Raw genomic sequence first — 72,089 nt, forward strand, 5'->3', positions numbered from 1 at the left:
AAAACAGCCACCATACCTACCTATTATGGCATTTCCATAGCCATTCCGAGATATATTGCCATGCAACTTTCCACCATTCCATTTATCATGACACATTCATCAATGTCATATTGCTTAGCATGATCATGTAGTTAACATAGTATTTGTGGCAAGGTCACCATTCATAATTCTTTCATACATGTCACTCTTGATTCATTGCATATCCCGGTATACCGCCGGAGGCATGCATATAGAGTCATACTTTGTTCTAGTATCGAGTTGTAATCATTGAGTTGTAAATAAATAGAAGTGTGATGATCATCATTTTCTAGAGCATTGTCCCAAGTGAGGAATACAAAAAAGAGAGAAAGGCCATAAAAAAAGAGAAGGCCCAAAAAATGAGAGAAAAAGTGAGAAGGGACAATGCTACTATCCTTTTTCCACACTTGTGCTTCAAAGTAGCACCATAATCTTCATGATAGAGAGTCTCTTGTTTTATCACTTTCATATACCAGTGGGAATTTTTCATTATAGAACTTGGCTTGTATATTCCAACAATGGGCCTCCTCAAGTGCCCTAGGTCTTCGTGAGCAAGCAAGTTGGATGCACACCCACTTAGTTTCTTTTGTTGAGCTTTCATACATTTATAGCTCTAGTGCATCCGTTGCATGGCAATCCCTACTCCTTGCATTAACATCAATCGATGGGCATCTCCATAGCTCATTGATTAGCCTCGTTGATGTGAGACTTTCTCCTTTTTGTCTTCTCCACATAACTGTCGGAGTAAATGGCCACGGGTAGCCTAACCGACTCCCCCCTGGCTCTTTAAAATTATCAGGCCGATCGAGCCTTCAAGCATCCAAAGCACCGGGCCGCCTTCCCCTGGCCGGCTATCTCACAGGCCGACTACTGGAAGGCGACCCGGCCTCAAAAACCTCCCCGAAGAGAAACACAAGATGGCCGACTCCAGGAAGCCGGCCCCAAGGGGACCGACTCCCAGAAGCCGGCCACAAGAAGACCGATTCCCAGAAGCCGGCCGCAAGAAGACCGACTCCCCGAAGCCGGCCAAGACTGCACCCTCGAGGGCTGCACCCACCTAACGGTGATGAGACGGGGCGTGGCTACAGTACAGCCTGCCACCCCCGAATCCCGGAGCACGCGTGGCCACAGTGCGCCGTACGGGTCGGCCATCCCCCGTCCGGCGCGACACTGTTGCCATGTTGACCATGACGCCACCCACGATAGGCGCTAGTACGGCCCGCGGGCGGCGGGCCCCTCTAGCCAGAGAGATGCTCGAAGGCGGCCAGGCCTCCCCCAGTCGGCCTGGGGCGCAGCTGGCTCCCAATAGCCGGCTACCTCCCTCCCTCAAAGTATGTGTATCACTAAGGAGACAAGACGAGGTAAGGCTACAGTGAGAGCCCGCCAGGAGGCGACACTATAGCCATGCTTACCTCGACAAAGCCCTCGTCATCAGGGGCAATGCTACAGTAACCAGCCACCGACAAGACCCCCTGGCGGTGGGGCCGGCCTGTCGGCCAAGAGGCTGGCAGCCGGCGGGAGCCACCTGTCGGCGGGCCCCTGCGGTCGGCGGAGAAGCCGGCGAATGCAGACACTAATGGCTAGGACCCGCGTCCAGCCGGATTACCATTGTACCCCTGGGGGTTAGGCCTATATAAAGCCCCAGGGCACCCATGCAAAGGGTGGAGCTCAGATAGTTTTAGACACGACGTAGAGAGAAGAGGAGAGCTAGCCTTGCCCTTCTTCCTCCTCTAGCCAAACAGCTCAAGGAGCCACTTGTAGCTACTTGTGTTGATCTAGTGATCATGCGGAGACCCCGCAGAGCAGGACTAGGGGTGTTATCTCCACGGAGAGCCCCGAACCTGGGTAAGATTCGCCGGCGAGCATGTCTTCGCCTTATCCCATTTCCAGGCACCGGCGATGTCTTACTGGCTCCCACAATGATAAGCCACCCGTGTCGAGCTAGCCGCAGCCGGACTCGGCTCACCATCGAGCGCGACGCAGAAGGCCGCCCCCGAGCTATGGAACGACGAGGCAATCTGCCTCCTCCCCCGCCTCGTGGGGAGAGATATCCCACCCCACCGCCTGTCACGCATCCGACTCTCGGCGGCCGACTAGGTCACCACGAAGGAGTCGGCGAGAATGACGCCCGCCACCGGATCGACCGCCTAGCGCGATCCCTGGCGCTAGAAGAAGAAATGATGTCGGCCCGCCTTGCTTTGGCCCCCGCATCCGCGACGAACCCTTCCCCAAAGGGTTCTCGCTCCCAAGAGACACGCCAAAATACAACGGCTTTGTGAAGCCGGAAGACTGGTTGATCGACTACTCCACCGCAGTCCGCATAGCAAACGGCAACAGGCGCGTTGCCGTGAAGTACGTCCCCCTCATGCTTCAAGGCACGACACGCACTTGGTTGAACAGCCTCAAGCCCTACAGCATCAACAGCTGGCTAGACTTCACGGAAGTCTTCATCCACAACTTCACCAGCACGTACAAGCGGCCTCCCAAGCCCCGCCAGCTCTCCTTGTGCGTCCAAAGGCCCAGCATCAACTCGCGACTACCTCACGCGTTGGGCCGAGCTCCGCAACTCCTGGGAAGGGGTGCTCGAGGTTCAAGCCATAGAGTACTTCACCGCCGGGTGCCGAGAGGGCACCCTCCTCAAGCACCGACTCCTCTGCGACGAGCCGACTACCCTCGACGAGCTGCTGATCATAGCAGACAAGTACGCCACGGCCGACTCTTCAATGAAGACCGAGTTTCGAGTGGATGCCTCTGGAAAGTTGCTCCCTCCGACTCCCAAGACGCCGGCTGGTGACTCCAACCGATGCCCTTACCAGAATGAGAACAAGCCCAAGGCCCCTATGCCGCCTTCCACCAGTCGGCAAGTAGCCACCGTCGAAGACGAACAACCTGAAGAGCGGCCCGCGCACAAGAAGCAGAAGGGCGGCAGGCCGGCTTGGCAGCCGGCTCTCTCCTACGAGCAAACCCTTGATGCCCCCTGCAAGTTCCATAGCGGCGCGAAGCCGTCCAACCACATGACCCGGAAATGCCATTGGCTCACGCGGATCTCCAAAGGCGAGGGGCTGGTGCCGCCTCCGCCTGCTGGCCCGCCGCCTCCAGCCCCTCAACAGCCGGCTGTTCGACCAGCAGTCGGAGCCATTCAAGATGAGTTCCCAGATGAGCACGCCGCCTACGTCGTCTTCACAAGCCAAATTGAAGATAGGCGCAGTCAGCGCCGACAGCACCAAAAAGTCAACGCAGGCGCCTCCAACAACCCCGAGTTTATGCATTGGTCTGAGAAGCCTATCAGCTGGAGCCGGGCCGATCACCCAGAGGTGATGCCGTCTCCGGGCTCTTATGCATTGGTGTTGGACGCCACCCTCACGCAGAAAGGCGAGCTGCCCGTTTCTCTTGTGTGCTGATTGACGGTGGAAGCAACATCAACATACTGTACCGCGACACCATGGAGAAGCTGAACCTCAAGACGAAGCAACTCATGCCAAGCCGGACTGTGTTCCATGGCATCGTACCCGACCTGTCCTGTTTCGCAGTCGGCAAGATCAAGATGGATGTTCTCTTCGGAGACAAGGATCACTTCCGCCGGGAAGCAATCTGGTTTGAAGTAGTGGATCTAGAGAGCCCTTACCACGCATTGCTTGGCCGACCTGCCCTGGCCAAGTTCATGGATGTGCCCCAGTACGCCTACCTCAAGATGAAGATGCGGAGTTCAAAGGGGATCATCACCATAGCCGGAGACTACAAGAAATCCTCCGAGTGTGCTGCAGCCAGCAGCCGGCTGGCCGAGTCCCTCGTGATTGCTGAAGAGAAGAAGATGCTGGACCGAGTCGTGGCCATGGCCGGCAAGCAGCCGGCCCTGTCCCCCGACCCCAAGGAGTATGACGCTCAAGGCTCCTTCCAGCCAGCCAAGGAAACAAAGAAGATACCGCTGGACCCGGAGAACCCGGAGAGGTTTGCTGTCATTGGGGCAAACCTGGACAGCAAATAGGAAGGCGAGCTCGTCGACTTCCTCCGTGAGAATCGGGACATCTTTGCATGGTCCCCAAAGGACATGCCAGGTGTTCCGAAGGATTTCGCCGAGCACAAGCTACACGTTCGAGCAGACGCAAAACCAGTCAAGCAACCTCTCCGCCGACTGTCCGAAGAGAAGAGAAGGATTGTAGGAGAAGAGATAGCCCGGCTCCTGGTAGCCGGCTTCATTATGGAGGTGTTTTTTCCAGAATGGCTTGCCAACCCGGTCCTGGTGTTGAAGAAAAACAATAAATGGCGCATGTGCATAGATTACACCAGCCTCAACAAAGCCTGCCCCAAAGATCCGTTTGCCTTACCACGAATCGATCAAGTGATAGACTCCACAGCCGGATGCGAGCTGTTGAGTTTCTTGGATGCTTACTCAGGCTACCACCAGATCAAGTTGGATCTAGCCGACCGCCTGAAGACCGCCTTCATCACACCATTCGGAGCTTTCTGCTACCTGACTATGACATTCGGCTTGAGAAATCCCGGTGCCACTTTTCAGCGTTGCATGCAGAAATGCCTCCTCAAGCAACTCGGCAGAAATGCCCACGTCTATCTAGACGATATTGTGGTGAAGATGGAGAAGCGCGGCACCCTGCTGGAAGACCTCAGAGAAACATTTGCCAACTTGCGTCGGTTTCAGATCAACCTCAGCACTGAGAAATGCGTGTTCGGAGTACCAGCCGGCTAGCTTCTAGGCTTTTTGGTCTCCGAAAGCGGCATCGAGTGCAACCCAGTGAAGATCAAGGCCATAGAGAGAATGGAGATTCCTACCAAGCTGCGAGACGTCCAGAAGTTTACCGGGTGCCTGGCCTCCCTAAGTGTCACGACCGGTTTTTCAATAAAATAATTATTGAGAAACCAATCCCTGTTATGGACCAGCGAGGAAGAATTCCTTCTCACTGATAGACAATATATTGGTCACAGAAGAAAAATACCAGGAGTACTAAATATAATACAAGGTTGAGCAGAGACTGCCCAGCAATTTATTACATGCACGCCGATAAAACAATACGGCGGATAGGGTGGCAAACTACTAACTCACAATAATAACGATGGTGGAGATATCACCGCGGGGTGAGTGATATGACTCCAGAAGACTACAGCTCTTTGAGCGCGGAGTGAGGCTCGAGAAGACTTATTGCGGGTGGCGGAAGCGTAAACAAAGCAAGTGACCAAAATCCGGATCGCGCAAGACTGATTGGGACTCCTCCAGGCATCGGACGCGCTATCGAACTCTTCATCCAAGAGATCGCCTTCGTCAACATCTAGCCAAATCAACAAGCCAGGTGAGTACTATGAAAGTACTCGCAAGACAGTTCGGACATAAGATATAACAAATGCGAACATGAAATACATGAATAAGTTAACCAGTACGATCAGACATAGAGGTAATAAATACTGGGTGCCAAGCGAGTGTCTGAAAGACTCCTCGAGCGGAAAATGCGGAATAATAATACTGGTGCCAAACGAGTGTCTGAAAGACTCCTCGAGCGGAAAATGCGGAATAATAATACTGGTGCCAAACGAGTGTCTGAAAGACTCCTCGAGCGGAAAATGCGGAATAATAATACTGGTGCCAAACGAGTGTCTGAAAGACTCCTGGAGCGGAAAATGCAGAATAATAATGCCATAGTCGGGCGTCGAGGCGACACCACAAAAAGGGCTTATAACAGAAAATAAAGACAATGCTTGCCACAGTCGGACGTCTGAGCGACATCGCATAAAGGGCTTATATATAATGTAAGAAGTAAAAACACGCCACAGTCGGACGTCTGCGCGACGTCACATAAAGGGCTTATATCACAGCATCAATAATACAATAGTTTGAGAACATAATTTATCATGAGCATGAAACAAATATAAAGTTAGTCCTTCCACAGGAAAACAATTAATCTGGATTACCACTTGAGCTTGCTCACCGGGAACGGGTTTTTCCACGTGGATAGATATGGATACAATGTTTACACTACTTGATTGAGGGTACGATGATTTGGAAGGAATTGACTCTGCAGAGTTTGTACTTAACCACAGCCAACGGATTTCAGTAGTCACGGGCACTAGTTCCGTCTGTGGTGTTTTGGAAGAAACACGTCTAACCAGTACACACCCAATTTAACCATCCGAAGCCAGGGATCACCCTCGGCATCGTTCAAGAAAAACCTTGAGACGGAGAGGCTACAACCTCGCGTAGCATGGGATCAAATTTCTATACGCACGCTATAAGGGGGTGCCCCCCCTCTCGGTCCCAACCGGAAACACCCATGCCCCCTGACCGGATGACTGGCTTTAATCCTGGGCCAAGGTACCATCATCCCGGCCTCTCTGTTTGGTGCGTACACGGAAAGAGGTTACCAACTTACTAAACCGCATCCCTGGCAATGAGACATGTGGTAGCACGGAAAGGGGAAAGAACGGTAACGCGGCTCCAACCACGTTAACGTCGGGGAAAAGTCGGATGACGCAAGGCTGGTATGCTACAACAGTACCACCTTGCTGCCCTTCATGTCGCCACATGATTAGGCCATCTCTCATCAGAGATCATCACAACTTTGGAACATGCGGAAAAGAAACGATAACGTGGCTCCAACCACGTTAACGTCGAAAAAAGTCGGATGACGCAAGGCTGGCATGCTACAACAGTACCACTTTGCTGCCCTTCATGTCACCACATGATTAGGCCATCTCTCATCAGAGATCATCACAACTTTGGAACAACCGGGTAGTTGCCTCACAAGCAACAGGGTATTTACCGACACTCATATGCCACGCACCAACTTTCACGCAAACATGCAAAACACCTGTCATATCAAATGTTCAAAACATGCTTGCGTGGTTCGGAGAAGTCGGAGTCTAGCTCGGCGAAGCTTGCGGCTCCGTCACCTCTCCCGGAACCTACGGCAATCACGAAACGGGTACTAACGTGAAAACCAACACATGCACAGAAACTTTGCCAAATATTTTTCAAATAAATCCCATAAAAAACTAGACAAAATTTTAAGAATGTCAGAAAAAGAATCACTCAAAAATACCTTTTTATTAAAAAGTTATAAAGGTTTCTGTACAGGGACCTTTCTGTAATGAAACAGAAAAGTTCCAGGGTTTTAACTGAGAAAACAGAAAACGGTTCGTTTGGAAATGCGCAAGCGCAAGAGAGAAAGCGTATTTTGCCCGAAGGCGCCAACAGAAAACGGTTCACGACTAAAAGAACAGAGGCTGACACGCGGGGTCCGCATGTCAGGTTTGAAAAGGCTCGCCGGCGCCCGAAGACGGCAGTGGACGCCGGCGTCGAACCACGGCGAGTTAGGAGAAACGGAGGGTACCAAGAGCTTCAGTGTCTTCTTCCGCGTCGGTCGGTGGTGGACTCGTCCAACAGGGAGCACCACGTCGACGGCGACACTATCTCCGGCGGACGGCGGTTCGGGTGAGGATGGGGAACTCTGGTGGAGGGCTGGAAGCTTCAAATTGAAGTGCGGGTCAGAACGAGAGATGCATGGTGAAGCTACTGGCAAGAGAACAGAGGCGGAGGAGCACACACGGGGGTGAATCGGGCTGGATCCCGTGGCGGGTCGCGGCGGCCGGAGTCAAGGAAGGAGACCTCCTCGGGGCTCTTCCAGTGGCTAGGCGTGCTCTAGGGGAAGTGCAGGGCTGGTGGGTGCTCGAGTTGAAGCTCGGGCCCTCTATTTATAGGCAGATCGACGGGGTGGCCGTGAACGGAGAATCTCCGGCGAGCGATTACGGTGGAGCAGTGGATTGGAAGGTGGTTTGAGCGGTCGGGCAGCATCAGTGGAGATTACTGGAGTTGTTCCACTGCTAAACGGAGCTGGCCCCGGCGTAATGGCGTCTGTCCACGGTGAGGTGACCACACGGGCTCAACGGCGGCAGAGAGCGCGCTCCGCGCCCTGCGGTTCACGACGAGAGCGGCAGCGCATTCGGGGGAGTGGAAGGCCACGCGGCGGGCTCCGGTGGTTTGGGCGGCGCTGGGTGGAGTCGTCGGCGTCGTGTCTCCCGCTGGCGTCCGCAAAGCCGCCGTCGTCGTCGGTCACGGGGCGGCGCACCTTCTGCTGCTCGTCGCCGACGCCCGCAAGGTGCCAGGCGCTCGTGCGGTGCAGGAACAAGAGGGCGAGGACGAGGAGCAAGGTGACGCGATGGTACTGGCGAGATCGATGCCCATCTCTGAAGAAAACGACAGTGAGCAGTGCAGTGTTCTCTGAACTTACTGAAACTTGACAGTGACCATGCATTGCAGGTGTTTGACAGAAGGTTTTGGCTATGAGATAAATTTTTCTGGAGCTGTAACTTGGTGAGATGACCACTCAATGCACCCAGAGGCTGCATGAATTTACTTGGAATTTTTGGAGAAGGTTTTGAATGAATTTCACTAAATTTGGCAAATCTGGTCCAAACTTGCAGCAGATGTAGTTTGAAAATTTTGAACTGGAGACCAGTGGGTCTTCATGGTTCTAGGTTGAGGGTTCAAAGGACTAGGAGGGGAAAAAGGTTTGGTGGCAAAAATCAAAACAGAAAAAGGAGTTCCTTTGTAAATCTCCAAGTGCTATAAGAGAAGACAGAAATTTATTTGAATAGAATTTGAATGGAAATGATCACATGGGGAGGTTCAACTTGCTGGATTTGATGCAAATCATGGTCCAAAGGTGAGGGAAGGGTTAGGAGAGAGGATTTGCACTAATGCCATGGCAAGAAGGAATAGTTGAAAGTGGCAAAGGACTTTCCAGAAGCAATAGTGCATTCTCAAAAAGATTTTCAAAGGTTATTTTCTCAAATGAAAAACATTTTGTCTTGAGCCCAAATGAAGAGCAAGGACTCCCAAGGTCAAAGGTAGATCTTGGGTGAATCCAAAATAAAAATTTTTCCATAAAGAAAATATATGAGAGGGAGAGTTCTCTTGAAAAAAAAATTTAAATCACTCCCCTCAAGTCAAATAAAACCTTTTGAAAAATCCACAAAAAAAACTTGGGTGTCACAACACCTACCCCCTTAGGAAAAATCTCGTCCTCGAGATTTCTGCTGATCTTCAAATAGATATGGATACTCTGCTCGGAGGAAATCTTCCCTTTCCCATGTGGCTTCATCCTCAGTGTGGTTGCTCCACTGGACTCTGAAAAACTTTGTCGTTTTCTGACGGGTCCTCCGTTCAGACTCTTCTAAAATCTTTACTGGCCTTTCTCTGTAGGTGAGATCTGGTTGCATATCAATGTCCTCATGAGGTACATGTTTCTCCGGGTTACTCACACATTTCCTCAACTGCGAGACGTGGAATACGTCATGGACGTCTGACAGCTCCTTGGGTAGGTCTAGTTGGTAGGCTACCGTGCCTCTTCGTGCCTTCACACAAAATGGTCCAATAAATCTTGGGGCTAGTTTCCCCTTTATTTTGAACCGTTGCAGACCCCTCATAGGAGATACTCGGAGGTATACGGAATCACCAGGTTCAAAGCTGACCTCACGATACTTCTGATCATAGTAGCTCTTTTGTCGGCTCTATGCTGTCTTGAGTCTATCCCTGATTTGTTTAACTTTTTCCTCGGCCTCCTTAAGCATATCTGGGCCGAAGATACGGCTGTCACCTGTTTCTGACCAATTCAATGGGGTACGACACCTCCGTCCGTACAATGCTTCAAAGGGTGCCATTTGCAAGTTGGCTTGGTAACTGTTGTTGTACGCAAATTGGGCATACGGCAAACTCTCTTCCCAACTGGATCCATAGGTGAGCACACAGGCTCTTAGCATATCCTCTAGGATTTGGTTTACACGTTCTGTTTGTCCATCTGTCTGAGGGTGGTATGCTGTACTGAAAGCCAGTTGTGTGCCCAGAGCTTGTTGTAGGTGTTCCCAAAATTTGGAGACGAATTGGGTGCCTCGGTCTGATATTATAGTCTTCGGGACTCCATGCAAGCAAACTATACGAGATAGATAGAGCTTTGCCAGTCTTTGAGTGGAGTAGGTAGTCTTCACGGGAATGAAATGAGCAACCTTGGTTAGTCGGTCTGTGATGACCCATATGGCGTCATTTCCGCGTTGAGATCGGGGTAATCCGACAATGAAGTCCATTCCTATTTCATCCCATTTCCACTCCGGTATTCTGTTTGGCTGGAGTAGCCCTGCTGGCTTTTGATGCTCGGCCTTGATACGCTGACATGAATCGCAACAAGCAATAAATGTGGCTATATCTCTTTTCATACCGTGCCACCAAAATCTTTCCTGGATGTCGTTGTACATTTTGGTTCCTCCAGGATGGATCGAATATGGAGCGGTGTGGCTTTCCGTCAAGATCTGTTGCTTGAGTTCCTCAATGTTAGGTACGCAAAGTCTGTTTCGGTACCACAATGTTCCTTCACTGTCTTGACGAACTCTGAAGTCTTACTAATATTCATTTTCTTCTTTATGCCTTCGATGCTGGGATGTCCCTGTTGGGCCTTCTTAATTCGTTCCATCAAGGTGGGTTGTATCTCCAGATTTGATACGGTGCCCTCGGAGACCAACATCATGTTGAGCCTAGCGAACTCTCGCTGAAACTCAGGCCTCAAGTTTTGCTGACCGTCACTGTCCGGGCTGGGGTTTCGACTAAGGGCATCGGCCACTACATTTGCTTTTCCTGGGTGGTAGTGGATGCCGACGTCATAGTCTTTGACCAGTTCCAACCAGCGTCGTTGGCGTAAATTCAGCTCTGGCTGTGTGAAGATATATTTGAGGCTCTTATGGTCCGTATATATTTCACAACGATTTCCCAACAGAAAGTGCCTCCACTCCTTGAGTGCATGTATGACTGCTGCTAGCTCCAAGTCATGTGTTGGGTAATTTTCCTCATGTTTTCGCAGTTGCCTGGAGGCATATGCGACAACTTTGCCATCCTGCATTAGTACACATCCGAGACCTTTTCGGGACGCGTCACAATATACTTCAAAACTCTTGTGTATGTTTGGCACAGTTAAGACTGGTGCAGTTGTCAGCTTTTTCTTGAGTTCTTGGAAGCTCTGCTCACATGCTTCCGTCCATACGAATTTCTTGTCCTTCTTGAGTAGTTGGGTCATAGGTTTTGCCACAGTGGAGAATCCTTCAATAAATCTCCTGTAATATCCGGCCATTCCTAGGAAACTCCGCACATCTGTGACGTTGGCGGGCGGTTTCCAGTCCAGTATATGGCTACGCCTTCTTGGTTCAGTATATGGCCTAAGAAACCAACTTGTCTTAGCCAAAATTCGCATTTGCTAAACTTGGCGTACAACTGATGCTTCCTCAATTCTCCCAAAACCATTCTGAGGTGCTCAGCATGCCCTTCGGGTGTCCTTGAGTAAACCAGAATATCGTCAATGAATACCACCACAAATTTGTCCATGAATTTCATGAACACTTTGTTCATGAGGTGGACGAAATATGCGGGGGTGTTTGTTAGACCAAAAGGCATCACTGTGAACTCGTATAACCCATATCTGGAAGTGAATGCTGTCTTGGGGATATCCTCTGTTCGTACCTTCAGTTGATGGTATCCTGATCTCAAATCAATCTTTGAAAATACTTTAGCTTGTGCGAGCTGGTCAAACAAATCATTTATCCGTGGCATCGGGTATTTGTTTTTGATGGTGACCATATTGAGGGCTCGATAGTCTATGCACAGTCTCAGTGTCCCATCCTTCTTCTTGGCGAACAATACGGGCGAACCCCATGGTGAGGAGCTGGCTCGTATAAACCCCTTGTCCAATAATTCCTTTATCTGCTACTTCAACTCCACCAATTCTGAGGGTGCCATTCGATATGGCTTCTTATAAATGGGAGCGGTGCCAGGTGCTAGTTCAATGCTGAATTCGATCTCTCGGTCTGGTGGCATACCTGGTAGTTCTTCCGGGAACACATCAGGGAACTCGCATACCACTGGAACTTTTCTCAGTTCTGCAATGTCCATTTTGTTCAGTTTTGGTTTCTGTGGCCGTGGCCTTTCTTGAGCGGAGACTCTTATTGTCTTGCCGTGATGGTGAGTGAGAATCATTTTCCGATTGAAGCAGTCAATGAATCCTTTGTTGGTGGTCAACCAGTCCATCCCTAAAATGACATCCAGTCCTTTACTTTCCAACACGATGAGATTTGCGTGGAATTGTAGTCCTTCGAACTCAATGACCACTCCTTGGCAGTAACCTTGGGCAATTTGCTTATTTCCCGGGGACTTGATGATCATAGACTTTTCCAAGGGGAGTATAGGAAAACCATGTTGCGAAACAAAACTCTTCGAAACGAACGAATGGGAAGCTCCAGAATCAAACAAAACCATGGCAGGTACTGTGTTGACAGGGAACGTACCGAGCACGATGTCTGGGGCATTCTGCGCTTCTTCCCTGGTCACATGGTTCAAGTGACCCTTCCTGTGGTTGTTGTTGGGATTGAAGTTGTTGCGCTTGGGGGCGGGATTGTTTCCACCATTGTTCGGCTTGGGTGCCGAGTCTCTTGGCTTCGGGCACTGTTTAGCATAATGCCCTTGCTGACCACAAGCATAGCAGGTGACCCCTGGACGGTATGTGAACTCTTTGTCCCTGGCATGAAACTGTCTGACGGGCCTTGGCTCAGTAGTCGAGGATCTCCTTGTGTCTGTCCTTGGGACCTCAGCCTTGCCTCAGTTGCTGCGGGCAAGAGTCGTCTTGTCCCTCTTCCGCTTGCGGATATCTTCCAGGCTACGGCGCTCATTTTCCAAGGTGATGGCCTTGTCCACCAGCGTCTTAAAATCCGGAAAGGTGTGTACAATCAGCTGGCATCTTAGCGCTGGTGCCAGGCCGTCCAGGAATTTTTCCATCTTCTTGTTTTCTGTCAGGTGCTCGTCGTAGGCATAACGAGACAGCTGGGTGAACTGACCATTGTACTCTGTCACTGACATGCCTCTTTGCTTCAGGTCATCAAACTCTCTATTCTTGATCTTTAGAATGCTCCTGGGGATGTGTGCCCCACGGAAACCTTCCCTGAACTCTTCCCAGGTGATGTTGTGTTCGCTGGGATGCATGTGTAGGAAGTTCTCCCACCATGCTGCGGCTGCTCCAGTAAGGTAGTGTGGTGCATAAAGCACTTTCTCATGATCTGAGCATTGAGCAATAATCAGTTTCCTTTCAATCTCACGAAGCAAATCATCGGCTTCCAGCGGCCTATCGGTGTGAGCAAAAGTTGAGGGGCGAGTCTTCTGCAACTCAGATAACTTGGAATGTGGTTGATAGTGTTCACGGTGGTTTCCCATGTTGATGACATGGTTCATCATCTCTTGGTGTTGTTGCTAACTTTGCTCGAAGAGACGGCATACTTGAGACAGTGCTGCTTCGCTGTCTTGTTGGCTGGACTGACCCTGAGTGAAATTGTTGCTGGTCTGTGTCCCGTAAACCTCTTCTGGCTGATTGGGCATGGAGCGAGTCCACGGGCGAGACATTTTTCCAGTCTGGGGTATTATTTGCAAAACCCATGAGAAAAACTGTGTAGCACGAGGAAACTCTTGCAAAGGCAACACAAATGATTTTTCATGGAGGAGAAGTGCTTAACATAAAACTTTCATGCGAAAAGCAAACACACGATACATCACTCAGGATGCGCGTACACAATCCTGACATGTTATTAAAACTAGCGTACTACTCCGGAAGGCAGCAAACACACCAATACAAACTAGCGTACAGATAAAACAGCACATCATACAAGCAGACATAACACGCGGCTACTCGGTGCTCTCAGTCGGAGATGGTGAAGATCTCCTTCCCCTTGCCGATGGCAAGGCTCAGCGGTCCAGGAGAGTCAACCTCCACCTCCTCTCTAGCTGGCTCCTGGCGCGTGACGCTGCGCTGCGGTGATGGTGCGGGGGCGACTGGTGGTAGAGCGCGTGCGGCAGGCGGTGCGGCTCTGACTGGAGTAGGAGCGATGACTCGGTCGAACTCCTCAGTGGTAGGCAGACGGCGAGCAGTGGCCAAAACGGCCGGTGCATACGAGGCTGAAGACGAGACAAATGTCAGAGGCGGCGCCATGTGGAGAAGCTCCTTCCTGCTGGCAGGACCGCCCAGGACTAAGTCCATGCGGGCAGCCACAAGATCATCTACGAGGTTGTCGAAAGACTCCTCCAGAGCCTTGAGATACTCCACAACCATCTCGATGGCTTCGTCTCTTTCTCCCTGATGGCAGGCAAACGCATAGTGGCTGGTGTATGGCACATGGCATGGGAGGTAGCGGTAGCGACGAGTCTTCATCGTAGGAAGGATGTCCCGAAGGCGAGCTATCGCCTCGCGGGCAGGCATCTGCATGGCATGCCTTTCCGTAGGCATGGCCCTTCCCGTAAAACGGAAGTGGCGAGCAGCAGATCGTCCTCCCCTAAACTGCACCACGGCTTGGTGCATAGACACGTCGTCACTGAGCTTGTGCTGATAGAGTGTGAACTCCGGGCGAGCTGCTGGTCCGATCGCGAGCTTGGTGATGGAGACGAGGAGCTTGACAAACCCCTCGGGCACGTTGGTGAACACTCGATTCTCACAGCTGCTGCCAGCCATCTACAAAAGTAGGCAAAAATTCTGAGTAGTCATGTCATAAATTTATGATGACCAACAGAAAATAGCTACAATTGCAAAATGCTGAAAAAGCACAAAAGACGCTAATAACCGATTAGTGATCGCACCTAGTGGCTTCCTACAGTCAGCCTGGCTCTGATACCAAGCTTGTCACGACCGGTTTTTCAATAAAATAATTATTGAGAAACCAATCCCTGTTACGGACCAGCGAGGAAGAATTCCTTCTCACTGATAGACAATATATTGGTCACAGAAGAAAAATACCAGGAGTACTAAATATAATACAAGGTTGAGCAGAGACTGCCCAACAATTTATTACATGCACGCCGATAAAACAATACGGCGGATAGGGTGGCAAACTACTAACTCACGATAATAACGATGGCGGAGATATCACCGCGGGGTGAGTGATATGACTCCAGAAGACTACAGCTCTTCGAGCATCGGAGTGAGGCTCGAGAAGACTTATTGCGGGTGGCGGAAGCGTAAACAAAGCAAGTGACCAAAATCCGGGATCGCGCAGGACTGACTGGGACTCCTCCAGGCATCGGACGCGCTATCGAACTCTTCATCCAAGAGATCGCCTTCGTCAACATCTAGCCAAATCAACAAGCCAGGTGAGTACTATGAAAGTACTCGCAAGATAGTTCGGACATAAGATATAACAAATGCGAACATGAAATACATGAATAAGTTAACCAGTACGATCAGACATAGAGGTAATAAATACTGGGTGCCAAGCGAGTGTCTGAAAGACTCCTCGAGCGGAAAATGCAGAATAATAATACTGGTGCCAAACGAGTGTCTGAAAGACTCCTCGAGCGGAAAATGCGGAATAATAATACTGGTGCCAAATGAGTGTCTGAAAGACTCCTCGAGCGGAAAATGCGGAATAATAATACTGGTGCCAAACGAGTGTCTGAAAGACTCCTCGAGCGGAAAATGCGGAATAATAATACTGGTGCCAAACGAGTGTCTGAAAGACTCCTCGAGCGGAAAATGCGGAATAATAATACTGGTGCCAAACGAGTGTCTGAAAGACTCCTCGAGCGGAAAATGCAGAATAATAATGCCACAGTCGGGCGTCGAGGCGACACCACATAAAGGGCTTATAACAGAAAATAAAGACAATGCTTGCCACAGTCGGACGTCTGAGCGACATCGCATAAAGGGCTTATATACAATGTAAGAAGTAAAAACACGCCACAGTCGGACGTCTGCGCGACGTCACATAAAGGGCTTATATCACAGCATCAATAATACAATAGTTTGAGAACATAATTTATCACGAGCATGAAACAAATATAAAGTTAGTCCTTCCACAGGAAAACAATTAATCTGGATTACCACTTGAGCTTGCTCACCGGGAATGGGTTTTTCCATGCGGATAGATATGGATACAATGTTTACACTACTTGATTGAGGGTACGATGATTTGGAAGGAATTCACTCTGCAGAGTTTGTACTTAACCACAGCCAACGGATTTCAGTAGTCACGGGGACTAGTTCTGTCTGTGGTGTTTTGGAAGAAACATGTCTAACCAGTACACACCCAATTTAACCATCCGAAGCCAGGGATCACCCTCGGCATCGTTCAAGAAAAACCTTGAGACGGGGAGGCTACAACCTCGCGTAGCATGGGATCAAATTTCTATACGCGCGCTATAAGGGGGTGCCCCCCCTCTCGGTCCCAACCGGAAACACCCAAGCCCCCTGACCGGATGACTGGCTTTAATCCTGGGCCAAGGTACCATCATCCCGGCCTCTCTGTTTGGTGTGTACACGGAAAGAGGTTACCAACGTACTAAACCGCATCCCTGGCAATGAGACATGTGGTAGCACGGAAAGGGGAAAGAACGGTAACGCGGCTCCAACCACGTTAACGTCGGGGAAAAGTCGGATGACGCAAGGCTGGTATGCTACAACAGTACCACCTTGCTGCCCTTCATGTCGCCACATGATTAGGCCATCTCTCATCAGAGATCATCACAACTTTGGAACATGCGGAAAAGAAACGATAACGTGGCTCCAACCACGTTAACGTCGAAAAAAGTCGGATGACGCAAGGCTGGCATGCTACAACAGTACCACCTTGCTGCCCTTCATGTCACCACATGATTAGGCCATCTCTCATCAGAGATCATCACAACTTTGGAACAACCGGGTAGTTGCCTCACAAGCAACAGGGTATTTACCGACACTCATATGCCACGCACCAACTTTCTCGCAAACATGCAAAACACCTGTCATATCAAATGTTCAAAACATGCTTGCCTGGTTCGGAGAAGTCGGAGTCTAGCTCGGCGAAGCTTGCGGCTCCGTCACCTCTCCCGGAACCTACGGCAATCACGAAACGGGTACTAACGTGAAAACCAACACATGCACAGAAACTTTGCCAAATATTTTTCAAATAAATCCCATAAAAAACTAGACAAAATTTTAAGAATGTCAGAAAAAGAATCACTCAAAAATACCTTTTTATTAAAAAGTTATAAAGGTTTCTGTCCAGGGACCTTTCTGTAATGAAACAGAAAAGTTCCAGGGTTTTAACTGAGAAAACAGAAAACGATTCGTTTGGAAATGCGCAAGCGCAAGAGAGAAAGCGTATTTTGCCCGAAGGCGCCAACAGAAAACGGTTCGCGACTAAAAGAACAGAGGCTGACACGCGGGGTCCGCATGTCAGGTTTGAAAAGGCTCGCCGGCGCCCGAAGACGGCAGTGGACGCCGGCGTCGAACCACGGCGAGTTAGGAGAAACGGAGGGTACCAAGAGCTTCAGTGTCTTCTTCCGCGTCGGTGGGTGGTGGACTCGTCCAACGGGGAGCACCACGTCGACGGCGACACTATCTCCGGCGGACGGCGGTTCGGGTGAGGATGGGGAACTCCGGTGGAGGGCTGCAAGCTTCAAATTGAAGTGTGGGTCAGAACGAGAGATGCATGGTGAAGCTACTGGCAAGAGAACGGAGGCGGAGGAGCACACACGGGGGCGAATCGGGCTGGATCCCGTGGCGGGTCGCGGCGGCCGGAGTCGAGGAAGGAGACCTCCTCGGGGCTCTTCCAGTGGCTAGGCGTGCTCTAGGGGAAGTGCATGGCTGGTGGGTGCTCGAGTTGAAGCTCGGGGCCTCTATTTATAGGCAGATCGACGGGGTGGCCGTGAACAGAGAATCTCCGGCGAGCGATTATGGCGGAGCAGTGGATTGGAAGGTGGTTTGAGCGGTTCGGCAGCATCAGTGGATATTACTGGAGTTGTTCCACTGCTAAACGGAGCTGGCCCCGGCGTAATGGCGTCTGTCCACGGTGAGGTGACCGCACGGGCTCAACGGCGGCAGAGAGCGCGCTCCGCGCCCTGCGGTTCATGACGAGAGCGGCAGCGCATTCGGGGGAGTGGAAGGCCACGCGGCGGGCTCCGGTGGTTTGGGCGGCGCTGGGTGGAGTCGCCGGCGCCGTGTCTCCCGCTGGCGTCCGCAAAGCCGCCGCCGTCGTCGGTCACGGGGCGGCGCACCTTCTGCTGCTCGTCGCCGACGCCCGCAAGGTGCCAGGCGCTCGTGCGGTGCAGGAACAAGAGGGCGAGGACGAGGAGCAAGGCGACGCGATGGTACTGGCGAGATCGATGCCCATCTCTGAAGAAAACGACAGTGAGCACTGCAGTGTTCTCTGAACTTACTGAAACTTGACAGTGACCATGCATTGCAGGTGTTCGATAGAAGGTTTTGGCTATGAGATAAATTTTTCTGGAGCTGTAACTTGGTGAGATGACCACTCAATGCACCCAGAGGCTGCATGAATTTACTTGGAATTTTTGGAGAAGGTTTTGAATGAATTTCACTAAATTTGGCAAATCTGGTCCAAACTTGCAGCAGATGTAGTTTGAAAATTTTGAACTGGAGACCAGTGGGTCTTCATGGTTTTAGGTTGAGGGTTCAAAGGACTAGGAGGGGAAAAAGGTTTGGTGGCAAAAATCAAAACAGAAAAAGGAGTTCCTTTGTAAATCTCCAAGTGCTATAAGAGAAGACAGAAATTTATTTGAATAGAATTTGAATGGAAATGATCACATGGGGAGGTTCAACTTGCTGGATTTGATGCAAATCATGGTCCAAAGGTGAGGGAAGGGTTAGGAGAGAGGATTTGCACTAATGCCATGGCAAGAAGGAATAGTTGAAAGTGGCAAAGGACTTTCCAGAAGCAATAGTGCATTCTCAAAAAGATTTTCAAAGGTTATTTTCTCAAATGAAAAACATTTTGTCTTGAGCCCAAATGAAGAGCAAGGACTCCCAAGGTCAAAGGCAGATCTTGGGTGAATCCAAAATAAAACTTTTGCCATAAAGAAAATATATGAGAGGGAGAGTTCTCTTGAAAAAAAATTTAAATCACTCCCCTCAAGTCAAATAAAACCTTTTGAAAAATCCACAAAAAAAACTTGGGTGTCACACTAAGCCGCTTCATCAGCCGGCTAGGCGAGAAGGCTCTCCCCCGTACCGACTCATGAAGAAGTCCACCCACTTCGAGTGGAACGACCAAGCAGACCAAGCTTTCCACGAGTTGAAGAAGATGCTGACCACACCGCCTGTCCTGGCAGCGCCGACTGAGAAAGAGCCCATGCTCCTTTACATTGCCGCGACTAGCCGAGTGGTCAGTACAGTTATCATGGTCCAACGCCCAGAAGAAGGCCGGGCTCAGTTAGTCCAGAGGCCGGTATATTATTTGAGCGAAGTACTGTCGACCTAGAAACAAAACTACCCGCACTACCAGAAGATGTGCTATGGAGTATACTTTGCCGCTAAGATGCTGAAGCCCTACTTTCAAGAGCATCCCATCACGGTCGTATGCACTGCCCCGCTTGCCGAGATCATAGGCAGCCGGGATGCATCCGGCCGGGTGGCTAAGTGGGCCATTGCGCTGGCTCCTTACACGATCTTCTACCAGCCCCGCACCGCCATCAAGTCCCAAGCATTGGCCGACTTCCTTGTCGACTGGGCCAAGACCCAGTACCTACCGCCGGCTCCCGACTCCACTCATTGGCGGATGCACTTCGATGGGTCCAAGATGCACACCGGCTTGGGAGCCGGCATCGTCCTTACCTCTCCCAAGGGCGACAAACTCAAATACACACTGCAAATTCATTTTGCCGCCTCCAACAATGTGGCCGAGTACGAGGCGCTCATACACGGGCTTCGGCTAGCCAAATAGCTCGGCATACGCCGGATCCTGTGCTATGGCGACTCAGATCTAGTAGTCCAACAATCATCTGGTGACTGGGACGCCAAGGACGCAAACATGGTGAGCTACCGATTCCTCGTCCAGCAAATCAGCAGATACTTTGAAGGATGCGAGTTCCTCCACGTGACATGGGCCGACAACGAGCAAGGAAATGCCGTGGCACGGATCGGCTCCACCCGACAAGCTAGACCAACCGGCGTCTCTCTCCAACGCCTCCTCAAACCGTCTGTCAAGCCGTCTCCAGAATCAGACTCCATCTTCATACCGCCTGCCCCTGATGCAATCGGATCCGACTCGGGGAACCCAGCAGGAGGCTCGGGGACTTCGACAGGGGCCCGGGGATTGCCGTAGTCGCACCCGGCTCGGGGACTTCAGAACCCAGCCTGGGGACTGCAGCTGTCGGCTCGGGGACTGCAACGACACAACAGGCGGTGGCCGACCCCAACTCTTCACCACCCAACTCACCCACCCAGGTCGCAGTAGCCGCATTGGCAATAGAAGAAGTCACAGCTCCATCATGGGCCCAACCCATCCTCAACTTCTTGGTAAACAGAGAGCTGCCGACTGACGAGATCTCGGCAAGACAAGTTCAATGCCGAGCCGGAGCATACACAATAATAAACAAAGAACTCGTTAAGCGCAGCGTCACTGGAGTCTTCCAGCGCTGCGTCGAGCCAGGGAAGGGCATAGCAATCCTCAACGATATCCACCAAGGCGAATGCGGGCACCACGCGGCCTCAAGATCACTTGTCGCCAAAGCTTTCCGCCATGGTTTCTTCTGGCCGACTGCTTTGGAGGACGCCAAAGAATTAGTCAAATACTGCAAAGGGTGCCAAGTCTTCAGCTCCAAGCAACACCTACCGGCTTCTGCACTCAAGACCATCCCTCTCACCTGGCCCTTTGCCGTCTGGGGATTGGACATGGTGGGCCCATTCAAGACGGCGCGCGGCGGCATGACACATCTGCTTGTCGCCGTGGACAAATTCACCAAGTGGATTGAAGCGAAGCCAATCAAGAAGCTGAATGGGCCGACTGCCGTGACATTCATCGCAGATATCACCACTCGGTATGGCATACCACACAGCATCATCACCGACAATGGCACGAATTCTGCCAAAGGAGCACTGGCACGTTTCTGCGCGACACAGGGCATCCGACTGGACTTAGCATCCGTTGCCCACCCGCAGTCAAACGGCCAAGTCGAGCGAGCAAACGGCCTCATCCTCTCTGGCATCAAGCCCCGGCTGGTCGTACCACTGGAGCGTTCGGCCGGCTGCTGGCTCGATGAGCTGCCGGCTGTCCTCTGGAGTCTGCGTACTACCCCGAACAAGTCAACCGGCTTCACCCCTTTCTTCCTTGTATATGGTGCCGAGGCTGTCAACCCAACTGACATCGAGTTCGACTCACCTTGGGTCACCATGTACACGGAGGCGGAGGCCAAGGAAGCGCAAGAAGCGGCGTTGACCTGCTGGAAGAGGGCCGGCTGTTAGCACTCAGCCGGTCCACCATCTACCAGCAGGGTTTGCGCCGTTACCACAACCGGAAGGTCAAGCCAAGATCCTTCCAAGAAGGCGATCTTGTGCTCCAGCTGATCCAGCGAACAGCCGGCCAGCACAAGCTCTCGGCCCCTTGGGAAGGCCCCTTCGTCATCAGCAAGGGCCTAGGCAACGACTCCTACTACCAGATCGACGCACAGAAGCCGAAGGCACGCAAGAGAGATGATTCCGGCAAGGAGTCAGAACGACCATGGAATGCCAATCTCCTCAGAAGATTTTACAGTTAAAAGCAGTATGTACCACGCTACCTTTTGTATTAAGTACAAGACAACGGGCCCCCCGAGATGCACTCAGGGACTACCCTCTTTTATCTATGTATGACGAGTGCCATACCTATGAATGTATTACTACATTTGATTTTCTGTCCGGCACCGGGTCCGACCAATCGCCCCGGGGACTTGCCGCCTTGAGTTATATTAAAGTTCTACCTGCAGTCAGACATGTAGTGTGCCGGCACCCGAGCCCTCTCTTGTTGTAAGTCGCAGCTCGAAGAACCGACTGTCCGACTGGCAAGAGCCAAAGGCAGGAAAGGATGCCCACACGAAAAACGGCTAAGGACTAACAAACCTATATAACACAAGCCGGCCTCCCACCATGCCTACCGGCTGTCAGAACAGCCGGCTGGCCGGCTTCCCATTCACTTTGCTACAATCCAAGAAATCTAGAGTACTTGCCCTCCCAACCAGCCAAGCACTTCTCCAGCCACAGACTGCAGAGCAGCTGTCCGGCTGGGAAGGCGGCGACCAAGGGAGGGCAGCAAAGGAAACAACCAAAGGATGAAAAGCAAGAACAATTGGAAGCCAAACACATGCATGGTTATATTTAAACAAAAGGCCTTCAAAAGGCCGGCATTCAACATAGTTTGAATACACCCCCAGTGGGTGGAACTGCGCAAATTTAACAAAATATTGTTCAAAGAGTAATAAAACAGGAAAGTAAAGGCGGCGGATCAGGCTAAGGGTGCAACAGGCGAGCCGGGCTGGTCGGTGGAGACGGCAGTGCCGGCTGGAGGAGTGGCCGGCTGGCGAGTATCGGCTTGATCATCACCGGCTGCAGGTGGCGCGCTCGCACGCGCCTTGTTGCTGGCGGCATGATCAAGCTGAGGCTGGCCGGTTGCTCCACCGTCTGGCACGGCGTCTTCACCATCCTCTCCCTCCTCCTCTTCGCCCTCGTCGCTGGAGTCGGTCTCCTCCGCCGAGTCCTCACCATCCGCCGGGTTCAGCCCGAACCACTCCTCCGGCTGAGCAATGCCGTCATCATCCACCTCAGGGGCAAAGGCGCTGGTGTCGGTGTAGTCGGCGATTGCCGAGGCGCGCTGGGTGATAGCCGGCCGCACCGCCTCCAACTCCTCGCCGGCCTCCTGCCGCTAGGTGGCCAGCTGGTCCAAGCTCAGCTCGGGATACCAGGCTTTGACGAACTCCAGCGCGCGCCTGGCGCCTGACCGAGCTGCAGAAGCCTTCCAGGCCTCGAAGCGGCCAACCGCTACCTCCAGCCAGTCGGCAGTCCGACTGGGGGTACGGGGAACCACCTCGCCAGGCCAGAGGGCGGCCAGCACTTGCGCCCCAACGCGCTGAAGACGGCGGAGCACGCGGTGAGCCGGCTGGAGGCGGGCTTGGATCACCAGAAGCTGTTCTTCAAGCGACCGACGAGCATTCGGCGCGATCTCAGCACCAGCCTGCCTTTGCGCCTCGCGGTGGGCCTCGATGACTTGGTTGGCGGCAGTAAAGTAACCAGGGAAGTACTCTGCACGAGTAAGAAAGGAAGAGAAAAAACACAAAGTCAGAGAATGAACCAAATGGCAAGCGGCAAGCAAGGAGCGAAGAAGAAGGCGGCCTACCGTCAACCAAGTCTTCGATCTGGTCGTAGCCGTTGATCAGAGACTGCCTTGCCTCAGCCCAGCTCGCCGCCTCAGTCTCATACTCGGCCTGGCTGTCCTGCACCGCCTTCAGGGCCGCCTAATGGCTCTCCTCCTGGTCGGCCAGCTTCTTGACCAAGCGGTCACGCTCCTGAGACAAGGCATCGAACTCGGCTTCCTTGGCGCGTAGGGCGGTCTGGGCCCCACCCAACTGCCCCCTCAGGTTGGCATTGGCCCCTGCAGATCAGAAAAACAAGAAAGCAATAAGAAAAAGTCGCCAGGAAAGATCTGGCCCGACTGCTTAGCAGTCGGCCCAAATCTCGGGGATTACACCCAGTGGGTGCGCTGACGCGCCCCCACGTGAGATAAAAGATGAAGCACTTACTCCGGCTCTCAGTTAGATCAGCGGACTTCTGGTTCAGCTCCCGAGCCTGGGAGGTGAAGGCAGCCGCGCGGAGGTTGTGGTAGTCCTGCAAGTAGGACAGAGAAGCGAATAAGAACAAGACATCAATCGAAGTCTGCTAAGAAGTTCCAAGCCGCCTGCTAAGCAGCCAACTCGGAACTCGGGGACTACACCCAGTGGGTGCACTGACGCACCCCCACGGAAGAAATCAAGATCAAGAAATAGAAAAAGCGGGAAGACTCACCCGAATGGCCGTCCGTGTCGCGATGAACTGTTGATTGTACTGCCTCAGCACGGCGGCCTGGGACTGAAGCCGATTCCGGACTTCTTGCGCCGCCACGTTCACCACGGCCGTCCCACCACCCGGCGTCCACCCCGAGCTGGCGCTGGCCGCCTCCAGATCCTGGGCCGACGAGCTAGAGCCCGCGGCCTTCTGCAGATCCGGTGCCGAAGTCCCCTTCTCCGCGTGCTGGCGCGATGGCGACCAGACCACCAGGTCCGTCCCCGCAGCCGGCTCGCCTCCAGCCGGTTGCAGGGGCGGCGCGTTAGGCCTGCTGCCTTGGTCCGCCCCAGTCGGCGACGGCGGTGCCGCCTCCCTCTCCCGGACAACGACGTCGTCCTCCTCCCTCTCCATCTCCGGCAGGTCGCCACCGGCTTCTTCCGGCGGGGGCTCCGGGATCTCGGGCGCCACGGCGCGCAGGGGGAAGACAAGCAAGGCCCCCGCCGCTGCCTCTGCGGCTGCAGCCTCCGCCTAGGCCTTGGCCGCTGTGTCAGCCTGTGCCTTCACCGAATCCTCCGCCATCTCCTGCACTGCCTTGGTAGCGGCCGCCCTCAGCTCCTCCGCCTCCCGTGCCTCCCGCGCGTTCCTCTCCGTCGCCGCTTGAAGCTCGGCACGGGGGTCGACGCGGCGGGTGCTCCCTGATCCTTCCACCGATCCTACCACGGAGGCGGCAGCGGTCCGCTCAAGAGAGAGCGGAGCCCTGTTTGATGAGTGAAGACAAGGATTTAGAAGATATCGGCAAGAAAAGAAGAAGGAATACGTGAGAAGAATCGACACTTACGCCGAAACCTTTTGTGGCTGCTTCACCACCTTGCGGAAGCGGGCCGTCTTCGCATCTGCCTCGTCCCGCTTGGTCGCCGCCGCCGTGCTCTTGGGCCTCTTCGGCCGACAGCCGAATAGGCCCGACGCGGCCCGGCACTTCTGCGTGCCGCCTCGGGCAGCCGGTGCGGCAGATGAACCCCCGCCAGGGTCGAACGCCGGCTGGCGGCGCGGGATGATTTCTGCCTCGTCATCGTCCGGCCATTCGTCGAAGCTGGTTCCAAGGCCGGAGCCGCCTGCTTCGCCGCCTCCCCCCTCGGTGTTGTTGTCCCTAGCGGCCTCCCCCAAGTCGGGGTCATCCAAGTCATGCGCCGCCCGGTCGGGGAGAAACTGGCACTCCGCCCCCGCTGTCCCGGCCGCCGGTCGAAGGAGAGGGCTCTGCCAAGACAAACCGACTGGTCAGAGTCGGCCAAGACAAACCTGGTGACAAAAGTAAAGAAGAGAAGATAAAGAAAGCTTACCATAGGCGGGGGATTGGAACGGGAGTACGGCTCCTTGCCAAACTGCCACTCCTCGGAGAGCTTGCAGTTTGCGAGATAGTTCACCATGTGAGCTACCTCGCCATGAGGCATCTCCTTGGTGCACATCCGACTCGGATCGAGTTGGCCGCTCATTTGACAGATCAAATGAGGGCGGCCTTGGAGTGGGAGCACCCGGCGCACCACGAAGGCGGCTTGCAGGTCGGACCCAATCAGGCTCTCTGACTGGATCATTACCCGGAGACGGGCGACGACGGCGGCTCCAGCCGGCGACAGCGTCCTGGCCCGATAGCACCACTGGGGCGGCCTCCCAGCCGGCGGGCCGCCTATGTAAGCCGGCAGGTTGACGTAGTCGCCTTGCGGGGCGACGTTCTTCACGTAGAAGTATGATTTCTGCCAGAGCTTCACCGACTGGATCAGCGTGATGGCAGGGAAGGGGTTGTCGGCTACCGGCCTCCGCACCGCGATGAAGGCGTAGCTCTAAGCCGGCATGCCCTGCATGCGGGTGCCGAGATTGGATTGGAAGAATCCCCCCCAGAGCTCGAGGGTGGGAAGGACGCCAAGGAAGCCCTCGCACAGAGTGATGAAGGTGGGCAGCAGCACCACCGTGTTTGGAGTGAGGTGGTGCGGCTAGAGCTGGTAGAATTCGAGGAAGGAGCGAAAGAAGGCGCTCGCAGGCAGGCCAAGGCCGCGTAGGAAGTGCGATCGGAGGATTACCTGCTCGCCTTCCTCCGGCGCCGGTGAGATTTCCTTCTTCGGCGCAAGACGGACCCGCACCTGGTCCTCGCCGGGCAACCGCCGCGTCTTGCGGAGGAAATCGATGTGGTCCGCGTGGACGTTGGAGCCGTCCCTGTCTCCGCCGTGCAACATGACGGCAAAAAACTTATGAGAAAGGGCGCGGCGACAGTGAAACCACAGCCCCGCGGCGGCGAAGCTGCGGGGTAGTGCGAAGACTAGAGGGGCGGCGCGGCGGCGAGGGGCTGCTGCGACGGAGAGACGGAAGAAGAAGATGGCGGAGGGAGGGAGAGCGTGGGAGCGTCTGCCGCTCCCCCTCGTCCCCCTATTTATAGCCTCGTGCGGCGAAGCCGAGGAGGCGAGGCGTGGGGGAGGGACGTGGGATTAATTGCGCCCACTCCCCCACGTCCCGCGATCATTGCGCCCTAACGGCGTGCGGAAACTGCCGTCGAAAGGCGAGCTGCCCGCTTTGGGCCACAGAAAATCCATGCCTGGGCCTAGGCGTGGGAGTGGTGGGCCCCGGCCTGCGGCGGCGTCCCGTCACGCGCATGGGCTGGCAGGCTTTTCCAGCGGGAGGGTGCCATGTGGCGCGCGGGCGGCAAGCGGCTGGCCCGCAACCCGGCGTGCGCACCAACTGGCTCCTGCCTTCAGACTTCAAAACCTCACCAAGACGGCGCACCTGATCAAAGCCGGCTCCTAGCTACTGGCTCTTCAAGATAGGAAGCTGATTGAGCTTCTCGTCCTCCTTTTAGCCTCGAAGCCCAACCAGCTTTGGGGACTACTGTCAGAGTAAATGGCCACGGGTAGCCTAACCGACTCACCCTGGCTCTTTAAAAATTATCAGGCTGATCGAGCCTTCAAGCATCCAAAGCACCGGGCCGCCTTCCCCTGGCCGGCCATCTCACAGGCCGACTACTGGAAGGTGACCCGGCCTCAGAAACCTCCCCGAAGAGAAACACAAGATGGCGGACTCCAGGAAGCCGGCCCCAAGGGGACCGACTCCCAGAAGCCGGCCACAAGAAGACCGACTCCCAGAAGCCGGCCGCAAGAAGACCGACCCCCCGAAGCCGGCCAAGACTGCACCCTCGAGGGCTGCACCCACATAACGGTGATGAGACGGGGCGTGGCTACAGTACAGCCTGCCACCCCCGAATCCCAGAGCACGCGTGCCACAGTGCGCCGTACGGGTCGGCCATCCCCCGTCCGGCGCGACACTGTTGCCATGTTGACCATGATGCCACCCACCACAGGCGCCAGTACGGCCCGCGGGCGGCGGGCCCCTCCAGCCAGAGAGATGCTCGAAGGCGGCCAAGCCTCCCCCAGTCGGTCTGGGGCGCAGCCGGCTCCCAATAGCCGGCTACCTCCCTCCCTCAAAGTATGTGTATCATTAAGGAGACAAGACGAGGTAAGGCTACAGTGAGAGCCCGCCAGGTGGCGGCACTATAGCCATGCTTACCTCGACAAAGCCCTCGTCATCAGGGGCAAGGCTAGAGTAACCAGCCACCGATAAGACCCCCTGGCGGTGGGGCCGGCCTGTCGGCCAAGAGGCTGGCAGCCGGCGGGACCCACCAGTCGGTGGGCCCTAGCGGTCGGCGGAGAAGCCGGCGAATGCAGACACTAATGGCTAGGACCCGCGTCCAGCCAGATTACCATTGTACCCCTGGGGGGTAGGCCTATATAAACCCCCCAGGGCACCCATGCAAAGGGTGGAGCTCAGATAGTTTTAGACACCATGTAGAGAGAAGAGCAGAGCTAGCCTTGCCCTTCTTCCTCCTCTAGCTAAACAGCTCAAGGAGCCACTTGTAGCTACTTGTGTTGATCTAGTGATCATGCGGAGACCCCGCAGAGCAGGACAAGGGGTGTTATCTCCACGGAGAGCCCCGAACCTGGGTAAGATTCGCCGGCGAGCATGTCTTCGCCTTATCCCGTTTCCAGGCACCGGCGATGTCTTACTGGCTCCCACAATGATAAGCCACCCGTTGGCATATGTCGCACCTACCACCCGACAATAACCCCCATCATCATATTCTATTCCACCCATAGTGCTATGTCCATGGCTCGCGCTCATATATTGCGTGAAAGTTTATAGGTTTGAGATTACTAAAGTATGAAACAATTGCTTGGCTTGTCATCGGGGTTGTGCGTGATGAGAGCATTCTTGTGTGACGAAAATGGAGCATGACTAAACTATATGATTTTGTAGGGATGAACCTTCTTTGGCCATGTTATTTTGAGAGGACATAATTGCTAAGTTAGTATGCTTGAAGTATTATTATTTTTATGTCAATATGAACTTTTATCTTGAATCTTTCGGATCTGAATATTCATACCACAATTAAGAAGAATTACATTGAAATTATGCCAAGTAGCATTCCACATCAAAAATTATGTTTTTATCATTTCCCTACTTGAGGACGAGCAGGGATTAAGCTTGGGGATGCTGATACATCTCCAACGTATCTATAATTTTCGATTGTTCCATGCTATTACATGATCCATCTTGGATGTTTATGGGCTTTATTAAAAACTTTTATATCACTTTTGGGACTAACCTATTGACCCAGAGCCCAGTGGCAGTTTCTGTTTTTTCCCTTGTTTCAGTGTTTCGAAGAAAAGGAATATCAAACGGAGTCGAAACGGAATGAAACCTTCTGGAGAAGTTATTTTTTCGAAGGAAAGCCACCCGATAGACTTGGAGTGCACGTCAGGAAAGAAACGAGGGAGGCACGAGGCAGGGGGCGCGCCCACCCCCCTGGGCGCGCCCTCCACCCTCGTGGGCCCCTCGTGGCTCCCCTCACGTACTTCTTCCTCCTATATATACCCATATACCCTAAAACCTTCGGGGAACAGAATAGATCAGGAGTTTCGCCGCCGCAAGCCTCTGTAGCCACCAAAAGCCAATCGGGACCCTGTTCCGGCACCCTGCCGGAGGGGGGATCCCTCACCGGTGGCCATCTTCATCATCCCGGCGCTCTCCATGACGACGAGGGAGTAGTTCACCCTCGGGGCTGAGGGTATGTACCAGTAGCTATGTGTTTGATCTCTCTCTCTCTCTCGTGTTCTTGATTTGGCACGATCTTGATGTATCGCGAGCTTTGCAATTATAGTTGGATCTTATGTTGCTTCTCCCCCTCTACTCTCTTGTAATCGATTGAGTTTTCCCTTTGAAGTAATCTTATCGGATTGAGTCTTTAATGATTTGAGAACACTTGATGTATGTCTTGCCGTGCATATCTGTGGTGACAATGGGATATCACGTGATTCACTTGATGTATGTTTTGGTGATCGACTTGCGGGTTCCGCCCATGAACATATGCATATGTGTGGGCACACGTTTTCGTCTTGATTCTCCGGTAGAAACTTTGGGGCACTCTTTGAGGTTCTATGTGTTGGTTGAATAGATGAATCTGAGATTGTGTGATGCATATCGTATAATCATACCCACGGATACTTGAGGTGACATTGCAGTATCTAGGTGACATTAGGGTTTTGGTTGATTTGTGTCTTAAGGTGTTATTCTAGTACGAACTCTAGGGCTGTTTGTGACACTTATAGGAATAGCCCAATGGATCGATTGGAAAGAATAACTTTGAGGTGGTTTTGTACCCTACCATAATCTCTTTGTTTGTTCTCCGCTATTAGTGACTTTGGAGTGACTCTTTGTTGCATGTTGAGGGATAGTTATATGATCCAATTATGTTATTATTGTTGAGAGAACTTGCACTAGTGAAAGTATGAACCCTAGTCCTTGTTTCCTAGCATTGCAATACCGTTTACGCTCACTTTTACCACTTGTTACCTTGCTGTTTTTATATTTTCAGATTACAGAAACCTATATCTACCTTCCATATTGCACTTGTATCACCATCTCTACGCCGAACTAGTGCACCTATACAACTTACCGTTGTATTGGGTGTGTTGGGGACACAAGAGACTCTTTGTTATTTGGTTGCAGGGTTGTTTGTGAGAGACCATCTTCATCCTACGCCTCCAAAGGATTGATAAACCTTAGGTCATCCACTTGAGGGAAATTTGCTACTGTCCTACAAACCTCTCACTTGGAGGCCCAACAACGTCTACAAGAAGAAGGTTGAGTAGTAGACATAAATAGTCTTGGAGGCGCCCCAAGGCGACATCCTGGACACAGGGCGCATGGGGAGCAAGACTCCCAAGGGCTCCAATGGCGGGGGCAACAAGCTTGGCCCCCAACCGAATATTGTGCCGGAACCTCCAGTGGTTCCGGACTCTGTCAAGGCGACCCCTCGCTAAGGGGGGCGAGCCGTCTGTGCCGATGACCTCTGTCCATCCAGAGGCATCAGACAACTTGCTGGAAGCGCTTCGCGGCGCTTCCATTGATGAAGAGCACCGCACTATCATGAGTGCGGTGGTCAAGAAGGTTCAGTCTGCCAAAAGTGGATTGACTGAAGCCTGTGCCAGCCTCCTAACAGGCTTTGAGGTAAGTAATAAAAATTATACAAAAATATTACGGCATAGACAGTAGCCCCTGATGCTCTGTTTGGCGTTCGTGTAGAAAAGCCGAATAGAGGATCAAATAATAATCGCAGTAGTCTAATCATAATATGTCTATGTGCATATGCAGGCTTCACTGCTGGCCGCTGCCGCACATACTGCGGAGGTCGCCGCACTGAAGTGGGACCTTGAGTGGTCCAAGGAAGAGCTCGGCATTACCAAGAGGCAGCTCGAAGAGAACAAAGGTAAGTGATACCCCGTCTGTATATTGATAAGAAAAAACAAGGGTGGTTGCTTAGATCATAGGATCGTCATGAATTTTGCTAGGGGCCACGACCGAAGTGGCGACCCTGAAGAAGGCGCTGTCCGAGGCCGAGGACAAGGCGGCCAAGGAGCGCATCGAGCGAGAGAAACAAGAGGCCCGAGTAGGTGAGGTGCAGCAAGAGCTCCAGGCCCTCGTCAAGAAGCACAAGTCCTTGGAGCTTGACTCTAAGACGCAAGGGTCCGAGCTTGCGAAAGTCCTCGAAAGCGTGCAACATGCCAAGGCCGAAGCCCAAAAGGTCCTCCAGGAAATTGAGGCGGTTCATAAGATAGCGGCGGGTAAGGCATTCATTATACAAAGCAAGCATGTGAAAGAAAAGTTCGTTTTACTTACCCGAGTTCGGAGCTCTCCAGGAGCGTTCGCAGATCTACCCCGCAGTGTGTTAGATGCCGCGGAGTTCTACCAGGACGAGGAGGGGAGCTCGACGGAGAAGTTGTTCTGGTCTCAGTATACTGGGACCGAACACCCAATGCCCTTGAGCGACCAGCTGAAGCAACTGGTCGATCTCCACAAGGCGGCCGAACAGGCCATGAAGGGTCTTATAGTCCAGATGTGGCCTGGCGAGCCCCTGCCTGATAGCTACTTCGGTCTGGTCAGGTGGCTTGTGAATGCCTGCCGGCAATCCCAACTATTGACCCAAGACATGATTCGGAGCTGATGCATATAATGCTATAAGTTCGGGGTGCCGCACTGTCGAAAGTGTTCGGACTTCTCATGCCGTATTTATGGGGTATAGTGAAGCCCCTGGCGTACTAGTCGTACCAAAATGCACGGGTGCAATTTCTTGTAAATAAGCAAGAGAGAAAAAAAAGAAAGGGTAATGCAATAAGAGACTAACGCTATGCATTGTTATTAAATGATGCGTCGAAGCGTACTGATACAAGTAGTGCAAGAAGCAAAAAATAGGACTATTTTACATGTCCTATCCAAGGGCAAGCTGCGTATGGGTATTTAAAACAGGTATTTCGATCGTTATTAGAGACCACCTGGGGATTCCCTTGTACGTCTTAGCTTCTTGCCTCCTTGGTGTTTCCTTCCCGTAATGCGTTCAGCAATCAGACTGCCGAAAAGGGCTTCCAGAGAGTAAGGTCCTGAAAGAGAGAAAATGATAAAGTTATACAACCCTTGGGGCAGTTGAGCCGCATTGTGGGACGTGTCCTGGCCGTGCCTCCGCCTATGCCCATGGTATTTTTAGTGCGTAATTATGTACGCGCGGCACAGATTTCGTTGCTTGACCGGGACTAGGACGGAGGCCGAATTGCTAGGCGAGCTCTGAACATTCCAGGCGATCCTGCTGCAGGTTACTCCAGACTCGCTTGAAGGTGTCCGGGGTCTTTATCGCCGAATTGGCGGTTTGCCTTGAAAGGCTGCTTTGTTCTTTTGCTGCGAGGGCCGCAGTGTGCTCCTCCGTGCGGAGCGAGCGTTCTATGTTTCCATTGACTGTTATAACCCCGTGAGGTCCTGGCATTTTGAGCTTGAGGTATGCATAATGCGGCACCGCATTGAATCTGGCAAATGCGGTTCGTCCGAGCAGTGCGTGATAGCCATTCGGAACGGGACGATATCGAAGATTATCTCCTCGCTTTGGAAGTTGTCCGGAGATCCGAAGACCACTTCCAGTGTGATTGAGCCCATGCAACGAGCCTCTACACCTGGGATGACACCTTTAAAGGTGGTTTTAGTGGGTTTGATCCTCAAGGGGTCTATTCCCATTTTGCACACTGTATCCTGATAAAGCAGGTTCAGGCTGTTGCCGCCGTCCATAAGGACTCGGGTGAGGTGAAATCCGTCAATGATGGGGTCAAGGACCAATGCGACCGAACCGCCATGACGGATACTAGTGGGGTGGTCCCTACGATCGAAAGTGATCGGACAAGAAGAACATGGGTTGAACTTTGGGGCGACTGGCTCCATCGCATAGACGTCCCTTAGTGCACGCTTCCGTTCCCTCTTGGGAATATGGGTTGCGTATATCATGTTCACCGTTTTCACTTGTGGAGGAAATTTCTTCTGTCCTCCTGTGTTCGGCGGCCGGGACTCCTCTTCATCGTCGCTATGCAGCCCCTTTTCCTTGTTTTCGGCATTTAACTTGCCGGCCTGCTTGAACACCCAGCATTCTCTGTTGGTGTGATTGGCTGGCTTAACGGGGGTGCCGTGGATTTGACACGAGCGATCGAGTATGCGGTCCAAACTGGACGGGCCCGGGTTGCTTCTTTTGAACGGCTTCTTCCGGTGACCGGATTTAGAGCCACTGAATCCGGCATTGACTGTCGTGTGTTCGGCGTTGTCACCATTGTTGCGGCGCTTATGCCTGTTACGACGTGGTCTGCCGTTACTGTCTTTGGCATCTGAATTGCCATGACTTCTTGATGTGTTGTTGCTGCGAGCCAGCCAGCTATCCTTGCCCGCGCAAAAGCGGGCCATGAGTGTCGTGAGGGCTGCCATAGACTTCGGCTTCTCCTGGCCAAGGTGCCGTGCGAGCAACTCGTCACGGATGTTATGCTTAAATGCCGCTAAGGCCTCTACATCCGGACAGTCGACAATTTGGTTTTTCTTAGTTAGGAACTGGGTCCCGAATTTCCTGGCCGATTCCCCTGGCTGCTGAGTTATATGACTCAAGTCATCAACATCCGGTGGTCGCACATAAGTGCCCTGGAAGTTGTCAAGGAATGTATCTTCCAAATCCTCCCAACTGCCAATGGAGTCTGCTGGCAAGCTATTCAGCCAATGCCGAGCTGGTCCTTTGAGTTTTAGTGGGAGGTATTTGATGGCATGTAGATCATCACCGCGAGCCATGTGGATGTGGAGGAGGAAATCCTCGATCCATACCGTGGGATCTGTTGTACCATCATATGATTCGATGTTTACGGGTTTAAAACCCTCTGGGAATTCGTGATCCATTACTTCGTCAGTGAAGCATAGGGGGTGTGCGGCGCCTCTGTGCCGGGCTATATCACGACGCAGTTCATACGAGTCTTGTCTGCTGTATTCGGCCCGGCCGGATTTGCTTTTAGTATATCCGGTGTGACGGTCATCGTCCCGCGTTGGGGCGTGCCCCCGTGATCCGTAGATCGATCTTGCATGTTTTGCTTTGTTTTACAATAGATCTCGCAGGTCCCGCGTGTTGCCCCAGGCCTTGGTATTTTTGTTTGAACGGCGGCGGGGTGCGGGCTGGACTTCGGGCTGATATGCCTCTCTGTCTCGGCCACGAGGTGGCCGATCAGCCGCATCATACGCTGGTGATGTAGGTTTCAATGCTTCCTCCTCGAGTTGGGGTAGCAACCTGCGCTTTGGGTAACTCTTGGTTGGGTGCTCGAGTTCGTATTCCTCGGCCGCCAGGACTTCAGTCCATCTATCCGCTAGCAGATCTTGATCAGCTCGAAGCTATTGTTGCTTTTTCTTCAGGCTGTTTGCTGTGGCTATAAGCCGGCGCTTGAAGCGCTCCTGTTCAACGGGATCCTCGGGCACGATAAATTCTTCGTCGCCAAGGCTCACCTCGTCTTCGGAGAGAGGTATGTAATTGTCATCCTCTGATTCTCTGTCTGCTGCCTGTTCCGGAGGGCTAGCTTGTTCATCCTCCCGCTCGAGATCTGGCTGGAGGGGATTATTGCCGTCTTCGGCACTATCCGGAGCGCTATTGTCTCTTGTGCCGGTATCGCTACTTTTGCTATGGCGGGACTTAGAGCTGTAGGAGATATGCCCCAGAGGCAATAATAAATGATATTATTTATCTCCAAGTTCATAATTATGTTTTATGTTCCATGCTATAACTGCTATGGTTCTCGAGTCTGCAATAACACGAGGCTCGGAGGAAGCTAATATGCACGTGTGGAATAATAAATGGTAAGAAGTATTCTTAGTCTGGCCTCTAAGACTAGCTCAAGTGTTGCATGATGGTTCTGTTTTCCAGATCATGGGCATGTCAATGCCAGCAACTTTGAGGGCACAATGTTAAGAGAACATTTGTGTTGAATCGACCCGGATTGATGTTATGCTATGAGATACATTCGTCACAAGTTAATGGTTTATAACACAGAGATAGTTAATGTTTGCATAATTCCTTAGACCATGAGAGTATCGAGTTTCTTCATGCTTGCTTCATGAACTTTGGGGTTTGTTAAACGTCATCCGTAACTGGATGGCTATTACGGCGGCTTACGGGTTCATGGGAAAGTATGTTAAGTAACTTGATAGCTCGAGATTGGGATTTGCTCCTCCGACGATGGAGAGATATACTCGGGACCTCTCGGTGTTATGGTGTCCATCATCGTCTGGCCAGACACTTTGTGATTGGATCACGGGGATGCCTGAACACGAAACGAGAAAAGAGAACAAAACTGGTAACGAGGTAACTAGCATAGTGGACAAGTTGTTGATCCTTGGGAATGCCAACATGTGTCACCTCGGGTATTTGTAACATATCGCGAAGCAACAGGAATAGCACACGACAACTGGAGGTTCACTTGAATATTTATTCGTGTGGGTATAGGGGTCAATATGGGTGTCCACGGCTCCGATGTTGATCATTGATCGGAAGGGGTTCCGGGTCATGTCTATACTTCACTGAACCTATAGGGTCACACGCTTAAGGGTCATCTATCTGCTGAATACTAGACAAGGAGTCTGAGAGAAAATCACCGAAAAAGTTTCGGACACCGAAAAGCTTCGGACAGCGGAATCGTACCGCAGAGAGAGGTCATCGGATAAGTTTCGATGATATCGAAAAGTTGTTTCGGGATACACCATTAAGTCAAATTGGTTTCGGCACATGCCTGATAATTCTTGGAGGATGCCAGAATCTTTCTGGAAGCTTTTTGGAATTTTCTGAGATAAAAACCGGAAATGTTCCGGAGTTGCCGGAGCCACTTCAGATGCGTTTCGCAGATGAAAATCACTAAAACCGGAATTGTTTCGGAACACGTTGAAAATCATTTTAGTGGGTACTGGAAATGTTCTTAGCCCACATAAATGTTTTCAGTTCGATCAGACGCTGAAAAATGTCGCCGTGAATAGTGAAAATCAGCTTTATGGTTACTTTATGGAAAGCCACCTTTTGGGGCTTTGCTCCAAAAGATCTTGGGGATGACATGGATGGATAGGAGCCATTTTTTGGGCCCCTCATGGGGTTGTGGCCGGCCACATGGGGTATCCCCCCTTGGGGACCCTCTTGTTCATTGGTTTCACTCCTAGGTCCTTGTGGAAGGACTTCATTCATGTGCATTTTGGGTTTTTGTGTGAAACTATCCTACCCCTTGGGATTTCCTATAAATAGAGGTGGAGGGGCAGCCCTCCACACTCATCCCTTCTCACATACAAGTGCAATGCATGATCTGGCTTCTCTCTCCCTCCCAGCGAAACAATTTCGTAGAGCCGAAAGGCTGTCTGGGTTCCGGTGGGAACTAGTTCTGGACGGCGAAGCCCTGCCGGATAGATGACACCCTATGTGTGCAACTCTGTAGAGAGATCATAGTTTTGATTTTAGTTCGTGAGTGCCTCCCGAAGGGCTGTCCATGTGACCGTCCGAGTTTCGAAGGTCCTCCCGAAGGGCTGTCCGAGTGACCGTTCGAGTTTCGAAGGTCCTCCCGAAGGGCTGTCCGCGACACCGTCTTGGGGGCTGTTCGACCGCCTCCCGGAGGGCTGTCTGAGGAGCAGATGAGGGTATACATCCTCGCGGTTAGGAGGTTGTAAATCCTAGCTGCGGGGATCTGCACCGCCGATCGTCATCGACTCTACTTCCCGCTGCGCTACGAGTCGGTAACGAAAAAGATCAAACCATGTATGCAGCTCCATAGTGGTCCTGGGCTGGTGCGTAGGTCAGAATTTTTTTGTTTTCTGTCGCGTTACCCTACAAGAGCGGCGCCGCTGACGTCGGTGCTTGGATTGCTTCTTGGAGGGGTTATCCTCCGTTGTCTTATCGCCATCCCCTTCTTTGGGGGTGTCCACCATGTATATGTCATACGATGAGGTGGCAGTCCAGTGCCCTGTGGACGGTGGTTCTTGTTCGTCTCCTGCATCATCGTCCATACCGTCGATGTCTTCGGAGCCGAAGTCGAGCATGTCGGTTAAATCGTCGACAGTGGCTACTAAGTGGGTGGTGGGTGGGGAGCGAATTTCTTCGTCGTCCGCATCCCATTCTAGCCGGACATAGTTCGGCCAAGGGTCTCCTGACAAGGAGAGAGACCTCAACGAGTTTGACACGTCACCAAAGGGCGAGTGCTGAAAGATATCCGCGGAGGTAAACTCCATTATCACTGCCCAATCGGATTCGATAGGCACGGACGCAGGCGGCTCGGATCCCATGGCCGGGGACGAATCCAACAGTTCGGCAACACAGGTCTCGTAGGAGGTGAAGTCAGTATTCGGCTCTATCGCCACTGAGTGTGTGGCCTCCGTGGCGGGGTCCATCCACCCGTCCTCAGATGGCGCAAGTTGTTCCTGATCGAGGGCCGGAGTAGTTGCAGGTGTGATCTCCCGAACACTGTCCGACGGCAGAGCTAAGTCATGCTCGTCGTGATTGTGCGGCGCACCTGACATGGGCTCGAATCCGTTGAAGATCAAGTCTCTACGGATGTCGGCAGTATAGTTCAAGTTTCCAAACCTGACCTGATGGCCAGGGGCGTAGCTCTCGATCTGCTCCAGATGGCCAAGGGAGTTGGCCCACAGTACGAAGTCGCCGAATACGAAGATCTGTCCGAGGAGGGAAACCTCACCCTGGATCGCATCATCGCCGATGATCGAAGGAGCCATCAAGCCTTACGATGGCGGCACAGTGGAACTCTCAATGAAAGCACCAATGTCGGTGTCAAAACCAGCGGATCTCGGGTAGGGGGTCCCGAACTGTGCGTTTAAGGCGGATGGTAACGGGAGGCGGGGGACACGATGTTTACCCAGGTTCGGGCCCTCTCGATGGAGGTAATACCCTACTTCCTGCTTGATTGATCTTGATGATATGAGTATTACAAGAGTTGATCTACCACGAGATCGTAGAGGCTAAACCCTAGAAGCTAGCCTATGGTATGATTGTTATTGTCCTATGGACTAAACCCTCCGGTTTATATCGACACCGGAGGGGGCTAGGGTTACACAGCGTCGGTGACAAGGGAGGAGATCTACATATCCGTACTGCCAAGCTTGCCTTCCACGCCAAGGAAAGTCCCATCCGGACACGGGACGAAGTCTTCAATCTTGTATCTTCATTGTCCAATAGTCCGGCCAAAGGATATAGTCCGGCTGTCCGAGGACCCCCTAATCCAGGACTCCCTCAGGGGGGGAGAAAATCATGAAGGCGGCGCCTGGAGGTCAAACTTCAGGGGCCGGAAATATGGGGGAGAATATTCCCATGGGAGTCGACGGCGGGGGCCATCTTGAATTCGGCCCCCAGGCGGACGCAATTCCGGGGACCAATACGGCCCCAGAGTCAAGCAGGCGGCCTCCCTTGGCTGGAGGGGGCGTGCCTGTTCCACCAGCAACCTCTATCCAACCAGGGTGTCGGATACTTTGTTGGCGGCGCTGAAGAGCGCCTCCATTGTCGATGAACACCGTGCCCTTATGGGTGCGGTGATTGAGAAGATTCAGTCTGCCGAGAGTGGACGGAATGAAGCCTGTATCAGCCTTATAAGATGATTTGAGGTATGTTTTATAAGGTTTCGAAGAGTGTCATAGTATGGATAGTATCCCCTGATACACTGTTCGGTGAAAGAAAGAACCGGACAGAGGATCAAATTTATGTTCGCAGGAAGACTCACTAAATGACTTTTATCTCTCTTCTTTTATAAGCAGGCATCTGTAGCGACTGCTACCTCTCATACTGTGGAGGTCTCCGGACTGAAGCAAAGTCTGGAGCGGGCCCAAGAAGAACTCGGCCAGTTAAAACGGCAGTTGGAAGATAAACAAGGTATGCATAAGCTTTGTTCGCGTTTAGTGTGAACGAACTTCCAGTATGATAAAATATGTTTCATGATTTGCGCTAGGGGCGATGACCGAAGTTGAGGCTCTTAGGAAGGCTGTGGACGAGGCCGAGAAAAAGGTAGCCGTAGAGCAGGCCCTTCGTGAGAAGCACGAGGCCAGGTTTATTGAAGCTGAGCAAGAGCTTCAAGAGGCCGTGAAAAATGCGAGGCGTTGGAGCAGAGCCTAACGGAGAAAGAATCCGAACTCACCAGAGCTCAACAGGCCGCGCTCATTGCCCGGGGGGAAACCCAAGGCGCCCTGCAGGAGATCCAAGAGGCGAGGACGATCACGGCGGGTAAGGCTTTTTCCATGTAAAGGAAGTATTTGATGAGAAAATCATGTTTCTAATTTTGAGTTCGGATTTCTCCAGGGGTATTTGCGGAGCTGCCCCACGGCATATCGGATGCCGCCCAATTCTACCGAGCCGAAGAAAGAAACATTGCGGATAAGCTCTTCTGGCCGTAGTATCTGGCTCCGAATTATCCGGTGCCTTTTGCCGATCAACTTAAACAGCTGGTCGAACTGCATAGGGCGGCCGAACTAGCCATGAATGATTTGATTATCCGGCTATGGCCCGCTGAGCCGATTCCAAGCAGCTACTTCGGGCTCGTGAAGCGGCTTGTGAGTGCCTGCCCTCGACTTGACATCATCAAGCGGTCGGTCTGTATAGAGGGTGCGCGAATGGCCTTCGCCCGTGCAAAGGTGCACTGGGGGAAGATGGATGCTGAGAAGCTGATGACCGAGGGACCGCCAGAGGGGAAGGAGCACCGCAAGCCCGAATTATATTATGAAAGTGTCCTGAAAGGATCCTGCCTTGCGGCGGAGCAATGCACCAAGGACATTATATTTCCATGAATTCAATCATGCTGTCCTTTGTAATGTTGAACAAGGTCATTTCTATTATTTATTGCCTGTTATATAAAAGTTTATCCTCCTGCGCGGCCGTTTTATATATTAATCCTGAGAGTTGGCCAGTCGTCGGTTTCTGCCCCCACTTAAGAAGTACGGGGGTGTTCGGGATAAACCTGATCACTCTTTATCCCAGTTTTGGGTCCTTCGAAGGAGGTGTTCGGCACAACGTACCAGGCAATCGTACTATAGGGCTTTATCACTCTCACTTAGCCATAGGAGCTTTAGAAAAGGAAGGTAGGCGCAGCCCCTGGTGTTCGGAAGACCGCACGGGGGGCTCTATAAGCACCTGATCAAAGGAAGAACCGATCCATCGCACGCTGCATTGGTTATGGCATTATGCGGGAGAAATCCTTAAAGATTTTACAACCTCTCGAGCAGCTGACCAGCTCTCGCCGTATCATGACAGTCAGTTTTCGGCTTTCTCTACTGAGGTGCTCGTCCGAAAGAACCGGGACACAATCGCAGTAGTTCTCCCTGTGCCGCCTTAGCCGATATAGCGGAACGTAAGGCAGCAAAACATGGGAGCTGGGCAAACCCAACATTTGACCCAAGACATGATTCGGAGCTGATGCATATAATGCTATAGGTTCGGGGTGCCGAACTTCCATGAAGGTGTTCAGACTTTTATTGCCGTATTATGGGTAAAACGAAGCCCCTAGCATATTTAATGCATGTCGCGGTGTACGAATGCCACTTGACGAAAGAATTTCAATAAGAAATAGCAGCAGATAAGCGTCATATAAATCCACATGTTGTATTTGAATAGTCCGTCAATGCGTATGAGTACAGGTAACGTGATAAAAAAAGAAATATGACTGTGGAACCTGCTGAGACCAGGGGGAAGAAGCTGTGTGTGGATCCGGAGTATAGTCGGATGGTCATCGCGGGGAATATCTAAGGATTCCCTTGCACGTTTCAAGCTGCTTCCATGTCGCCAGTCCTGGTCGGCGCAAAGGTGAACCTGCAAGGAAAATGTAAGAAATGTTTGTGTGCCGGAGAGCGGTTGAGCCGCGGTATGTGGCGTGTCGTGGCCTTCGCCGGAGTGTTTAATTGAGCTCTGGACGAGCCGAGCTATCCTGCCGCGAAGTAGTTAGGAGTCCTTTGGCGGTGTCCGGGAGCCTGGTAGTCGACTCGAGGTTCGGCTGAAAGGTGACGCTCATTGCTTGTGCTGTTAAAGCAGCGGTATACTCTTTGGTGCTGAGGGAGAGTTCGGTGTTGCCATTAACCATGATGACGCCACGCGGAGTGGGCATCTTGAGCTTACGGTAGGCATAATGTGGTACCCCGTTGAATCGAGCGAACGCGGTTCGTCCGAGTAGTGCCTGATAATCACTGCGAAAGGGGACGACGTCGAAGATTAACTCTTCGGCACGGTAATTGTCTGGTGATCGGAAGACTACCTCAAGGGCGATGGAGCCTGTACAGCTGGTCTCCACGCCTGGCATAATACCTCTGAAGGTGGCTTTAGTGGGCTTGATCACCAAATGATCAATGCCCATCTTGCGCACTGTGTCCTGGTAAAGTAGGTTTAAACTACTGCCTTTGTCCATAAGGACTCGTGTGAGATGGAACCCGTCAATTATTGGGTCGAGGACTAGTGCGGCTGGATTGCTGTGATTGGTGTTAACCGGACGATCCGTTCGGCTGAAGGTGATCGGCCCTAGTTTATATTGTGGGACGAATGGTTCCGTTAAGTCGACATCCCCAAGGGTGCGCATCCGGTCCGGGTTGGGAGTGTGGGTGGCGTTTACCACGTTCACCGTTTGGATTTGCGGGGGGTATTTCTTTTGCCCTCCTGTATTCGGTGATCTGGGCTCCTCTTCACCATCGTCGCTTTGAGACCCCTTATCTTTGTTTTTGGCTCCTGACCTGCCGGCTTGTTTGAAGACCCAGCATTCTTTTTTGGTATGATTGGCTGGTATTCCTGGGGTGCCATGAATTTGGCATGGACGGTCGAGTATGCGGTCCAGACTAGACGGACCCGAATTGTCATTTTTGAGTGGCCCTTTCCGCTGACCGGACTTAGAGCCACTAAATCCGGCATTGACTGCTGTATCTTCGCCATTTTCACCATTTTTGCGGCGCTTGTATTTGTTGCGTCGGGGTTTGCTGTTGCTGTCTCTGGCCTCTGATGTGCCAGAGTTGCTTGCTGTGTTGTTGCTGCGGGCCAACCAGCTATCCTCGCCCGCGCAAAAGCGGGTCATGAGTGTCGTGAGGGCTGCCATGGATTTTGGCTTCTCTTTTCCGAGGTGTCGGGCAAGCCACTCGTCACGGATGTTACGCTTAAAGGCCGCTAGGGCTTCGGCATCCGGACAATCGACAATTTGGTTCTTTTTAGTTAGGAACTGAGTCCAGATTTTCCTGGCTGACTCTCCGGGCTGTTGTATTATGTGACTTAAATTATCAGCATCCGGTGGTCGCACATAAGTGTCCTCGACGTTGTTAAGGAATGCATCTGCCAGGTTCTCCCAACACCCTATGGAGTTTGACGGCAAGCTATTCAGCCAATGTCGAGCCGGCCCTTTAAGTTTTAGCGGTAGATATTTGATGGCATGTAGATCATCCCTGCGGGCCATGTGAATATGGAGGAAGAAATCCTCTATCCATAAAGCGAGGTCTGTAGTACCATCATATGATTCAATGTTCACAGGTTTAAACCCTTCTGGGAATTCATTATCCATTACTTCATCGGTGAAGCATAGGGGATGTGCGGCGCCTCTGTGTCGGGCTATATCATGACGCAGTTCATACGAGTCTTGTCTGCTATATTCGGCCCGGCCGGATTTGCTTTTAGTATATCCAGCGTGATGGTCGTGCTTTGTTTTCCGATATGTCTCGCAGGTCCTGCGTGCTGCCCCGGGCTTTGGTGATTTTATTTGACTGGCGACAGAGTGCGGGCTGGACTTCGGGCTGATATGCCGCTCTGTCTCGGCCATGAGGTGGTCGATTAGCCGCATGATACGCTGGTAGTGTAGGTTTTAATGCTTCCTCCTTGAGTTGGGGTAGCAACCTATGCTTTGGGTAACTCTTGGTTGGGCGTTCGAGTTTGTATTCCTCGGCCGCCAGGACCTCGGTCCATCTATCTGCTAGCAGATCTTGATCGGCTTGAAGCTGCTGCTGCTTTATCTTCAGGCTTTTTGTTGTGGCTATAAGACGGCGCTTGAAGCGCTCCTGTTCGACGGGGTCCTCGGGCACGATGAATTCTTCGTCGCCGAGGCTCACCTCGTCTTCGAAGAGGGGCATGTAATTGTCATCCTCTGATTCTCCGCAAGCTGCCTGCTCCTTAGGGCTAGCTTGCCCATCCTCCCGCTCGAAACCTAGCTGGAGGGGATTGTCTTCGTCGTCGGCACTATCCGCGGCGTTATTGTGTCTAGTGCCGGTATCGCTGCTTTTGCTATAGCGGGGCTTAGAGCGGCGCCGATTACGCCAGTGCTTAGATTTCTTCTCGGGGGTCCGCTTCCCACTCAAGCCGGACATAGTTCGGCCAAGGGTCTCCTGACAAGGAGAGAAACCTTAATGAATTTAGCACGTCGCCTAGGGGCGAGTGCTGAAAGATATCCGCAGAGGAAAATTCCAAGATCGGTGCCCAATCAGATTCGATAGGCACGGACGCAGGCGGTTCGGAGCCCGTGGCCGGCAACACAAGTCTCATAGGAGATGAAGTCAGCATTCGGCTCTATCGCCGTTGAGTGCACGACCTCCGTGGCGGGGTCTATCCACCCGTCCTTGGACGGCACGATCCGCTCCGGATTGAGGGCCGGAGTAGCCGCAGGTGTGATCTCCCGAACACTGTCCGACGGCAGAGCTAAGTCATGCTCGTCGTGACTGTGCGGCGCACCTGACATGGGCTCGAATCCGTCGAAGATCAAGTCTCCGCGGATGTCGGCAGTATAGTTCAAGCTTCCAAACCTGACCTGATGGCCAGGGGCGTAGCTTTCGATCTGCTCTAGATGGCCAAGCGAGTTGGCCCGCAGTACGAAGCCGCCGAATAGAAAGATCTGTCTGGGGATGAAAACCTCACCCTAGATCCCATCATTGCCAATGATCGGAGGGGCCATCAAGCCTTTATGGTGACGGCGCAGTGGAACTTTCAATGAAAGCACCAATGTCGGTGTCAAAACTGGCGGATCTCGGGTAGGGGGTCCCGAACTGTGTATCTAAGGCGGATGGTAACAGGAGGCGGGGACACGATGTTTACCCAGGTTCGGGCCCTCTCGATGGAGGTAATACCCTACTTTCTGCTTGATTGATCTTGATGATATGAGTATTACAAGAGTTGATCTACCACGAGACCGTAGAGGCTAAACCCCAGAAGCTAGCCTATGATTCTGATTGTTGTTGTCCTACGGACTAAACCCTCCAGTTTATATATACACCGGAGAGGGCTAGGGTTACACATAGTCGGTTACAAGGGAGGAGATCTACATATCCGAATTGCTAAGCTTGCCTTCCACGCAAAGGAGAGTCCCATCCGGACACGGGACGGAGTCTTCAATCTTGTGTCTTCATCGTCCAATAGTCCGGCCAAAGGATATAGTCTGGCTATCCGAGGACCCCCTAACCCAGGACTCCCTCACTTCCGCTTACGGTCTACAAGGTACGTAGACGACACTCTCCCCTCTCGTTGCTATGCATCACTATGATCTTGCGTGTGCGTATGAATTTTTTTGAAATTACTACGTTCCCCAACAGTGGTATCAGAGCCAGGTTTATGCGTAGATGTTATATGCACGAGTAGAACACAAGTGAGTTGTGGGCGATACAAGTCATACTGCTTACCAGCATGTCATACTTTGGTTCGGCGATATAGTTGGATGAAGCGGCCCGGACCGACATTACGCATACGCTTACGCGAGACTGATTCTACCGACGTGCTTTGCACACAGGTGGCTGGCGAGTGTCAGTTTCTCCAACTTTAGTTGAACCGAGTGTGGCTACGCCTGGTCCTTGAGAAGGTTAAAACAACACTAGCTTGACGAACTATCGTTGTGGTTTTGATGCGTAGGTAAGAACGGTTCTTGCTCAGCCCGTAGCAGCCACGTAAAACTTGCAACAACAAAGTAGAGGACGTCTAATTTGTTTTTGCAGGGCATGTTGTGATGTGATATGGTCAAGACATGATGCTATATTTTGTTGTATGAGATGATCATGTTTTGTTGAAGTTATTGGCAACTGGCAGAAGCCTTATGGTTGTCTCTTTATTGCATAAGATGTAAGCGCCAAATAATTGCTTTACTTTATAGCTATGCGATAGCAATAGTTGCAAGAGCAATAGTTGGCAAGACGACCATGTGACGACACATCGATATAGATCAAGATGATGGAGATCATGGTGTCATGCCCGTGACGATGGAGATCATGACGATTCTTTGGAGATGGAGATCAAAGGCACAACATGATGATGGCCATATCATGTCACATATTTTGATTGCATGTGATGTTTATCTTTTATACATCTTATTTTGCTTAGTTCGGCGGTAGCTTTATAAGATGATCCCTTACTAAAATTTCAAGGTATAAGTGTTCTCCCTGAGTATGCACCGTTGCGACAGTTCTTCATACTGAGACACCACGTGATGATCGGGTGTGATAAGCTCGACGTTCACATACAACGGGTGTAAGCCAGTTTTGCACACGCAGAATACTCGGGTTAAACTTGACGAGCCTAGCATATGCAGATATGGCCTCGGAACACTGGAGAAAGAAAGGTCGAGCGTGAATCATATAGTAGATATGATCAACATAGTGATGTTCACCATTGAAAACTACTCCATCTCACGTGATGATCGGACATGGTTTAGTTGATTTGGATCACGTGATCACTTAGATGATTAGAGGGATGTCTATCTAAGTGGGAGTTCTTAAGTAATATGTTTAATTGAACTTTAATTTATCATGAACTTAGTCCTGATAGTATTTTGCAAATAATGTTGTAGATCAGTAGCTCGCGTTGTTGCTTCCCTATGTTTTATATGTGTTCCTAGAGAAAACTAAGTTGAAAGATGATAGTAGCAATGATGCGGACTGGGTCCGTGATCTAAGGTTCATCCTCATTGCTGCACAGAAGAATTATGTCCTTGATGCACCGCTAGGTGACAGACCTATTGCAGGAGCAGATGCAGACGTTATGAACATTTGGCTAGCTCAATATGATGACTACTTGATAGTTTAGTGCACCATTCTTAACAGCTTAGAATCGGGACTTCAAAGACATTTTGAACGTCATGGACCATATGAGATGTTCCAGGAGTTGAAGTTAATATTTCAAGCAAATACCCGAGTTGAGAGATATGAAGTCTCCAACAAGTTCTATAGCTAAAAGAGGGAGGAGAATAGCTCAAGCAGTGAGCATGTGCTCAGATTGTCCGGGTACTACAATCGCTTGAATCAAGTGGGAGTTAATATTCCAGATAAGATAGTGATTGACAGAATTCTCTAGTCACCATCACCAAGTTAGTAGAACTTCGTGATGAACTATAGTATGCAAGGGATGACGAATACGATTCCTGAGATTTTCATGATGATGAAATCGATGAAGGTAGAAATCAAGAAAGAGCATCAAGTGTTGATGATTAACAAGACCACTAGTTTCAAGAAAAGGGCAAAGGGAAAGAAAGGGAACTTCATGTAGAATGGCAAGCAAGTAGTCACTTCCGTGAAGAAGCCCAAAGCTAGACTAAAGCCTGAAACTGAGTGCTTCTACTGCAAAGGAAATGGTCACTGGAAGCGGAAATGCCCTGAATATTTGGTGAATAAGAAGGATGGCAAAGTGAACAAGGGTATATTTTATATACAGTTTATTAATGTGTACCTTACTAGTGTTTATAGTAGCCCCTGGGTATTTGATACTTGTTCGGTTGCTAAAAATTAGTAACTCGAAACAGGAGTTACAGAATAAACAAAGACTAGTTGAGGGTGAAGTGACAATGTGTGTTGGAAGTGGTTCCAAGATTGATATAATCATCATCGCACACTCCCTATACTTTCGGGATTAGTGTTAAACCTAAATAAATGTTATTTGGCGTTTGCGTTGAGCATGAATATGATTTGATCATGTTTATTGCAATACAGTTATTCATTTAAAGTCAAGAGAATAATTGTTGTTCTGTTTACATGAATAAAACCTTCGATGGTCATACACCCAATGAAAATAGTTTGTTGGATCTCGATCGTAGTGATACACATATTCATAATATTGATGCCAAAAGATGCAAAGTTGATAATGATAGTGCAACTGATTTGTGGCACTGCCGTTTGGGTCATATCGGTGTAAAGCGCATGAAGAAACTCCATAAAGATGGACTTTTGGAATCACTTGGTTATGAATCATTTGATGCTTGCGAACCGTGCCTTTTGGGCAAGATGACTAAAACTCTGTTCGCCGGAACAATGGAACGAGCTACTGACTTGTTGGAAATAATACACACCGATGTACGCGGTCCAATGAGTGTTGATGCTCGTGGCGGGTATCATTATTTCCTGACCTTCACAGATGATTTGAGCAGATATGAGTATACCTACTTAATGAAGCACAAGTCTGAAACATTTGAAAAGTTCAAAGAATTTCAGAGTGAAGTGGAGAATCATCGTAACAAGAAAATAAAGTTTCTACAATCTGATCGTAGAGGAGAATATTTGAGTTACGAGTTTGGCCTTCATTTAAAAACAATGTGGAATAGTTTCACAGCTCACGCCACATGGAACACCATAGCGTAATGGTGTGTCCGAACATCGTAACCGCACTTTTTATTGCATATGGTGCGATCTATGATGTATCTTACCGATTTACCACAATCATTTTGTGGTTATGCATTAGAGACAACTGCATTCACTTTAAATAGGGCACCATCAAAATTCGTTGAAACGACGCCTTATGAACTGTGGTTTGCCAAGAAACCAAAGTTGTCGTTTCTTAAAGTTTGGGGCTGCGATGCTTACGTGAAAAATCTTCAACCTGATAAGCTTGAACCCAAATCGGAGAAGTGCGTCTTCATAGAATACCCAAAGGAAACTGTTGGGTACACCTTCTATCACAGATCCGAAGGCAAGATATTCCTTGCTAAGAATGGATCCTTTCTAGAGAAGGAGTTTCCCTCGAAAGAAGTGATTGCGACGAAAGTAGAAGTTGATGAGGTAACTGTACCTGCTCCCTTATTGGAAAGTAGTTCATCGCAGAAATCAATTCCTGTGATTCCTACACCAATTAGTGAGGAAGCTAATGATGATGATCATGAAGCTCCGGATCAAGTTACTACCGAACCTCGTAGGTCTTCTAGAGTAAGATCCACACCAGAGCGGTACGGTAATCCTATTCTGCAAGTCATGTTACTAGACCATGATGAACCTACGAACTATGAGGAAGCGATGATGAGCCCAGATTCTGCGAAATGGCTTGAGGCCATGAAATCTGAGATGGGATCCATGTATGAGAACAAAGTGTGGACTTTGGTGGACTTGCCCGATGGTCGGCAAGACATATTAAATAAATGGAACTTCAAGAGGAAGATGGATACTAATAGTAGTGTTACTATCTACAAAGCTCGACTTGTCATAAAATGTTTTTCGAGAAGTTCAAGGTGTTGACTGCAATGACATTTTCTCAACGGTATCGATGCTTAAATCCGTCCGAATCATGTTAGCAATTGCCATATTTTATGAAATATGGCAAATGGATATAAAACTGCAGTCCTTAAATGGATATTTCTTAAAGAAGAGTTGTATATGATGCAACCAGAAGGTTTTGTCGATCGAAAGGGTGCTAACAAAGTGTGCAAGCTCCAGCAATCCATTTATGGACTGGTGCAAGCCTCTCGGAGTTGGAATAAACATTTTGATAGTGTGATCAAAGCATATGGTTTTATACAGACATTTGGGGAAGCCTGTATTTACAAGAAAGTGAGTGGGAGCTCTGTACCATTTCTAATCTTATATGTAGATGACATATTGTTGATTGGAAATGATATAGAATTTCTGGATATCATAAAGGGATACTTGAATAAGCGTTTTTCAATGAAAGACCTCGGTGCAGCTTCTTACATATTGGGCATCAAGATCTATAGAGATAGATCAAGACGCTTAATTGGACTTTCACAAAGCACATACCTTGGTAAAGTTTTGAAGAAGTTCAAAATGAATCAGTCAAAGAAAGAGTTCTTGCCTGTGTTACAAGGTGTGTAATTGAGTAAGACTCAAAACCCGACCACGTCAGAAGATAGAAAGATAATGAAAGTCATTCCCTATGCCTCAGCCATAGGTTCTATAAAGTATGCCATGTTGTGTACCAGATCTATTGTATACCCTACACTGAGTTTAGCAAGGGAGTACAATAGTGATCTAGGAGTAGATCACTGGACAGTGGTCAAAATTATCCTTAGTGGAATAAGGATATGTTTCTCGATTATGGAGGTGACAATAGGTTCGTCGTAAAGGGTTATGTCGATGCAAGTTTTGACACTGATTCAGATAACTCTAAGTCTCAATCTGGATACATATTGAAAGTGGGAGCAATTAGCTAGAGTAGCTCCATGCAGAGCATTGTTGACATAGAAATTTGCAAAATACATACGGATGCGAATGTTGCAGACCCGTTGACTAAACTTCTCTCACAAGCAAAACATGATCACACCTTAGTACTCTTTGGGTGTTAATTACATAGCGATGTGAACTAGATTATTGACTCTAGTAAACCCTTTGGGTGTTGGTCACATGACGATGTGAACTATGGGTGTTAATCACATGGTGATGTGAACTATTGGTGTTAAATCACATGGCGATGTGAACTAGATTATTGACTCCAGTGCAAGTGGGAGACTGAAGGAAATATGCCCTAGAGGTAAAGTTGTTATTTATTTCCTTATTTCATGATAAATGTTTATTATTCATGCTAGAATTGTATTAACCGGAAACTTGATACATGTGTGAATACATAGACAAACAGAGTTTCACTAGTATGCCTCTACTTGACTAGCTCGTTGAATCAAAGATGGTTAAGTTTCCTAGCCATAGACATGAGTTGTCATTTGATTAACGAGATCACATCATTAGAGAATGATGTGATTGACTTGACCCATTCCGTTAGCTTAGCACTTGATCATTTAGTATGTTGCTATTGCTTTCTTCATGACTTATAATGTTCCTATGACTATGAGATTATGCAACTCCCGAATACCGGAGGAACACTTTATGTGCTACCAAACGTCACAATGTAAATGGGTGATTATAAAGGTGCTCTAAAGGTGTCTCCGCTGGTACTCGTTGAGTTGGCATAGATCGAGATTAGGATTTGTCACTCCGGTTATCGGAGAGGTATCTCTGGGCCCTCTCGGTAATGCACATCACTATAAGCCTTGCAAGCAATGCAACTAATGAGTTAGTTGCGGGATGATGCATTAGAGAACGATTAAAGAGACTTGCCGGTAACGAGATTGATCTAGGTAATGAGATACCGACATTCGAATCTCGGGCAAGTAACATACCGATGACAAAGGGAACAACGTATGCTGTTATGCGGTTTGACCGATAAAGTTCTTCGTAGAATATGTGGGAGCTAATATGAGTATCCAGGTTCCGCTATTGGTTATTGACCGGAGATGTGTCTCGGTCATGTCTACATAGTTCTTGAACCCATAGGGTCCACACGCTTAAAGTTCTGTGACGATCGGTATTATGAGTTTATGTGATTTGATGTACCGAAGGTAGTTCGTAGTCCCGGATGAGATCGCGGACATGACGAGGAGTCTCGAAATTGTCGAGACGTAAATATCGATATATTGGACGACTATATTCGGTCATCGGAAAGGTTCTGAGTGATTCGGGTATTTTTCGGGGTACCGGGCAGTTACGGAAATACGAGGAAGAAGTAATGGGCCTCATGGGCCAAGTGATGGAAGAGAGGAGGTAGGGCGCGCGGCCCCCTAGCCCAAACCGAATTGGACAAGGGGGCCGGCTTCCCTTTCCTCCTTTTCCTCCCTCTCATGCCTTCTCCCTCTCCTCCTTCCTTTCCTCCTCCTAGTAGGAGTAGGAAAGGGGAGTCCTACTCCTACTAGGAGGAGGATTCCTCCTCCTGGTGCGCCCTACAGGGGACTACCGGCCTCCCCCTTGCTCCTTTATATACGGGGACAGGGGGCACCCTAAACACAAAAGTTGACATTGTTCTTAGTCGTGTGCGGTGCCCCCCTCCACCATAATCCACCTCGGTCATATCGTAGCGGTGCTTAGGCGAAGCCCTGTTTCGGTAGCAACATCATCATCGTCATCATGTTATCATTCTGACGAAACTCTCCCTCGAAGCTCTACTGGATCGTGAGTTCGCGGGACGTCACCGAGCTGAACATGTGCAGATCGCGGAGGTGCCGTACGTTCGGTACTAGGATCGGTCAACCGTGAAGACGTACGACTACATCAACCGCGTTGTCATACCGCTTCCACTTACGGTCTACAAGGGTACGTAGACACTCTCCCCTCTGGTTGCTATGCATCACCATGATCTTGCGTGTGCGTAGGAATTTTTCTGAAATTACTACGTTCCCCAACACCTGCAACTTCCTGATCTCTTCAATGATGAACTCTTGCCGCTCCAAAGCTTGCTTCCTGACCTTCTGCTTGACGGGCTGCGCGTGAGGACAGACATCAAGATGGTGCTCAATCACCTCCCTGGGAACACCGGGGATGTCAGATGCTTGCCATGCAAATACATAGACATTCGCCCGCAGGAAGGCGACGAGCGTGCTTTCCTATTTGCTGTCGAGTGTGGAGCTTATAGTGAAAGCCCCGCCCGTGCCGTCCTCCTTGACGGACACCTTCTTGATTTCTGGTGGTGCAGCCTTGGACTTTTTGCTCTTGCCGGTGGAGCTCTCTGGCACATCCTCAATGGGAGCACAACACTCTGAAGAGGTGCGCTTGCCGGAGTGGGTGCAAGAGGTCTTGCCGGAAGGAGTTTTGTCGGCCTTCTTCCTCCCTGGAGCTTCAGCGGCAGGAGCAAGTGCCCTGGCAGCAGTTGCTGCAACTGCCTCTCGGTAAAGTTGGTCGGCGCAGATGAGCGCATCTTTCTTGTAAGAGGGGATGGTGATGATGGCCAATGGCCCCGACATCTTCAACGTGTTGTAGGCGTAGTGGGACGCTGCCATGAACTTGGCCAGCGCTGGGCAGCCAAGGATCCCATTGTATGGCAAGGGGATCTCGGCGACATCGAAGACGATCTTCTCTGTCCTATAGTTCAACATGCCTCCAAACATAACGGGCAGCATGAATTTACCTTTAGGCTGGCTCCTTCTCGGGTTGACCCCTTGAAACGTGCCCATTTCTTCGAGGTCTCCATCAGGATTCTGCAGCTTCTTGATCACAGTGGGCGAGATCAAATTCAGACCGGCCCCACCGTCAACCAGCACCTTTGTCACCTTGAGGTTGCATATTGTTGGTGAAACCAACAACGACAAACACCCGACCGCAGTTGTGCGGTCAGGGTGATCCTCGGTGTCAAAAACGGTAGGCGTGCGGGACCACTTCAGTGGCTTCTGGGCATCGAATGACGGCTCCGCCGCAGTGACCTCACGTGCCCACTACTTCAGCTGGCGGTGTGAGGTGTGAAACGAGGCGCCACCATCGACACACATAGCCTCTGTAGCCTTCTTGAATTCGTGCTCGCCGGACTCGTCGTCCTCGTCGTGATCATCATCCTCCCCTTTCTTGTCGCAGCCCCGAGCGGGCCTCTCTTGTTGGTTATCTTTGCCGCGGCGACCCCCTTGGCCGCCACGCTTCTTGCCGGATCGCTCAGCACCATCCTGACCCTTCTCCTTGTCTCGCCTTTCATATTCAGCCTTCTGGTTTTCTGCAAGCAGCTCGACTTGTCAGCAGTTCTGGAGGTCATGGCCCTTGGTGCGGTGGATCTTGCAGTACTGCTTGTCGGAGCCTCCTGGCTAGCCGGCGGCCGCCAGGGCCAAGCATGCGACACACCCGGCAACCTCCTTACCGGGGTCGTCAGCCTTGGCCTTTTTGGCGGCGCCGTGCTCGCCAGATCCCTCAACGGCAAGCACAATCTTGCCCTTGTGTTTCCTGTTGTCGGGGCGGCGGTGTCTTCGTCTGTGGAGTCGGTTTCTGCACCGGCGTCATCGCCGGGGTACTTCCTCCCCTCTTCAGCTCGAGCACATCTATCGGCCAGAACATAAAGTTCGGCCACATCTTTGACTTTGTTCATTGCCAACTCTTCACGCATCTTGCGGTTGTGCACATTCTGATGGAATGCGCTGATAACGGCGGCGGGATGAACATCCGGGATATTGTAGTGCACCCGGCTGAACTTCTGTATGTACTTGCGCAGGTTTTCACCTTCCTTCTGGGGGATGATATGCAAATCGCTTGCCTGGCCATGAGGTTGGTGGCCTCCAGTGAAGGCGCCAACAAACTCATGACACAAATCCTACCAAGAAGAAATGGAATCCACTGGCAAGTGCATCAACCATGACATGACGTTGGGTTTGAGTGCCAACGGGAAGTAATTGGCAAGCACCTTGTCGTCGCAAGATCTAGTAGCTTGCATCGCGATGGTGTAGATGCTGAGGAACTCCGACGGGTGGGTCTTGCCGTTGTACTTCTTGCCAACATCGGGCTTGAACGTGCGGTGGGAGGGCCACTGGAACTGCCGCAGCTCTCGGGTAAAGGCTGGACAACCCACCTCGTAAGGCAGGTCGCCGGGGTCCCCCGGTGCCGGGTGGTCCATAGTAGGCCCCTCACGCCGATCTGACTGATGGCGCGTCTCCCGTCGTCGTTCGATGGTAGTTCGAGCGTCTTCCTGGACCAGTTCCCGAAGGACTTGACGTTGGTCGCGGCGTGTTCGCGGGTCGGACGACGTCGTGGAAACCACTACACCATGACACTGCATCCGCAACAACCAAATTGGTTGGGAATACAGGTTCCGCCAACAAACAGTCGATCGGGAAAGAGCATTGCCGACCGACCTTGTCTGTTGGGGAAAGCGCAGACGGGAAAGCCCTTTCCCGACCGACATAGATTTCCCGACCAACTTCTTGTTAACGTTGTGCGCCACGTCAGGTCGACGGGCCGGTGGCTGTTGTTGCGGCCACGGGGGGGTGCACCATGGTCGCAGCGTCTCTGGTCTCTCCACCGCCGGCATGCGCCGGCTCGTCCGAACGCTGGTGCCAGGGTCCCACCACGAGCGGCTGGTCTTTGTTGGCGAAGCCGACAAGGCTTCGGATGGTAGCTCTCCACTCGTCGAGCTTCTCCGCAACAGGGGGGAAGTCGAGGAGCAGCTGCACGCGCGCCAGCGCTTCTGCTGGCGTAGGCGGCGGCGAGATCTACGTAGACCGTGATGCGCTCCGACTGCTAACCGGGTTAGAAGGGGCTCTGTCGCGGTCTCGCGGTCGCACGCCGCCCGCACCGGCGTCTGAGCATGCACGCCGGCCTGGTTCGTCCTGTGAGCGGCGCATAGGGCTCTTTCCGCGGCGGTGCCCGGGGGCCCCGGCATCGCCGTGTTGCTCATCGCGCGCGGCCTGGGAAGGGCGCGACGCGGGTGCCAGCTGGGGTGCCGTAGAGGCTGCTGCGCTGCCCGTGGGCCGCACGGCCCCGCCCCCAGACCCAGCGGCGCTTGACTAGTCGTCTCGGATTCGCACGACGCCGCTCGCCTGGCTCCGATCACCAGAATGTCGTGGATGCTCGCGGGCCACGTCTCCGGCCCCACCCGTGGGCACCCGGCCGCCTGCTCGCGCTGGCGTGGACAGGCCTGCCCGGGACGAGCAGATCGTTGTGATCCCCTTCTTCTTAGGAGCCATGGTGATGAAGAACTACTAGACTATCTGCTAGACCGGATTTTCGCAACCGCGCTCCCTACCTGGCGCGCCAAAGATGTCAGGGGAAACGACACCTATGGGATCACTGGAATCCCTTCTACGGTTGGCGGGCGCAGGGTTGTGCAAAAAGCGGGTCTAGAAGCGAGCACAAAGATCGTTTACCCAGGTTCGGGCCGCGAGGATGCGTAATACCCTAGTCCTTGTTTTGTGTATATTTGAGTGTTCTTGAGCTTTTGAACAAGCTACAGTGCGTGCGTCGTCCAAAGGATCCGAATCCTTTCCCAGCACGCCGCGGGCCTCCTTTTATAGACAAAGGGGCTGCCATAGTGGCACACAGGAGGTGGAATGGTATATAGTGTACAAGCTTATCGCCTGTCATTACGGGACAAGGCGCATTAAATGCACTATTTAGGTGTCCTCTTGCTTTATCGGGGGCGGTAACGAGGCCCGTCCCGTCCGTCGCCGCTCCGCCTTGCTCCGACACGCGTCCAAGCCAACGAGGCATGCAGCGCCACGTAGGCTGGCAGGCTGCTGAGTTGGCGTGGTGGTAGGGTCTTCACGAAGATCTGCATGCCACCACGCAGGTGCTTGCTGAGTTGGCCTAGAGGCCGCACGTCGCCACGCAGGTGTTCGCCTAGTTGGTGGGCTGGTAGCTGCATGGGAACGGCGGCGGAGCTTTGGCAGATGTGGGCCTGGCTGCGGCCCCACGGATGTCTTCGGCAAGAGTCTTGCCGGGGCCACGGCAAGGGTCTTGCCGTGGCCTCGTGGTCGTCCCCGGCAAGGGGCTTGCCGGGGGTCTCGTGGGTATCCTTGGCAAGGATCTTGCCAAGGATCCTCGTCTTCTGGTTATTTATCTAGTCTTGTATGCTTCTGGTCTTCACAAAGATCTGCATGCCACCATGCAGGCACTTCCCTTGGTTCCAATGCTGTCGGTGGTGTTGGAACTCCCAGGCTCAAGGGTGGCCGCGATATTGGCATTGGGTGAGCTGCCCCGGCAAGGCTCTTGCCGGGGGTGACTAGGCCGCCCCTGCAAGGGTCCTGCCGGGGAAAAGCCCGTATTGTCGATCTGTCTTCTGCGCCCGTGGTTGGAGTGCTACTCTGATATTCTTGTGCCTCCGCTTCCCTCTTCTGCCCTGCTAAGTGTGCAAGCGCGGCTCTGACTGCCCATGCACAAGTAAAGGGGTACAAAGCGCGGCTCTGTACTTTTGTACACCGACAGATCCGGTAACCCCAAAGTGACAATAATCGAGACCACTCCCGGTGATGATCGTAGTTTGAGGAGTTCATGTATTCACTAAGTGTTAATGCTTTGGTCCGGTACTCTATCAAAAGGAGGCCTTAATATCCCTTAGTTTCCAATAGGACCCCACTGCCACGGGAGGGAAGGAAAAAAGATGTCATGCAAGTTCTTTTCCATAAGCACGTATGACTATATCGGAATACATGCCTACATTACATTGATGAACTGGAGCTAGTTCTGTGTCACCCTATGTTATAACTGTTGCATGAGGAATCGCATCCGACATAATTATCCATCACTGATCCAATGCCTACGAGCTTTTCACATATTGATCTTTGCTTAGTTACTTTTCCGTTGCCTCTGTTACAATTGCTACAAAACTGCTACTGTTACCTTTGCCACCGTTACCGTTACTTCCATACTACTTTGCTACTAAATACTTTGCTACAGATATTAAGTTTTCTAGGTGTGGTTGAATTGATAACTCAACTGCTAATACTTGAGAATATTCTTTGGCTCCCCTTGTGTCGAATCAATAAATTTGGGTTGAATACTCTACCCTCAAAAACTGTTGCGATCCCCTATACTTGTGGGTTATCAAGACTTTTTCTGGCACCGTTGTCGGGGAGCATAGCTCTATTCTTTGAGTCACTTGGGATTTATATCTGCTGATCACTCTGAGGAACTTGAAAGACGAAAAAACCAAGATTTATCCCTCAACTACGAGGGGAGGTAAGGAACTGCCATCTAGCTCTGCACTTGATTCACCTTCTGTTATGAGTAAATTTGCGACACCTACACCTGCTATTGATTCTGATATGTTGCATGTTATTGATGATGCCACTTCTGCTTTGCCTGATACTTATGATGGAACTACTTCTATGCTTGATACTACTTGACATTAGGTGAATTTCTTGACGAACAACTTGCTAGGGTTAGAGAGAATGAAATTATTGAAACTGATAATATTGATGAAAGTGATGATGAAGATTCTCCCCCTAGATATGAATTGCCTGATCTACCTGAGGGTTATGTTATGGATGAAGAAACTGTTAGAGACTTTTTTGCTTGCAAAGATAGATATGATCTTAAGAAACTGTTAGCTAAGCTGAAAGAAAAGTCTTTAAATGCTAGAATGAAATACGACCCTGCTTTTGCTACTTCGCCTATCTGTATTTCTGATAAGGATTATGATTTCTGTGTCGATCCTGAGTTAATTACTTTGGTTGAATCTGATCCTTTCTATGGCTATGAATCTGAAACTGTTGTGGCACATCTTACTAAATTAAATGATATAGCCACCCTATTCACTCATGAGGAAAAAAATCGTTACTACTATATCCTTAAGCTATTTCCGTTCTCATTAAAGGGTGATGCTAAAACATGGTTTAATTCTCTTACTCCTGTTGTGTGCGTAGTCCCCAGGATATGATTTACTACTTCTCTGCTAAATATTTCCCCACTGATAAGAAACAAGCATCCTTAAGGGAAATATATACGTTTGTGCAAATTAAAGAAGAGAGTCTCCCACAAGCTTGGGGGAGGCTTCTGCGATTACTTAATGCTTTTCCTGATTATCCTCTGAAGAAAAATGAAATACTTGATATCTTTTATAATGGACTAACCGATGCTTCCAGAGACCACCTGGATAGTTGTGCTGGTTGTGTTTTCAGGGAAAGAACTGTTGATCAAGCTAAATTGCTATTGAATAATATGTTGAGTAATGAAAATGATTGGACACTTCCCGAACCAACTTCTAAGCCAACTCCGAAGAAAAGGGGTATTCTATTTCTCAGTCCTGAAGATATGCAAGAGGCAAAGAAATCTATGAAAGAAAAGGGTTTTAAAGCTGAAGATGTTAAGAATTTACCACCTATTGAAGAAATGCATGGTCTTGATAACCCGACACAAGTAGTAATTCTCTCTATAGATTTGATGAAGGTGATATTCCTCGTTATAAGTCTGCTAGCCAATGCTTACACTAGTAGGAAATGGGGCTTTTACCCCGGTTTGTAAGGGCCTTTTGTCCTGGTTTTCGAACCGGGACTAAAGGGTCGTTACTAAAGCCCTAACTCTTTAGTCCCGGTTCTTACACGAACCGGGACAGAATGTCCTCCACGTGGCCACTGCTGCCAGCCCAGGCAGGGGGGCCTTTGCTCCCGGTTGGTGGCACCAACCGGGACCAATAGGCAGGGCCTTTTGTCCCGGTTGGTGTCACCAACCGGGACCAATAGGCATCCACGCGTCAGCATTTCAGGGGCTGGGGTTTTTGTTTTTTTTGAAAGGGGGGGGGTTGGGGGGTTTTGGGGGGTTAATTTAGGTGTTTTATATATTGTGTTAGTTAGCTAATTAATAGAGAGAAGTATCCTCTCTTATCTCCGTGCTTCGTCAACGCTACGTACTATATACATATGGAGAGGACTAGACACGCTAGCTAGTAATCAAATGAAGGAAACAGAAGATCGTCATGAACATATGCATACAGAGAGAAGTGATATCGACCACCTCTCCTTCTCTGAGAGATTGGTCGAACAACAAGTTCTCGTATATCTATCCGACACTACCGGCTACATATATACAATAATTATCTCTTACAATACAATCTCCTAATTAAATTGTAAGAACACAGGGTCCACATGGTATTCTCAGCTTTCAGCGATCACGTGATCAAGGAAGAATGCCGCCAATTCCTCTTGAATTGCTCGCATACGATCTGGTGCTAGTAGTTCATCCCGCTTCCGAAACATCTAATTTGAAGAAGGGGGTCAATACATATATATATGAATAAATGAAACTCAACAGAAATGGTGGTAATAAAATAAAATTGTGAATATTATTGCTTACGCACTTCATATTGTTCGTCAGAGTAGCCCCGCTCACAGGTCGTGTAGCGGATGGACTCGCAAACGTAGTGTCCACAGTAATTATTCCCGGCTTCTTGCCACAACCACTTTACAAGAAATAGAGGTCAATCAAACTGATAAGCATGCATGCTAAATGGTATTGATGAAACTAGCGCTTGAATCATTAGGAGATGCGCGGAACATGCTACTATAGTACTTACTTTCGGGTGTTTAAATTGCAGCTTCTTCGGCAGTCCCGGAGCTTTTGTGGTGAATTTTCTCCAAACCCTGCCAGACAAAGAAAACAATTACTTGATATTAGGAAATGAACAAAGTTGCTGATATGGTGGATAATGATCGATTTAACTTACTTCTCGAGCATTTGAGTCATGTTCGCATAGTCCTGGGGATCTTTTCGTCTCGAGTCTAAGACGGTTACTACTCCCTGCTCAAGCTTAATCTCTAGGAGAATATAGTGCAAGCTGCGCATGCATGCATAAGTCATCAATTACATTACCATAACCTGGACTAATAAGGGAAACCGAATATGCACAAGACAGTAACACTCACTTGAAGTTGTAAGGAAAGAGTATTATATCTTTGTTTTGATTTAATACCAACGATCGTAGCAAGTTGGCCTCGGCTTCTTTGGCATGTTTTTCAACCGTATATGCATCTATGAGATTTGTGTTAATGAACCCAATATCACCGATTTGTCTTTTCTTCAATTCGGCGATCTTCAATCTGCATAATATAGTGAGGATAATTATAAATACATGCAGTGAAAGAGCTGACCTATATAGAGAGACTTAATGACAGAAGTAGTACTACTTACAGACAGTAGCAAGTGATCGTTGTTTTATCGAGGGCCTTTTGATTGTAAAACTGGAAGAAATCCTCAAATGGAACATTCAACAGTTCAATTCCAACGAGGTCATGCTCCGGTTTAACTCTCAGCGTCAAAGTATTCATCCCATCAGACTCTCTGCAGGTTTTCATGTACCAATCATGTAATCTTCGCATCATCATTGTGAGAGATCTTCTATCTTTGACGAGAGACTTCCCGTAATGGTATTTGTGTTCGTCGACCTCCATGATTTCATAATGTACATCGTCGGGCAGGTAATCTCCAAGATTGCTATAACCGGCCACCATCCTCGAATCATTAGAGACGATGTCTTTTGACACCTTGAGCGGGGGGCATGATTGGTTCGCTTGTTCGCCGAGCTGGGAAATTTTTTTCCCAGCTCGTCGTTCTTTTAACCTTTGATCACTGACAGTACTTCCCGATCGCTCCGCTTTGGCATATGTCTTTGCAAGAATGCACTCATAGTTGCCTCTCGGCGGAGACTTTGGTGGTTTTGTCAGGGCAGCCAGAGTGCGCTTTGCTTTCACCGGATCTACCTTCTCCTCCGGAGGTGGATGTTTCTTTGCTTTCACCCCTTCAAAGAAGTTTGTCACTTCGTCTCGCACGATCTTCCTGGTTTCCTCCTCGGTTCTCTCGTATGGTAACTTCTCTGGAGTCTTCAGAGAAGGACCAAATCTGTATTGCCTCCCGCCTCTGGCAGCTGTACTGCTAGATGCCGGCAGAGCAGACGGAGCTGCTACGGCTGTCTTCTTTCCTTGCTTACGAGGCGGAGGAGAAGGACTACGATGCGCCGGAGCAGCCGGAGCGGCGGCGGGTCTCTTCCGCCCTTGCTGACGAGGCGGAGAAGGAGGAGGCTGGCTGCTCTGGCGCGCCGGCGCAGGCGGAGAAGGAGGCGGAGTGCCGCCACGCGCCGGAGAAGGAGGCTGAGTGCCCTGATCACTCGCCGGAGGAGGAGGCGGAGTGCCGCCACGCGCCGAAGAAGGAGGCTGAGTGCCCTTACCACTCGCCGGAGGAGGAGGCGGAGTGTCTAGTTCAGAAGGTTGATGAGCTCCTTCCGCCATAGGCATGGAGTCTTCAGAGCAGAACACAGCCGAGTCTCCCCTTCACCGGTAGGGTGGTCAAGCTGGAGGTCCTCAAATCCCTCCGTTATTTCATCCACCATCACCCTAGCATATCCTTCTGGAATCGGCCGGCAGTGGTAGGTTGCGCCGGGTTCAGGAGGTAAAACAGAGCCAACAGCCGCCTTAACTTTGAAGTTCTGCCATTGCGCCATAAGGTGGCAATGTTGAGACTCCGTGATAGCATCCACGGGGTAGCTAGCAGGAGCCGTCAAGACATGCTCCAGATGAAGCAGCTCGGTGGAAGCCACGCTGCTTCTCCGCTGAGATGGCGGTGTAGCTTCGGGGGTAGTTTTGGCATGTCGATTGCCGTCTCGTTCCTCTAGCGCTTGAACCCTTTCGTGCAGCTTCTGAATTTGGATCTACTCCACTTTTTTCCTCCTCTCCTGGCTTTTGTAACCGCCCGCTTCCGGAAAACCAGCCTTCCACGGAACGGAGCCTGGCGTGCCTCGTGTCCGTCCAGGGTGCTCAGGATTCCCGAGGGCCATTGTGAGCTCGTCGTTCTCTCTGTCTGGAACGAACGTCCCTTGCTGCTCTGCATCGATATATTGCTGAATCTTCTTGACTGGTATTCTCAAAAGCTCGTTCGTCCAAACGCACCTCCCTGATACAGGGTCCAAGGTTCCGCCAGCCCCGAAGAACCAAGTCCGGCAACGGTCTGTCCAGTTCATTGTCAGTGGTTCGATCCCTTTTTCAAGCAGATCATTCTCAGGCTTGGCCCACTTAGGCCGAGCTTTGAGGTAGCCACCTGACCCCGTGCGATGGTGAAGCTTCTTCTTCGCAGCATTCTTCTTGTTTGCTGCTGACATCTTCTTACTCTTTTCTGATGTCTTGTGGGCCAAAAATGCAGGCCAGTGATCTTTGATCTTCTCATACCGGCCGATGAATTCTGGTGTCTCTTGTTTGTCGACAAACGTTTTCAGCTCATTCTTCCACCTCCTGAATATGTCTGCCATCTTCTTAAGAGCATGAGACTTGATTAATTGCTCTTTAACTAGCTTCTCCGGATCCTCCTCTGGCGGTAGGGTGAAATTTGCCTTCAGCTCAGTCCAAAGATCATCTTTCTGCATATCATTGACATAAGACACCTCAGGGTCTTCCTTCTTAGGCTTATACCATTGCTGGATGCTGTGACACCCAAGTTTTATTTGGATCCACCCAAGGTCTGTCTTTAGTCTCGGAAGTTCTTGCCATTCATTTGGACTCAAGACAAAATGTTTTTCATTTGGGAAAATAACCTTTGAAAATCTTTTTGAAAATGCACTATGGCTTTTGGAAAATCCTTTGCCACTTTCCACAATATCTTCTTGCCATGGCCTTAGTGCAAATCCTCCCTCCTAACCTTTCCCTCACCTTTGGATCATGATTTGCATCAAATCCAGCAAGTTGAACCTCCCCATGTGATCATTTCCATTTAAATTCTATTCAAATAATTTTCTGCCTCCTTTTCTAACACTTGGGGATTTACAAAGGAACTCCACTTTCTGTCTTGATTTTTGCCACCAAACCTTTTTCCCCTCCTAGTCCTTTGAACCCTCAACCTAGAACCATGAAGATCCACTGGTCTTCAGTTCAAAATTTTCAAACTACACCTGCTGCAAGTTTGGACCAGATTTGCCAAATTTGATGAAATTCATTCAAAACTCTCTCCAAAAATTCCAAGTAAAATCATGCAGCCTCTGGGTGCATTGAGTGGTCTTCTCACCAAGTTACAGCTCCAGAAAAATTTATCTTATAGCCAAAACCTTCTGTCGAACACCTGCAGTGCATGGTCATGTCAAATTCAGAAAAGTTCAGAGATTCAGTTCAGTGGCTACTGTCGTTTTCTTCAGAGCATGATGTCGATCTCGCCAGTGCCATCACGTCGCCTTGCTCCTCGTCCCCTCCTCCTTGTTCCTGCACCGCACGGACGCCTGGCGCCTTGCGGGCGTCGGAGACGAGCAGCAGAAGGTGCGCCGCCCCGTGACCGACGCCGGCGGCGGCTTTGCGGACGCCAGCAGGAGACACAGCGCCGACGACGCCACCCAGCGCCGCCCAAACTACCGGAGCCCGCCGCGTGGCCTTCCACTCCCCCGAATGCGCTGCCGCTCTCGTCGTGAACCGCAGGGCGCGGAGCGCGCTCTCTGCCGCCGTTGAGCCCGTGCGGTCACCTCACCGTGGACCGACGCCATTACGCCGAGACCGGCCCCGTTTAGCGATGGAGCGACTCCAGTAACCTCCACTGATGCTGCCTGGCCGCTCAAACCACCTGCCAATCCACTGCTCCGCCGTAATCGCTCGCCGGAGATTCTCCGTTCACGGCCACCCCATCGATCTGCCTATAAATAGAGGCCCCGAGCTTCAACTCGAGCACCCACCATCCCTGCACTTCCCCTAGAGCACGCCTAGCCACTGGAAGAGCCCCGAGGAGGTCTCCTTCCTCGACTCCGGCTGCCGCGACCCGCCACGGGATCCAGCCTGATTGGCCCCCCTCCACCGGAGTTCCCCATCCTCACCCGAGCCGCCGTCCGCCGGAGAAAGTGTCGCCGTCGACGTCGTGCTCCCCGTAGGACGAGTCCACCACCCACCGACGCGGAAGAAGACGCTGAAGCTCTTGGTACCCTCCGTTTCTCCTAACTCGCCGTGGTTCGACGCCGGCGTCCACCGCAGTCTTCGGGCGCCGGCGAGCTTTTCAAACCTGACATGTGGACCCCGCGTGTCAGCCTCTGTTCTTTTATTCGCGAACCGTTTTCTGTTGGCGCCTTCGGGCAAATACGTTTTCTCCTTTGCGCTTGCGCATTCCCAACCGAAGCGTTTTCTGTTTTCTTAGTTAAAACCCTGGAACTTTTCTGTTTCATTACAGAAAGGTCCCTGGACAGAAACCTTTATAAATTTTTAATAAAAAGGTATTTTTGGGTGATTCTTTTTCTGACAATCTTCAAATTTTGTCTAGTTTTTTATGGGATTTATTTGAAAAATGTTTGGCAAAGTTTCTGTGCATGTGTTGGTTTTCACGTTAGTATCCGTTTCGTGATTGCCGTAGGTTCCGGGAGAGGTGACGGAGCCGCAAACCTCGCCGAGCTAGACTCCGACTTCTCCGAACCAGGCAAGCATGTTTTGAACATTTGATATGACAGGTGTTTTGCATGTTTGCGTGAAAGTTGGTGCGTGGCATATGAGTGTCGGTAAATACCTCGTTGCTTGTAAGGCAACTACCCGGTTGTTCCAAAGTCGTGATGATCTCTAATGAGAGATGGCCTAATCATGTGGTGACATGAAGGGCAGCAAGGTGGTACTATTGTAGCATGCCAGCCTTGCGTCATCCGACTTTCTCCGACGTTAACGTGGTTGGAGCCACGTTATCGCTCCTTTTTTTTCGCATGTTCCAAAGTTGCGATGATCTCTGATGAGAGATGGCCTAATCATGTGGTGACATGAATGGCGGCAAGGTGGTACTGTTGTAGCATGCCAGCCTTGCGTCATCCGACTTTCCCCCGACGTTAACGTGGTTGGAGCCGCGTTACCGTTCCTTTCCCCTTCCGTGCTACCACATGTCTCATTGCCAGGATGCGGTTTAGTAAGTTGGTAACCTCTTTCCGTGTACACACCAAACAGAGAGGCCGGGATGATGGTACCTTGGCCCAGGATTAAAGCCAGTCATCCGGTCAGGGGGCATGGGTGTTTCCGGTTGGGACCGAGAGGGGGGGCACCCCCTTAAAGCGCGCGTATAGAAATTTGATCCCATGCTACGCGAGGTTGTAGCCTCCCCGTCTCAAGGTTTTTCTTGAACGATGCTAAGGGTGATCCCTGGCTTCGGATGGTTAAATTGGGTGTGTACTGGTTAGACGTGTTTCTTCCAAAACACCGTAGACGGAACTAGTCCCCGTGACTACTGAAATCCGTTGGCTGTGGTTAAGTACAAACTCTGCAGAGTCAATTCTTTCCAAATCATCGTATCCATGATCAAGTACTGAAACCATTATATCCATATCTATCCGCGTGGAAAACTTGTTCCCGGCGAGAAAGCTCAAGTGGTAATCCAGATTCATTGCTATTCCTGTGAATGGACTAACTTTATATTTGTTTCATGCTCGTGATAAATTATGTTCCCAAACTGTTGTATTATTGAGCTGTCTTATAAGCCCTTTATGTGACGTCGCGCAAACGTTCGACTGTGGCGTGTTTTTGTCTCTTACATTAAATATAAGCCCTTTATGTGATGTCGCTCAGACGTCCGACTGTGGCATGCACCGTCCTTATTTTCTGTTATAAGCCCCTTTATGTGGTGTCGACTCGACGCCCGACTGTGGCATTATTATTCTGCATTTTCCGCTCGAGGAGTCTTTCAGACACTCGTTTGGCACCAGTATTATTATTCCGCATTTTCCGCTCGAGGAGTCTTTCAGACACTCGTTTGGCACCAGTATTATTATTCCGCATTTTCCGCTCGAGGAGTCTTTCAGACACTTGTTTGGCACCAGTATTATTATTCCGCATTTTCCGCTCGAGGAGTCTTTCAGACGCTCTCTTGGCACCAGTATTACTATTCTGCAGTTTCCGCTCGAGGCGTCATTCAGACCCTCGCTTGGCACCCAGCATTTACTACCTCTATGTCTGAATCGTACTGGTTAACTTGTCCATGTACTTCATGTTCGCATTTGTTATATCTTATGTCCGAACTGTCTTGCGAGTACTTTCATAGTACTCACCTGGCTTGTTGATTTGGCCAGATGTTGACGAAGGCGATCTCTTGGATGAAGAGTTTGATAGCGCGTCCGATGCCTAGAGGAGTCCCAGTCAGTCCTGCGCGATCCCGGATTTTGGTCACTTGTATTGTATACGCTTCCGCCACCCGCAATAAGTCTTCTCGAGCCTCACTCCGACGCTCGAAGAGCTGTAGCCTTCTGGAATCATATCACTCTCTTCGCAATGATATTTCCACCTCCGTTATCCTCGTGAGTTAGTAGTTTGCCACCCTATTCCGCCGTCTTGTTTTATCGGCGTGCATGTAATAAATTGTTGGGCAGTCTCTGCTCAACCTTGTATTATATTTAGTACTCCTGGTAATTTTCTTCTGTGACCAAGATATTGTCTATCAGTGAGAAGGAATTCTTCCTCGCTGGTCCGTAAAAGGGATTGGTTTCTCAATAATTATTTTATTGAAAAACCGGTTGTGACAAGCTTGGTATCAGAGCCAGGCTGACTGTAGGAGGCCACTAGGTGCGATCGCTAATCGGTTATTAGCATCCCTTGTGCTTTTTCAGCATTTTGCAATTGTAGCTATCTTCTGTTGGTCATCATAAATTTATGACATGACTACTCAGAATTTTTGCCTACTTTTGTAGATGGCTGGCAGCAGCTGTGAGAATCGAGTGTTCACCAATGTGCCCGAGGGGTTTGTCAAGCTCCTCGTCTCCATCACCAAGCTCGCGATCGGGCCAGCAGCTCGCCCGGAGTTCACACTCTATCAACACAAGCTCAGTGACGACGTGTCTATGCACCAAGCCGTGGTGCAGTTCAGGGGAGGACGATCTGCTGCTCGCCACTTCCGTTTTACGGGAAGGGCCATGCCTAGGGAGAGGCATGCCATGCAGATGGCTGCCCGCGAGGCGATAACTCGCCTTCGGGACATCCTTCCTACGATGAAGACTCGTCGCTACCGCTACCTCCCATGCCATGTGCCGTACACCAGCCACTATGCGTTTGCCTGCCATCGGGGAGAAAGAGATGAAGCCATCGAGATGGTTGTGGAGTATCTCAAGGCTCTGGAGGAGTCTTTCGACAACCTCGTAGATGATCTTGTGGCTGCCCGCATGGACTTAGTCCGGGGCGGTCCTGCCAGCAGGAAGGAGCTCCTCCACACGGCGCCGCCTCTGACATTCGTCTCGTCTTCAGCCTCGTATGCACCGGCCGTTTTGGCCACTGCTCGCCGTCTGCCCACCACTGAGGAGTTCGACCGAATCATCGCTCCTACTCCAGTCAGAGCCGCACCGCCTGCCGCACGCGCTCTACCCCCAGTCGCCCCCGCACCATCACCGCAGCGCAGCGTCGCGCGCCAGGAGCCAGCTAGAGAGGAGGTGGAGGTTGACTCTCCTGGACCGCTAAGCCATGCCATCGGCAAGGGGAAGGAGATCTTCACCATCTCCGACTGAGAGCACCGAGTAGCCGCGCTTTATGTCTGCTTGTATGATGTGCTGTTTTATCTGTACGCTAGTTTGTATTGGTGTGTTTGCTGCCTTCCGAAGTAGTACGCTAGTTTTAACAACATGTCAGGATTGTGTACGCGCATCCTGAGTGCTGTATCATGTGTTTGCCTTTCGCATGTAAGTTTTATGTTAAGCACTTCTTCTCCATGAAAAATAATTTGTGTTTCTTTGAAAACCTTGAACCATTTTAATTGTTGCCCTTGCAAGATTTTTTTTGGGCTACACGGTTTCTCATGGGTTTTGCAAATAATACCCCAGACTGGAAAAATGTCTCGCCCATGGACTCGCTCCATGCCCAGTCAGCCAGAAGAGGTTTACGGGACACAGACCAGCAACAATTTCACTCAGGGTTAGTCCAGCCAACAAGACAGCGAAGCAGCACTGTCTCAAGTATGCCGTCTCTTCGAGCAAAGTCAGCAACAACACCAAGAGATGATGAACCATGTCATCAACATGGGAAACCACCGTGAACACTATCAACCACATTCCAAGTTATCCGAGTTACAGAAGACTCGCCCCTCAACTTTTGCTCACACCGATAGGCCGCTGGAAGCCGATGATTGGCTTCGTGAGATTGAAAGGAAACTGATTATTGCTCAGTGCTCAGATCATGAGAAGGTGCTTTATGCACCACACTACCTAACTGGAGCAGCCGCAGCATGGTGGGAAAACTTCTTACACATGCATCCCAGGGAACACAACATCACCTGGGAAGAGTTCAAGGAAGGCTTCCGTGGGGCACACATCCCCAGGAGCATCTTAAAGATCAAGAAGAGAGAGTTTGATGACCTGAAGCAAAGAGGCATGTCTGTGACAGAGTACAATGGTCAGTTCACCCAGCTGTCTCGTTATGCCTACGACGAGCACATGACAGAAAGCAAGAAGATGGAAAAATTCCTGGACGGCCTAGCACCAGCGCTAAGATGCCAACTGATTGTACACACCTTTCCGGATTTTAAGACGCTGGTGGACAAGGCCATCACCTTGGAAAATGAGCGCCGTAGTCTGGAAGATATCCGTAAGCGGAAAAGGGACAAGGCGACTCTTGCCCGCAGCAACCGAGGCAAGACGGAGGTCCCAAGGACAGACGCAAGGAGATCCACGACTACCGAGCCAAGGCCCGTCGGACAGTTTCATGCCAGGGACAAGGAGTTCACATATCGTCCAGGGGTCACCTGCTATGCTTGTGGTCAGCAAGGGCATTATGCTAAACAGTGCCCGAAGCCAAGAGACTCGGCACCCAAGCCGAACAATGGTGGAAACAATCCCGCCCCCAAGCGCAACAACTTCAATCCCAACAACATCCACAGGAAGGGTCGCCTGAACCATGTGACCAGGGAAGAAGCGCAGAATGCCCCAGACATCGTGCTCGGTACGTTCCCTGTCAACACAGTACCTGCCACGGTTTTGTTTGATTCTGGAGCTTCCCATTCGTTCATTTCGAAGAGTTTTGTTTCGCAACATGGTTTTCCGATACTCCCCTTGGAAAAGTCTATGATCATCAAGTCCCCGGGAAATAAGCAAATCGCCCAAGGTTACTGCCAAGGAGTGGTCATTGAGTTCGAAGGACTACAATTCCACGCGAATCTCATCGTGTTGGAAAGTAAAGGACTGAATGTCATTTTAGGGATGGACTGGTTGACCACCAACAAAGGATTCATCGACTGTTTCAATCGGATAGTGATTCTCACACACCATCACGGCAAGACAATAAGAGTCTCCGCTCAAGAAAGGCCACGATCACAGAAACCAAAACTGAACAAAATGGACATTGCAGAACTGAGAAAAGTTCCAGTGGTATGCGAGTTCCCTGATGTGTTCCCGGAAGAACTACCAGGCATGCCACCAGACCGAGAGATAGAATTCAGCATTGAACTAGCACCTGGCACCGCTCCCATTTATAAGAAGCCGTATAGAATGGCACCCTCGGAATTGGTGGAGTTGAAGAAGCAGATAAAGGAATTATTGGACAAGGGGTTTATACGAGCCAGCTCCTCACCATGGGGTTCGCCTGTGTTGTTCGCCAAGAAGAAGGATGGGACACTGAGACTGTGCATAGACTATCGAGCCCTCAATATGGTCACCATCAAAAACAAATACCCGATGCCACGGATAAATGATTTGTTTGACCAGCTCGCACAAGCTAAGGTATTTTCAAAGATTGATTTGAGATCGGGATACCATCAACTGAAGGTATGGACAGAGGATATCCCCAAGACAGCATTCACTTCCAGATATGGGTTATACGAGTGCACGGTGATGCCTTTTGGTCTAACGAACGCCCCCGCATATTTCATCCACCTCATGAACAAAGTGTTCATGAAATTCATGGACAAATTTGTGGTGGTATTCATTGACGATATTCTGGTTTACTCAAGGACACCCGAAGAGCATGCTGAGCACCTCAGAATTGTTTTGGGAGAATTGAGGAAGCATTAGTTGTACGCCAAGTTTAGCAAATGCGAATTTTGGCTAAGACAAGTTGGTTTCTTAGACGATATACTGAACCAAGAAGGCGTAGCCGTAGACCCAGAAAAGGTCAAGGCCATACTGGACTGGAAACCGCCCGCCAACGTCACAGATGTGCGGAGTTTCCTAGGAATGGCCGGATATTATAGGAGATTTATTGAAGGATTCTCCACTGTGGCGAAACCTATGACCCAACTACTCAAGAAGGACAAGAAATTCGTATGGACGGAAGCATGTGAGCAGAGCTTCCAAGAACTCAAGAAAAGGCTGACAACCGCACTAGTCTTAACTGTGCCAGACATACACAAGAGTTTTGAAGTGTATTGTGACGTGTCCCGAAAAGGTCTCGGATGTGTACTAATGCAGGATGGCAAAGTTGTCGCATATGCCTCCAGGCAACTGCGAAAACATGAGGAAAATTACCCAACACATGACTTGGAGCTAGCAGCAGTCATACATGCACTCAAGGAGTGGAGGCACTTTCTGTTGGGAAATCGTTGTGAAATATATACGGACCATAAGAGCCTCAAATATATCTTCACACAGCCAGAGCTGAATTTACGCCAACGACGCTGGTTGGAACTGGTCAAAGACTATGACGTCGGCATCCATTACCACCCAGGGAAAGCAAATGTAGTGGCCGATGCCCTTAGTCGAAACCCCAGCCCGGACAATGACGGTCCGCAAAACTTGAGGCCTGAGTTTCAGCGAGAGTTCGCTAGGCTCAACATGATGTTAGTCTCCGAGGGCACCGTATCAAATCTGGAGATACAACCCACCTTGGTGGAACGAATTAAGAAGGCTCAACAGGGACATCCCAGCATCGAAGGCATAAAGAAGAAAATGAATCTTAGTAAGACTTCAGAGTTCGTCACAGACAGTGAAGGAACATTGTGGTACCGAAACAGACTTTGCGTACCTAACATTGAGGAACTCAAGCAACAGATCTTGACGGAATGCCACACCGCTCCATATTCGATCCATCCTGGAGGAACCAAAATGTACAAGGACATCCAGGAAAGATTTTGGTGGCACGGTATGAAAAGAGATATAGCCACATTCATTGCTTGTTGCGATTCATGTCAGCGTATCAAGGCCGAGCATCAAAAGCCAGCAGGGCTACTCCAGCCAAACAGAATACCGGAGTGGAAATGGGATGAAATAGGAATGGATTTCATCGTTGGACTACCCCGATCACTACGCGAAATGACGCCATATGGGTCATCACAGACCGACTAACCAAGGTTGCTCATTTCATTCCCGTGAAGACTACCTACTCCACACAAAGACTGGCAAAACTCTATCTATCTCGTATAGTTTGCTTGCATGGAGTCCCGAAGACTATAATATCAGACCGAGGCACCCAATTCGTCTCCAAATTTTGGGATCACCTACAACAAGCTCTGGGCACACAACTAACTTTCAGTACAGCATACCACCCTCAGACAGATGGACAAACGGAACGTGTAAACCAAATCCTAGAGGATATGCAAAGAGCCTGTGTGCTCACCTATGGATCCAGTTGGGAAGAGAGTTTGCCGTATGCCGAATTTGCGTACAACAACAGTTACCAAGCCAGCTTGCAAATGGCACCCTTTGAAGCATTGTACGGACAGAGGTGTCGTACCCCACTGAATTGCTCAGAAACAGGGGACAGCCGTATCTTCGGCCCAGACATGCTTAAAGAGGCCGAGGAAAAAGTTAAACAAATCAGGGACAGACTCAAGACGGCGCAGAGCCGACAAAAGAGCTACTATGATCAGAAGCATCGTGAGGTCAGCTTTGAACCCGGTGATTCTGTATACCTCCGAGTATCTCCTATGAGGGGTCTGCAACAGTTCAAAATTAAGGGAAAGCTAGCCCCAAGATTTATTGGACCATTTTGTGTGAAGGCACGAACAGGCACGGTAGCCTACCAACTAGACCTCCCCAAGGAGCTGTCAGACGTCCATGACGTATTCCACGTCTCGCAGTTGAGGAAATGCGTGAGTAACCCGGAGAAACATGTACCTCATGAGAACATTGATATGCAACCAGATCTCACCTACAGAGAAAGGCCAGTAAAGATCCTAGAAGAGTCTGAGCGGAGGACCCGTCAGAAAACGACAAAAATTTTCAGGGTTCAGTGGAGCAACCACACTGAGGATGAGGCCACATGGGAAAGGGAAGATTTCCTCCAGGCAGAGTATCCATATCTATTTGAGGATCAGCAGAAATCTCGAGGACGAGATTTTTCCTAAGGGGGTAGGTGTTGTGACACCTAAGTTTTATTTGGATTCACCCAAGGTCTGTCTTTAGTCTTGGAAGTTCTTGCCTTTCATTTGGACTCAAGACAAAATGTTTTTCATTTGGGAAAATAACCTTTGAAAATCTTTTTGAAAATGCACTATGCCTTTTGGAAAATCCTTTGCCACTTTCCACAATTCCTTCTTGCCATGGCCTTAGTGCAAATCCTCCCTCCTAACCTTTCCCTCACCTTTGGATCATGATTTGCATCAAATCCAGCAAGTTGAACCTCCCCATGTGATCATTTCCATTTAAATTCTATTCAAATAATTTTCTGCCTCCTTTTCTAACACTTGGGGATTTACAAAGGAACTCCACTTTCTGTCTTGATTTTTGCCACCAAACCTTTTTCCCCTCCTAGTCCTTTGAACCCTCAACCTAGAACCATGAAGATCCACTGGTCTTCAGTTCAAAATTTTCAAACTACACCTGCTGCAAGTTTGGACCAGATTTGCAAAATTTGATGAAATTCATTCAAAACTCTCTCCAAAAATTCCAAGTAAAATCATGCAGCCTCTGGGTGCATTGAGTGGTCTTCTCACCAAGTTACAGCTCCAGAAAAATTTATCTCATAGCCAAAACCTTCTGTCGAACACCTGCAGTGCATGGTCATGTCAAATTCAGAAAAGTTGAGAGATTCAGTTCAGTGGCTACTGTCGTTTTCTTCAGAGCATGATGTCGACCTCGCCAGTGCCATCGCGTCGCCTTGCTCCTCGTCC

The sequence above is a fragment of the Triticum aestivum genome, chromosome 5D, assembly GCF_018294505.1.
Source record: "Triticum aestivum cultivar Chinese Spring chromosome 5D, IWGSC CS RefSeq v2.1, whole genome shotgun sequence".
NCBI lineage: Eukaryota > Viridiplantae > Streptophyta > Magnoliopsida > Poales > Poaceae > Triticum > Triticum aestivum.